General features: G+C 39.7%; 3 protein-coding genes and 1 pseudogene across 4 annotated transcripts; 2 read left to right on the top strand and 2 right to left on the bottom strand.

The window, feature by feature from the left end:
• Positions 1 to 17,382: 17,382 nt before the first annotated feature.
• LOC135703108 (proteasomal ubiquitin receptor ADRM1 homolog) lies at positions 17,383 to 17,974 on the top strand (annotated as a pseudogene).
• Positions 17,975 to 28,472: 10,498 nt separating this feature from the next.
• Positions 28,473 to 44,081, bottom strand: LOC135703070 (splicing factor YJU2). Its single transcript, XM_065224181.1, has 3 exons — positions 43,975 to 44,081; positions 43,344 to 43,912; positions 28,473 to 29,019 (listed from the first exon to the last, which is right to left on the bottom strand). Exons 1-3 carry the CDS (start codon positions 43,996 to 43,998, stop codon positions 28,488 to 28,490), a joined length of 1,125 nt encoding a protein of 374 aa, XP_065080253.1. The 5' UTR covers positions 43,999 to 44,081; the 3' UTR covers positions 28,473 to 28,487.
• On the top strand, positions 36,562 to 37,722 carry LOC135703095 (uncharacterized). Its single transcript, XM_065224203.1, has one exon. It carries the CDS (start codon positions 36,562 to 36,564, stop codon positions 37,720 to 37,722), a length of 1,161 nt encoding a protein of 386 aa, XP_065080275.1.
• A 7,224-nt stretch (positions 44,082 to 51,305) lies between the features above and the next one.
• On the bottom strand, positions 51,306 to 54,722 carry LOC135703069 (uncharacterized). Of its 2 annotated transcripts, none has more exons than XM_065224179.1 (2): positions 54,407 to 54,722; positions 51,306 to 52,099 (listed from the first exon to the last, which is right to left on the bottom strand). In XM_065224179.1, exons 1-2 carry the CDS (start codon positions 54,600 to 54,602, stop codon positions 51,435 to 51,437), a joined length of 861 nt encoding a protein of 286 aa, XP_065080251.1. In that variant the 5' UTR covers positions 54,603 to 54,722; the 3' UTR covers positions 51,306 to 51,434. The 2 variants fall into 2 exon arrangements, with proteins under 2 accessions (XP_065080251.1, XP_065080252.1); XM_065224180.1 differs by lacking the exon at positions 54,407 to 54,722 and adding an exon at positions 53,418 to 53,593.
• Between the last annotated feature and the right edge of the window lie 5,444 nt (positions 54,723 to 60,166).

Here is a 60,166-nt window from a genome sequence, read left to right as displayed (position 1 = left end):
ACAAGCCCGCTAATCGTCTTTTTTGCAATATAATGCTGATATACGGCTGATACAGAGTTTGAAGGCCTATAACAACCTTATATCGCAACAAGGGCGATTAGAGTGCTATTAACGTGTATGGTGGTTACTTGGGTTGTTATTTTATGGCAAATTTTTAAATCGTGATCTTAAATATTTATCAAATCCACAATAGGCTTTGAATTTATTAGTTGACCTTCTAGCATAAAACCACACCATTTACGAAGTGTAGACATGGCTTGAAAAGGGAAGCTTTTTGAACGTAGGAGACTATAGGCTTTATATCCAGCAGAATACAGCGATACAGCAGCCGATATGTCTTCAGCGCTCCATCTTATTCTATTTATGGGATTTCGTAACTTCCGCAGTTGACCCTTCGAAAAGTAGTGATTTACACCATGAAACAGCTCTCTATTGTTGTTTCAACTGAACTGCGTATCTTTGATTATTTTTTCGTTCCAGTCGTAGATCTCTCCTTAAAATAGCAATCTCTTTCCGATAGGATGCCTCCAGATTAGTCCTAAAAAGGCTTTATTACAACCACGTACTAAATATATCAATCTTACTCAGATTGAGCATCTTACTCAGATTGAACATCGGTTTGAACAAATGCATCATGCGTATGGCGGTTTGGTTCAAAGCACCTAAACATTTAAATTGATAATAGAAATGACCAAAAAATAGAACCAACAATAACCGTACCGATCGTATTCAGAAATAGCTTCCTGTACTATTTCCTTTCGTTCTGCTGCACCAATTTCATTGTTTTTCACACCAAAAGTTTTTTCGACAGGCAAGAATTGGCTTGGATAAGCCCCTTCCTTCAGCATACGTTTAGAAAATTCCCTTTTAAGAAGTATGTCCTTTAAAGTGTAGTCAAATAGATGTCTGAACATATTTTGGCAACTTTTATGTTCACCTCACTTCCTCTTCCGGACAGTTCCACCCATTTTGCAGTAAAATTTTCATTTTCCGGGAGCCGGAAGAACTTTTTCTTTGGACCGTTCTTGTCATCTTCGTAATTTCTACATCCGGACACTATCACACTAAGATTATTTTACCGACTGTGAAATTTTACCGAAATCTCAACAGCTAAACGTTCGGTAAACAGTTCGGTGATTTTTCACAGTATTCCTGTAATTTTTCAACAAATATCTGTGAAAAATCACTGTTCACCCGTTCACATAACAGCGTATATCACGTGATATACGCTGTCTTGCAATCAGCACTCATACATCTAGTTTTCACTGGAAATCCTATGTATGAGTGCTCATTGCAAAACAGTCTATATTACGTGATATAGGCTGTAATATGAACGGGGTATTAGTGTGTACATCTGACAATTTTCAAATTTAAACAGACATTTCGGACTTCTTATACCCCGTTCACATTACAGCGTATATCACGTGATATACGTTGTCTTGCAATGAGCTGTGTGTTCCATTTGGTGAATTTTCATTTAAATTTGACAGATGGAAAATTTTCAAATAAACCTGCCAGCAGACTTATATCTGACAGATAACAAATCAACTTTGACAGATGCTTTCTCGAAAATCGGCCGATTAACAACAGCAGGATTTTCGAACATCTTAATTTATTGCCTTCCTTCGGATGGGAAGTAAAGCCGTTTCCGGTTCATGAGTTGATGGGTCGATAGGTAGGGTCCAGGTGTGGGAGCTGCCTTCCTGGCACGTCGGTAGCATTGGTGCTCAGCACGGAAACCAAGATCGACGGAAAAAACAAACCAAAGGAAAGAAAAAAAAAATCTTAATTTATTTTCGAACTGTCCAATTTAAGTGAGAATTTTCCAAATGGAACACAGCCTTAAACGCGTGATCGCTTACTATGATCGCCAGAACAAAATTCAAATTTCAACCATGTTTACACCGACGATTCTGATGACATCAGAGCGATGAATGTTTACACTCTAACGAACTAACTCTAACGTGTACTTTGTATGTCTGTACAAGGTCTAAGGTACTTCCAAACCTTGTTTCTCCATGCTGCATCCTCTCGTTGTGTTCATAGCCAGTCCTCCAAAAGGTTGATCGTTGCCTTGACCGGTACGCTGAAGCTGTGATGTCGAAAAATACCATAATCTCGTCCTAGGTGATGTCTCCTGAAGAGTTCAATTGCTAGGCAAGCTCCTGGGTGTTACTAACTGCCTTACCACTTCGCTAGTTTATGGATAAGGGAACCAACTGCAGACACGATCGCTCGCATTTCATTCCCCGGTTTGTGGACTTTCGGGAGATCTTTGATCCAGGGTAGAATGGGGTTGGATTCCCGTAAACGACCTGTTCCATCTACTAATATTGATTTGCACTTCTTCAGTGTTTTCTCCAAGTGTTTCACCATGCTCTGTAAGGGGTCTACTCGAATTTTCGTTGTCATTTGATTGTCGTAATCGTCGTTGTCCATGATAGCGGCCGCGTTGTCATTGTCTGCTTTCACATGATATACTGCTTTAGTTTTCAGCTCCTTTACAATCCGAATTCCCTTTTCGTTGCCACGACTTGGTTTTTATCCACCATTGATTATGATGATCTGCTCCACGTCTGGCTTGGTTGTAACCGCGTATCCTAGCCCCTTGTTGATGTATGTCAATTGGTCTTCCGTGCAGGCGGTCGTCGATCGGTTGACGACCAACCCAGCAATGGAGTGAACCGTCTGAAGAAATAACAAAAATATAAGGTTATACCTATAAGCCATAGAATTAAAGGTACCCAAGCAACACACTTCCATCAAAATAGGTTGCTGCATCTTGATTGTGACTGGAATAAGTTGCAAACAAGCTACCACGACTTTTCAGTAACAAGTGTGCTGCTAGGGTACGGACAACCGATCCCCCCCCCCCCCCAACGTAGTAAAGAGGATAGAATGGAATTGAATTTTGTAATCTGTGTTAGGGAAAGGCAATCGGTGATAATTTTAATTATCATAGCAACAGTTGCAACTTCATGTAATTTTCAATAGTGATTGTTGAAAAATTTCCAAGCGATTGGCGTATTTAGAATTAAAATCCATCATTTCATTGCCTTAAAAATACATGGTATGTTAGATTTAAACTTATGGGAACTGACATCCGATTGATGACCTTGACAAGTGTCCAGAAAATATTCGTTAACAAATTTATGGTGGTCCTGAAAAGGACCGTTTTGTCGTGATGGTTGAGTAATGCTGAACTCTTAAGTGTACCCCACACGACAATTTTTATTGAGAATAATCGTACTATCAATACATTCTATATTGACGTGAATACATCGATATTAACAATATTAATGTATTCATATCATCAATAATATGGTCCATACTTGTAAGTATTGGCAATATTTCTTACCGTGTGGGGTTCGCTTTAGGGTGTTCAACACGGGTGCACGACGTTAGGCATACGGTCGTTAGGCATACGGACGTTAGGCATACGTACGTTAGGCATACGGACGTTAGGCATAATCTACCGGATGAATTCCAGAAGGATGATAATGGAGACCGTCTATTGATTGCTGACTTCGGTGACAATAATGAAAAAGCCTTAATTTTTGGAACTCATGAACGACGTCTTGGACAGGCAAAGTATTGGGTTACAGATGGTACGTTTGCCACAGTTCCTTGTTTGTTTCGGCAACTCATGGAAGTATCGCTCCCTCACATCAGCAGACGGTTCCGCTAGTTTTCATTCTGATGACAACAAAATCAGAATCGTTGTATCGAAAAGTATGGCAGAAAATCCTGGAAGCAGCAGGTATGTTTTTTTGTTATTGAATGAAAAACCACAGAATTAACCATTCTTGATTTCATGAGCTGTTCTTTGGCATCATATTTTATTCAACCTTGGCTGTTTTTTTGTTATTGAATGAAAAATCACAGAATTCACCACTCTTTATTTCATGAGCTGTTCTTTGAGGAAAACCTTTTCTTCTTTGACTTTTGCAATATGTGTGTAAGAATATATTACAACAAATGTGTGATTTTTTTTATTTCTAGATGCGATTGATTTCAAGATATAGTTCAAAACTAAGCTGAGTTTTCATTGTAAGATTACTTAACCACTATCGCTACTAATCATGGATCTAAGTAAATATGTAGATACGTCACTTATGATATGATAAATAATGGATTCCAAACTGTGCTTATTAAATAAACTATGTTTGTTTAACTTGTATCATTTTTTATTCAACGCTAAGCCTAATTTAAGCATTGTTTACAGGTTTACAGGTTAAGCAGGTTTCTAGAGTTGCACAGCAGCAAGGTATTTTATGCCTAACGTCCATTATGCCTAACGTATATTATGCCTAACGTCCATTATGCCTAATGACTTTATGCCTAACGTCCATTATGCCTAACGTCCGTATGCCTAACGTCCGTATGCCTAACGTCCGTATGCCTAACGTATTTATGCCTAATGGGATACACTCGTTCAACACAGATGAGGCTAGCGAGCTGTATGTTGTTTGGAAAGAGGGTGACGCGCTTTGCATAGACGACCCACAGCGACTCACGAAGAGCTACCATAGAGGTAACACTAAGACCAGAATGTCCCGAAGAAACGAGCTCAACTGTTTGGCTCAGCTCTGGTACTCTCTTCGGTCCCAAGCTAATCGATGCACCCCTCGAAACATAGGAAAATCCACGCACCTCTCATGTTATCTGTGAAACTTTCATAGCAAATCAAAACAAACATAGTGTAGTACTAGAATGGGCTACGTTAATTGATTTGCTTGGGATCAATAGACTAGTAAAGTAGTGAGCCAATTTTAAATCGTTAGTTTCCACCGGTTGGAGCTACTGAATTCGATCAGTAGTGGAGCGGCTTCTTCCTCCGTGTTCGGTGAATGGACGGTCATGTGGGCTACAGCTTGCGGGCAGCCTTTCGTTGTGTACTGGAGAACAATGTTCAATGCGTGGGGAACGACTCTATCTACGATGCAGAAAAGATTATGTTTTGCTGTGGCTAGCTCCGCGCACGCTGAGTCGATAGAAAGAAGATTGATTACGAGTCTGAAGATTTCGTGCAAATTTGAGATTTAGATGTGTCACCCCCCTCGGTTCAACGTCACACGCCGAAAGCACTGCTGCTGCTGATGATGATGATGATCGTTCAGTGAGACCGAATGGAATTCGATTTGGAAATCTGTGTTAGGGAAAGCGCTTTTTGCAGGCAATCGGTGATAATTTTGATCACCATTGCGACATTTGTGTAATTTTCATTAGTGAACTATTGGAAATTGATAAAGTGTTCATTTTAGCAGATTCGTTGAAAATTTTCCAATCGATTGGATTGTTTAGAATTAAAATCTATCCGCTATTGACAGAGTTATAAGTTGTTAAAACTAAAGAGGCTAAATTTGGAACAATCGATTATCTGTCAAAGTCATAGGAAAAGTTATTCCAATCGAGCAGAAGACCTGTCAAATGGATAATATGTCGCCTCTTTACCCAATTCAGTCTCTTAAGTCAAAACCTGACCACTTTTCGTAACGCGGTCGTTGATTCTGGTTTTTTTTTTAATTGCCACCCCAATATGTGGTCGAAAGACGCAATCCTACGTCAAAATGGGAAAGAGTAATATTTCATGAAAATTAAACCTTTCAAAGTAAAAACTACAAGGGACAGCCCTATGGTACGCAATGGGGACGTAGGACTCTGGGTTCTTATATAATAAATCTTATTTGTTAACTGCAGCAGGAGCTTGTGTTTTGTGTAGGAATAGGAAGTTAAGCGGGGCTCTCTCTGTTTATACTCTTTAGTATGACTGTGGTAACCGAGAACTGTAGCACACGCGTCTAACTAAGAGAATGAAGGGATATTCCTTCACTATCATCGGAGCTGGCCTAACACTAACACATGGAGTATTATACATTAATATAGATTATACTTACGAGTTGTACTGTCTACCACATCCCCCTTTCTATAAGGAAAATAATAGATTTTTATTCATTCATATAATCGTTTTGAAGGACAAAGAAGCTGTTTATTATTTTTATGTACACAATATTCATTAAGGAAAACTAACAAATCATTTTATCTAAAAATATTTAAAGGAGGGACTTACGTAATCTTTCGGAACGTCTAGGAGCGTCATTAACAGGAATATTTAGAGGAATCTCAACTTCTTCAGTTTCATCTGGCGAATCAAGAATTCTCTTGAGATATGAAACATTTCTCTCATAAGACTTGCCTGTTTCCAATGATTGGACACGAATATTTGACCCGTTGCGCTCTGCAACCAGAAACTTCTCCTTAAGGAAGTTAGTCGAGAGTTTGTTCGTGGGATGTAGATTTCGCATCAGTACGACATCCCCTGCAGCGATGCCAAAGAGATGAACTAGCCTCAGGCTAAAAATCTCTAAAATAAAGATTAAAAAAAAAAAAAAAAAATGCAGCGATGCCACTTGATTTTGCTCTGCGTTTATTATCTTCTCGCTCCTTTCCTGCTAATTTTAGAACCTTATCCCTATCAGCAAAGTCAGCTGAAGGGCCAGCTGTAGCCAGATTGTCCAGTTCCGGAAATTTTGACCGTAGTTTTCGATTTTGGAGAAGCTCATTAGGTGTTTTACCGGTGGTTGTGTGAGGTGTGTTGTTATACATTTCCAGGTATCGGTCCATTTCCATCCGCCAGGTACCATAGAGCGCGTTAGCAATCTTTAACCTTTTTAGTAGAGAACGATTTTGTCGTTCTACCTCACCGTTGGCTTGAGGCCAGTACGGTGATGTATGATTGAGAAAAATTCCTTTTGTTCGACAGTAATTTTCGAATTCACTTGCAACAAATTGTTTCGCGTTATCCAGGGTTATGGTACGTGGAATGCCCCACAGTCGGAATATTTTGTCCAGCCTCTTGATTGTTTCCTTGGCGGTGATGGTGGTCAAAATTTCCAGATCAACGTGTTGACTGAAATAGTCGATTACTACTAAAATGTACTCCCCTGAGGGTAACGGTCCGAGGAAATCGATGGCAATATCAACCCACGGCTTATCCGGCAAAGATCTACGTTGCATCGGCTCAGGAGGGTCCGGGACCTGTACCAATCTACAACCTTCACATTTCTCGCAGACTTTTATTGCTTCTTGGTCCATGTTTGGCCACCAACATCGATCTCGCAAACGTCTTTTCATAGAAGATTGGCCAGGATGCCCTTCATGAGCAAGCATCAACATTCTGCTCCTCAAAATTTTTGGAATAATCAACTTTGATCCCCGCATGACGATTTTATTTGCATACGAAAGTTCTGACCGAAAAGCCGAATATTGTTTCACATGAATAGATGACCAGTCTTCAGTCATGACAGCGAGTTTCACAGCCTGTAACTCACTATCATTCTCAGTAGCCTCAGCTACTTCCGAAATATCAATCGCAGCTGTTTCTTGGATTGAACGTATAGTGCATTCGATGTCTTCATCATAATCGGGCTTTTCTAATGCATCTGTCAGTACAGCTAATGTGGTAGCCATAGCTCGCCTTATGTACACTTCTGATTCATTATTCCAAGACTGATCTGTGATATGCGATGCCAACCGAGATAAGGTATCTGCGATATTAGAGGAACCCTTTCTATAAACAACCCTGAATCTGAAGGCTTGAAGCCTAAGCATCCACCTTTCAATTCTGGCTGTTGGGCGTGAATTTGATGTAAACAGTACCTAGACAAAAAGTGATGCTATAAAATGTTGGAATAACTGAATGAAGTATTAATCAATACCTCCAAAGGTCGATGATCTGTCTCTAACTCGAAAGATATTCCCATCAGGTAGATTTTGAATCGTTCAACACCCCAAACAATTCCTAATGCCTCCTTTTCTATTGGTGGATATCGCTGTTCCGTTTGTGACAAACTACGGGACGCGTAGCTGATGACACGGGGCTGGTTTTCTTTCAATTGTACCAACACAGCTCCGAGTCCTACTCCAGAAGCATCCGTTACAAGAATTGTTTGATCTTTCGGATCGTAATACCCCAGTTGTTCCAGATTTCCGATTCGTGCTTTAAGAGTCTCAAAACAGTTGTTATGTTGTGTTAACCACTGGAAGTTGCTGGTACTCTTTAAAAGCTCCCGTAGAGGATGACTTGTTGTTGACAAGTTTGGAATAAAACGGGAAACATATGTGACGAGCCCTAGGAAGCTTCGTAGCTCTTCTTTGTTTCGCGGTGGTCGACATCCAGAAAGTGACTTTATTTTGTCATCAGAGGGAAGTACGCCATTTTCTGAAAGCTTGTGTCCAAGGAACTGGATTTCTTGCCGCTTAAACTTGCACTTGTGAACGTTGAGAGACAACCCATGACTATTTAGCACAGTTAGCGTTTGTTTTACTGCATCATCATGTTCCTGCTCTGTCAACCCCCAAATTACTATGTCGTCGATAAAAACTACTGTATGCAAACATTCAGCCAGTATGCTTTCCATAAGGTTTTGGAAAAATTCCGGAGCGTAATTCACACCAAATAGTAGTCGAGTATACCGATAGAGGCCCCAGTTGGTAATGAAGGTAGTAATATCTCGACTTTCTTCCGCTAGCTCAACATGATGAAACGCCTGTTTGATATCTAAAGTTGTGAAATACTTTGCTCCACTAAACCGTGACAGAAGATCTTCAAAAACGGGCAAAGGGTGATTCAACCTTTGAATCGCTTGGTTTGCACGTCTCATATCGACACACAACCTCAATTCACCATTGTCTTTCATAATTGGCACTAGGGGCGATACCCAAGAGGTTGGTCTTGTAACGCGTTCGATAATGGCCATTTCCAGTAGCTCATCCAGTTTTGCTTTCACCTGTCCAAGAATGGGAATAGGACACCGACGAAGTGGCTGAATTACAGGTGGAACGGAACGATCTATAGGCAAAACCAGCTGAAAATCTTTGATTTTCGGAAAAATCTTCGATTCATTTACATGTCTGACAGTCCGCTCCAACGCACTCGGCAACCCAACCTGCAAAAGTCCCAGATTCCGTGCAGTAAGTTTTCCAAGTAACGATTGCTGTCCTCCTTCAATAACGTAAAATGTTGTTTCTGTTGAAATAACTTTGGACCCATCCATAACTTCAAGAGCTGCATCAAACACTGTTAAAAGTTTCAATGGTACTCTACCATATGCTAGGAACTGTTTCGAATCATCGAATCTCTCAGCTGAATACTTAGCATCTCCTAACTTCAACAACTCAAGTTATGCGTCGAACCCGAATCGATGAGCATTTCAATTTCAACTCCACCCACACGACACTTGATAAATTCGTCATCTTCATCAGCGATGTTGTAAACCGGAAATTCCTCCTGCTTACCTCCGTTATCCTCACGAGTTTCTATGTTTCTTACCGTTCTAGACCGCTTGATGTAATCACGTCCAGTTCTATACGGAGAGTACCGTCTTTTGGTTGCCTTGATGAATAGAAAATAAAATATATTGTAAGGAGGAGAAAAAAAAATCCGTATGACAATCAATCCTTACAGTTCGATCAACGTTTGCTTTACACATGGACTGGAAGTGACCAATATTGCGACAACGATGACAAGATTTATCACTAGCGGGGCATTTTTCTACTCCTTGATGTTTCAATCTACCGCATCGGGAACATCTTGCTTTATAGGCCGGTATTCCAGAGTCTTTGTAATACGGAATTCTCTGCTTATTTACCAACAAACGGTTGACGTCTACCTTATGGTTTGGTCCAGATTTCATCAAAGAAGCTTGCTGTTTTATTGATTGATGCGCGTTGATAATCTTTGTGGCGTCGTCCAATGTAAGATGTTCCTTCTCAAGCAGTTTCCGTTTAAGCTCTTCGGATGAGTTTTGGATAACTTTATCCATAATCGCAATCTGGCGACATTGTTGTTCGGTCTTACCGAAAAAACATTTGTCCGCTTTTTGTTGTACCCTCAACAGAAATTTCTCAATTGGTTCTTCATCACCTGGAGACATAGACCAAAACTGAAATCTTTCAAAACTTTCGTGTTGCTTGGGAGAAAAATGTTCCGTCAACTTCTCTTTTGCCTTTTCGTATGGATTTGAATCTTCTCCATCAGCATCGTTGACATCAGCTCCAGGTATGCCGTAGAAAACATTTTGAAGTTCCATGCCTCCCATAGCAAGCATTTGAGCTTTTCGGCTCTTTCCATCGTCAATGTTTGATGCGGTCATCACGTTTTCAAACCACCGAATCCATCCAATCCAAGCGTTCCTTACCTCAGATGGCGGTAGGTGAGAAAATTTAAATGGGAGGTAGATTGTAGGACGCTGGACTAAAAAACGAAGCCATCTGTACCTGAACAACCTCTTCCACAGGCTGTTCCATTTTCCTATTAAAAAAAAACATCGATTGCCGTTGTATTCATATAATAAAAAAAATGTTTTCGAAGAACCATGCTTAAATTGATGCCGCTTTTGGAAACAGGGCCTCGTTTTTCATTCAAGTGAATTTAATCACACCCATAACTTTATTTTATACTTTAATGTCTACTTTGAGTATCATTTCCTCTACCAGTGAATTGAATCACATTTTCTCCCCTGAGAGCGGGTTCTAAAGAGAATTAAATCACACCATTCTCTTGTTTTCTGCTATACGGATATATACACACATATACTCTCTATATAAATATCTCTCTCTCTCTCTCTCTCTCTCCAATTTGCAAGTGAATTGAATCACGCTCGCGCAGCCGCTTACGGGATTTATTTGTACATATTCCCATTCCAATTAGAAATTTCCTTTGATTCATTCCAACTCCAAACCAGTGAATTTAATCACACACACACACAACCCTCAACAACTCTCTTGATCTTTTTTTTTTCTCATTTAGCATAAGCTATAGAGATCTCCAAGCGCAATCTCACGAACACTAAAATCCAACATCCATACGTAAAAACGAAGAAGAAGAAGAAACAAAAAGGTATCGCGATATCACAACTACTTAAAAAGGTAGCGCGCGGTCTCACGCACACTTTTGTGCATCTGGAGAACTCTATTCCGGTTTGAGCGAAACATTGCACATAGAGTGTAGGACTACTTCAGCATATGGGACCCATTTCCGTCCTACGCGTAATAAAACATGAAGACGAACAGCTAATCCAACTGTATCAATTTTTTTTTAGCTCTCGTTTTAAATTACAACTGCTGAAAAATATATTCTAGAGGCTGTTGGAATATAATGGGGTTATGCCAGAGCGAAACGAAATATATCGAATTGGTGCTACACCCTATGTATCAATTCTCACTACCAATTCAGCAGAAAGTACCGCTTATTTTCCAAGTGCTTACGAATGCGAACCCGAGTTGGTATGCGTGAGATGCTGTTTCCGTATATTGAGCTCTCCAAGCAGAATCTCACGAAACCCATGCAGTGTCAATTCATAGAGATCCCCAAGTGCAATCTCACGATCACTAAAACCCAACATCCATATATAAAAATGAATAAGAAGAAGAATCATTACGCATGGATGAGTGTTACTCTCCCGAATGGAGGAACATAATCGAAGGGAAATTAATATGTACTTACTAATACATTAAAGAAAAATAAGCCTATCTTATTGAAACTGTGGATGTATTCTTGGCTCTAACAAAAACGGAAGCCATTCTTTTCTTTTCAGGTGAATAATGAGACGGATTGAAATACAATCAAATAAGCACTTGCCGCTATCTTACTATTTTGAACATACCGTGTGTATGATAATCTTGATTGTAATATTTGTCATCTCCTATTCAAATTGTTGCAATTGTACGTACCTTGAAAACTGGAACCATGGCTCATTCATTCAAATGTTAAAAATCCTCTCTTACCGGGAATCATCATTGAATAACGGCGTTACACAGAAAGAAACGCAATTTGATTATATCTGCAGAAGCTCAGCATACAATTTTCACTATCACACAGACGCAACTCGCTCATCTCCGCAGAACCACAGCACACCATTTCAACCTGACAATCATATAATTTTAATTTAATTTCGAATGCTTCTAACTCTAGATACTCTGCACATGTACATAGCGTTCACTTCATTCAATTTCGCTAGATTTATTTTCACTTTTCACGCTATGTAAGCTTGTAATATTTTTCCACTGGCTTTATTTTTTTTCAAAATGGCGGACCACCAAGCATGGCTCTGTTGAATTTTCACTTTTCTTTTCTCGAGCTATAATCCTCGATTTCTAGCACGCATCGATGTAAATCATTTACCTGCTCGATAAATACTTCACTTAGCACTGAATCTGCGAATAACCTTGAATTTTTCACGCTATCGTTATTTTTTTTTCATCCAAGTCGCCACTTGTGGTAACCGAGAACTGTAGCACACGCGTCTAACTAAGAGAATGAAGGGATATTCCTTCACTATCATCGGAGGTGGCCTAACACTAACACATGGAGTATTATACATTAATACAGATTATACTTACGAGTTGTACTGTCTACCACAATGACTAACGAAGAGCTACTGATTCCGATCAATAACGGTGCGGCTTCTTCCTCCTTCTATGGATGCTCATGTGGGCTGCGGCTTGATGCTTGCAGGCAGCCTTTCGTTGTGTACTGACGAACACCACCACTCACCACGCGGTGATTGAATAAACATCGTTTGGTGAGACCGGTTGGAATTCAACTTTGAAATCTGTGTTAGGGAAATCGCTTTTCGCAGGCAATCGGTGATAATTTTAATTTTCATAGCAACAGTTTTACATTCGTGCAATTTTCAATGGTGACATTTTCAAAAAATGATTTAATATTAAATGTAACAGATGCGTAGAAATATATCTGATCGATTGGTGATAAAATTATTGAAATTGTTCCAGGGGCAGCTAAGTTATTACCGGTAAAAAAAAATCATAATTTTGTTACATGTTCCATTTTCGGTTTTCACAAAGTGTACCTCCATATAGGAATCACAGACGTAGTCTTACGTCAAAAAAGAAATATGTGATAACAACTAAAATAGCGAACAAAATCGAAAAACTGGATAGTTCCCCACTCATAAAGCATTATCAAGCTTAAACATGATGCTCAATCGGGGCCAATTTTCTCCTCGTTATAGCACCAGGTGCTTCAAAATTTGGCCACCGCCGGGTGTCTGTCATGAAAAATCCCATCACCACTCCAACCAACGCCAGCATCATCAACGACAATTCGCTCCTTGGTGCCCGCCGTTCGGTTCAGAGCTTTGTTCAAACGATGAGGCAATTTGAATGTTTAATAAATGAAAATGGCGAACTGAATAAGCCAATCTGGCCTGGTTGAGCCCCGATGGTGACCGTCCTGGTACCGAGCGGCATGCCACACGAGCCCGACTGTTTTGTTTTTCCTTGAGCAAACTTCAAAAATCAGAATTAGAAATTGCAATTGTCGGCTGTGCTTCGTGAAGTTAGCTATTTGCACTGTACGGCGTGGCATCAGGAATGAATGTGCAAATTGCTGCGCCCCAGTATGGAGGAAAAAATCATTTCTTCTGGACCATTCGCGAAACTATAGATGTGAGTTGAAGTGGAATAAGCGCGCGCCGGGCACGTTTTTCGCTATGCATTAAGATTTTAATAATTGATACATCAATCAGGTAGGATTTTTTTTTGCATTTGCGTGGCGTACCTTCATCCCTTTAACTTTAGCCGACCGTTGTATCGCATAAACAGTGGATAACGATTGAAACAAAAAGAATGGAAGCTATAAACCACTGGCATTTTCACAGAAAGCAGAAGTCGGAAGAGGCTTCCACCCTCTTCAAAGCAATTTATTATAAGTGATGTGTTCCGACTGTGAGTTCGGTGCAATCTCAACTTCATGGGCTATTGATAACGGAGAAGCATGGGCTTATTCAGGCTATCAACTTTCAGGTTCACTCAAACGTTTATAAATGGTTGTGTGGTTCCCATCAAGGAGGGCATAGGTATACTTTTCTAATGCAGCATTACGAGGATAATTAGCCTACCATTATGCCATCTGGACATGGAAGTAGCACACTACGGCCGCCTAGAATGTGACTAAATTTAATAACATAAAAGTGGCCACAACCGTTATGCGACAAGTGTGCTACGTTCGCAGTTGTAAAGGCGGTTAACGTTTCTCAATTTGAATGCCTCGATCATCATTAGACCATTAGGCAGGCCACAGTAACCAGAGCAGGTTTCCGTTTTAATTGGCCATCACCCAGCAAAATGCAAAACTTTATCCCCCCAGGGAACTGGAACGAAGCACACATTTTTCATTTGGATGCACTTCCGTGCGACTCATTCGCATATATGGAAATTGCTCTCGTGAGGATAATTTTTCGCGAACAGTTTGCTTTTTTTTCTCTCGCCAACTCACATTAACTGTGAATTAAAAATGAACTACTCGTCTGCGTTTAAAATTATTATGATATGCATACATTCGGCTGCTTTGGATGCGAAAAAAAATCGGCATTTTTCGCATGTATATCTACGTCATCATGCACAACGCATAAAAAGTACAATTTCCACGCGGTTTCACAACGGCTTAACACAGAACATAAACCCATACGCTCGTCGTTCGTCGTAGCACACGGTAATAAATTATGCACGTAGCACAATTTATTCCATGCCTCAGTTCATTCCGGTTGGTCGGTGGGGCCAAGTCCCGATGCTCCTATTTAGCTGCAGCCTCCTTTTGGACTCATTTCAGACTCAGCTCTCCGATGCTATATTATTTTTGTACTTTTTAATAAATTAACGATTCCATTTTGGACCCAATTGAATGGGAATTATTTTATGATTAAATTTTTACCTCGTTGCACGCAAATTGGCATCGGCGTGTCGGCTTTTTTTTTATCCTTCTCCGCGCCTCAGCAAGTTGGACGGATTAACCGGTCGGGGATTAGTGGGAAATTTCCGGGCTAGCTGAGAGCCATATTGATACAGCATGTCCAAAACTGGCTTCGGGAAACCTAAACCGCATCATTTATCTCCACACCCTGATATGGATTCAGTGGGCTTGTCTAAACACTGGCAAACTGCAGAATCTAGCTGGAGCTGTTTTTCACATTTCTCAAACGAAGCTCGGGAGGGAAAAAAATCTGCAACGATGACTAACTGATCCCGATTTGGGTCTGTCACTCAGTAATTCTGTATTTAAATTAATGATCATGCCTCTAGTGTTGGGAATCGAAAATCTTTAACAGTGGTGTTTGTTCACACTTCACGGAACAGACAAAACTCGGTTTTCCGAAGGAAGAAGCGTCAGCAGGAAGACCGAGATCGCGAGGCGATGGAAAATCTGTACCGCGTAAACGACACACGGAAGTTCTACGAGAAGCTAAATAGTTCGCGCAAAGGCTACGTGCCGCAAGCCGATATGTGCAAGGACTTGGACGGTAACCTTCTCACGAACGAGTGTGAGGTGATTGAGAGGTGGAAGCAGTACTATGACGAGCACCTCAACGGTGAAGCAGCAGAAAACGAAGGTGGCACGGCAACAGACCTTGGAGCACGCGCAGAAGACGACAGGCTACCGGCCCCTGATCTTCAAGAAGTTGAGGAGGAGATCGGTCGGCTGAAGAACAACAAAGCAACTGGTGTAGATCAACTACCAAGTGAGCTATTGAAATACGGTGGTGAAGCACTGGCTAGAGCGCTGCACTGGGTAATTGCCAAGATTTGGGAGGAGGAGATATTACCGGAGGAGTGGATGGAAGGTGCCGTATGCCCAATCTACAAAAAGGGCGACAAGTTGGATTGCTGCAACTACCGCGCGATCACACTGCTGAGCGCCGCCTACAAGGTACTCTCCCAAATTCTATGCCGCCGTCTGTCACCATATGCAAGAGAGTTCGTGGGGCAATACCAGGCGGGATTCATGGGTGCCCGCGCTACCACGGACCAAATTTTCGCGATTCGGCAGGTTCTGCAGAAATGCCGCGAATACAACGTGCCCACACACCATTTGTTCATCGATTTCAAATCCGCATACGACACAATCGATCGAGATCAGCTATGGCAGATTATGCACGAGTACGGATTTCCGGATAAACTGACGCGATTGGTCAAGGCGACGATGGATCGAGTGATGTGCGTTGTTCGAGTATCGGGGACACTCTCGAGTCCCTTTGAATCTCGAAGGGGGTTACGGCAGGGTGATGGACTTTCGTGTCTGCTGTTCAACATCGCGTTAGAAGGTGTGATCAGAAGAGCTGGGATAGACACGAGTGGCACGATATGCAGGAAGTCCATCCAGCTCCTTGGTTTCGCCGATGACATTGACATTATGGCACGGAACTTTGAGATGATGGCGGAAACGTACATCAGACTGAAGGCTGAAGCTAGACGGATTGGACTTGCCATCAACGCATCAAAGACAAAATACATGAAAGCAAGAGGTTCTAGGGAAGACAATGTTAGCCTCCCACCCCGAGTTCAGATTGACGGTGACGAAATCGAGGTGGTCGATGAGTTCGTGTATTTGGGCTCACTGGTGACCGCCGAAAATGATACCAGCAGAGAAATTCAAAGACGCCTTATGGCAGGGAATCGTGCCTACTTTGGACTCCGGAGGACGCTCCGGAGGACGCTCCGGTCGAATAAAATTCGCAGCCGCACGAAGTTGACTGTCTACAAGACGCTGATTAGACCGGTGGTCCTTCACGGCCACGAGACCTGGACTATGCTCGTGGAGGACCAACGCGCCCTTGGTGTTTTCGAACGGAAGGTGGGCGACTACGGTGGGCTGGGCACGTCGTAAGAATGCCGCACGACGACCCAGTGAAAATGGTTCTAGAAAGCGACCCAACAGGAACAAGAAGAAGAGGCGCGCAGCGGGCAAGGTGGATCGACCAAGTAGAAGGTGACCTGCGGACCCTTCGCAGACTACGAGGCTGGCGAACTGTGGCCATGGATCGAGTAGAGTGGAGACGACTTCTTCGGACAGCAGAGGACAACAAGGCCTTAGCCTGATTGGTAAGGTAAGTTGTTCACACTTCTATAGAGAACAACTGGTGCAAGTTTGATCAAAGTAGTCGATCGCGTTCAGAAATAATGTCGAATGGAACTCGAAAGCAGAAAACATATTGTGCACAAACACCTGGAAAATCCGGAATGGTCCGGTTCCGAGCTGGCTAAAGTGCTGAAGATGCCGAAAACAACAGTTTGTCGAGTGCTCAAAACCTACATGGAAACCCTGAGTGTGGAGAGGAATCAGCGGACGAGGGGCAAATCACTATATGGTGTGCTGAATCGAAAATACGTTTTGATAAACAAAAATACCTAACAATCTGTTAATACTCGAAAAGTTGCCAATACATCTTAAAATGCACATATTACATTAATACACATAAAATGCATTAAAATGTAGTATATAATTTCAATTATATTTAAATGCACAAAAATACCTTATTTCAGACAAATACGCCACTAATGTGTCAATGCATCAATCAACCAGTAATGCCTTTGAAATACGTCAATCGAGACTTCAATACACGCAAATACGATTTGAACTGTCACCGTATCCTCCTTTCGGATCCGCAGAACTATTTGGCAGAAATGAACTCAACTACTGCGGGTGCCGCACAGCGAGGCAATGTTGATCTCTCTACGGCGGTCAATTCCGAATCCCTTGCGTCGGTTGTCGCAGATCAGGACAAAGTGGATGCCCTAGTGGAACATTTACCCAACATCGAAGGCGATGGTAACAAGAAACAACAACTCAAGGAAACCCAATCCTCACCGCAATTCCAACAAGCGCTGTCCATGTTTTCCAATGCGCTGCAATAGGGACAGCTGGGACCGGTTTCGCAATTTGAGCTGAACACGGAAGCCATGGCAGCAGCCATCAATGGCGATTTGGAACAGTTCATCAATGCTTTAGAGAATGCCCACAAAAAGAACACCGATGCACCGATCGCGATGCGAACAAGAGCAATTAGTCTTCCTCGGAGAGCCCCGAAACAGCAGGGAAGAGAATGGCACCACGGCAGCCAAAACCGAAAAGGATGATGATCAAATGACAGCCCAAGTAACATTGCAGGTTTTATAGCATTCTACAAGTCCAAATCATGATCTACAGAACCCTCATAAAACCAACATTGTTACTTGGGAGGATAGATTTGAACAAACCGTTTTCCGAGGGATTCAATTTTTTTGTTTGCGTGCACTCGATAAAGTCGACAGTGAGCATGCATAAGGGCGTAAACGCGATGATCGATTCTCTTTGTCGATTTTCTCTTTCGTTAATAACTGGCTAGATTTAATGTTTCTCGGTGCGTTTGCTGTTGCTTTTGATTGCCAATACAAACTGTTACAACTCTGCAGTGAACAAATCCTAGAAAACTGTTTCGCTTTGCCGTAGCAATGCAAAAAGAAAATCGATCATCGCATATACACCCTTATGCATGCTCACTGTCAAACTATATTGTTTAAAAATGAAATATTTTACTCTATGCTGCTAATGAACCATAATCAGAACCTTTGGGAACTATCCGTACCTAACGGAATGAGACAGACTGAGAGCTAAAAATTTGCTTAGAAATAAGTGGGGATACTTTTTTTTGTTAGAAAAACGTCGTAAATTTTAATAATTGGTGCCGTCGAATTTATGAATAATCCTACGTCTTCGAATACCTTGGGAGCTAATTCGGGACGTGGAAAAAACCCTCGATCAAATTTCGAAGCCTCCGTGGCTCGCATCGTGGTGCCTTTAGTTCACAAATGTCATTCATACACGAAGAAATAGTTAAAAGTACGTAAAAATGTGAGTAAATATGGTTCATTACACGTTTAGTGCATATTCTACAAATAAATAATCGTCATTACGTAAAATACTAATTATTACACAAAATGGCATTAATCCATTTCAATTCATCAATACGCGTCAAATACGTATCCCCAATACGTTTGGATGAAACGAAAAAACATGAGTGGTCTGCCCTAGGGTCTGCCCCTCGTCAGCGGACCTACGAAAAAACTGGAACCAGGGATCGTCAGCTGCGCAGCAAGGTGTTGATGTGCGTTAAAGCCAACCCCGGTCTTTCGATCCGAGATGTGGCCAGAAGCTACAACGCCAACTTTCAAACGGTGCGGAACATCCTTGCCAGGGAAGGATACCAAGGATAGTTCCAGAGCTGAGCCAAAACATTGAGCACGTTACTTCGGGACCTTCTGGTCTTAGAGTTATGTACCTCTACGGTAACTCTCTTCGGTCCCAAGCTAATCGGCAAGTTTGACAGTTGTCACAAATGACATCAAGATGCCTAACCGAAGTCGATTTGGTTCTAACTAGTTTTCAATCCGACAGGTAGGCTTACTCAGATCGGGCGTTTCCGCTGCCGCTGCCGTTCCGCTTCCGCTATCATTGCGCTTAGGCCTTAAGGCTGTCCACGAGACAGTTGCGATCAGCTGACTTTTTTGTTTACCAAGAACTTTTGACAGATCACAGTAGCCAGGGCTGGTAGTGCTCATCAGATATAATAGTAGTGACTTTAGTGACTAAAATTATGGAAATAGTGACCAAATAGTGACTTGTAAATACTAAATAAGTAACCATTTATATGGTTACTAAGAAATTCAAATACGGTTTGATATTGAAATAAACTGTTTATATCATGGAACTTACAATCAAAATTCATAAATTCCCAAGGGGTAGGTCACTCCGCACACCATTCTTGGGTCATCTTTTTTGACAGTGTGCCGCAAGTATGCTGATTGTGCCGGTATTAGAGCAAGCTGCGATTGTTTGTAAAACACCCATCCCGGCAACCCGGTATTTCTGACACCTTGAATGTTTTGGTTTGAAATCGCAAGGATACATTGCATTGAGGATGACACGGGAAGTGGCGGGTGTGTGAAATTTCGGTGTTTTGTGATCCATAGGGTAATAAAAGTCCTGTGTTTTAGTGTTTTATAATGCCCTCAAAGGCAGACCAGAACACTTAACCTTTCGGCCGGAAAGAGTTGGAACCGGTGGGGAGTATTGTTTGAGACCGACTATAGAGGATGGTGAATAGACTTCTTTAGTTTGTTTTGTGTGAGTTGCAGCATTATTTGAATTAAGGGTACTAATGAGGTCTGATTAACTGCCTCTTTCTCTTGAACCCACTCTGGAACCTAAATTTCGTATTTAGATCTATAAGTGAACTGCTGGTCTGAGTTCCTCTAGTATATTCAATTAGAAGATGTTTCTGAACATACAGTCAAACAGCACGTAATGTTCTGAACAACTTCAATGACAGTTGTCCAGCAGTGCTCCCATTTTATTTACAACAATCTAATGCCTACGAGATTGTGCCGAAGGTATGCCGAAAATGTGCCCAAGCTGTGTAGAATATAATTTCGGCACAATGTGCTGAGTGACTTACCCCTTGTAAATTCCTCTAATTTAATCGAATCTCACAACGGAATCTCCTGTGAAGAGCATTTGAAGTGATTTGAATAATTTACATCTGTATGATGACTAGCAAATAGAAATTCCCATTTTTTTATGAGCTTTAATTTGATTCGGCGTTCGAATTTAAAAAAAAAAATATATCTAGGTAGATAACTTTGATAATTCGCTCTTTTCACAGAATTTCTTCAGAATGATCTTAAGAATTTTTTTTAGGATAATTCCCCTTCTCTTAAACTTAGAGGCAAATAAGCTTTTGCAAAAATTATATTGTATTTTGAAATTCTTCGCAGAACAATCAACAAAATTCTTGAAAATAGATTATTTTCGAAGTTGGAAAGGCTTAACATCAAATATCAGAATAAAAGTGGACATTTTATACGATAGATGAGGAGATGAAAGTAAAGAGTTGATGGTTCCGTTATAGTACGGCAGTGTGAAATTTGTATATAGAAAGAAGAAAGCGAATAAAGGACAATTTTGAGGAAGGTACGAATCGGGTAGAGCATCTCCTTTACCAAGCTCATCCGTTAATGAGGGATGGTGAGGGGAGTTTCCCCCTGCCATCACTGGCAAAAGGGATGTTGTTTCACACTCAAGTCTCTGGCGTAAACATCTACCCGTTTCGTACCTTCCACAAAATTGTCCTTTGCTCGCTCTCTATTTGTATATACAATTTTCACACTGCCGTACTATAACGGAACTATCGACTCTATAATTTAATCTCCTCGTCTATCGTATAAAATCTCCACTTTATGTCTGATTATTTAAAGTAGATTATTTTCGTGTTTCATTGATTCTTCTAGGAACTCCCTGAAGGCTCCTTCCATAAATCCATTTTAAATTTATTTGAATTCTCTTTAGAATTTCCAATTGACCTCAGAAATTTCATAAATTTCTGCTTCGAATAATCTTGGACTTCTCCCCTGCATTCGATTGGAAATTCAATTCGTATTCTCCTTAGAATTTACTTTTCCTCAGATTTCTCAAAACAAAAATCCATCACAGAATAACTTTGAAAATCTTGTCGAATTTTATTTCGTACTCTTAAGAATTCTCTTGGAAGTATCTTCAGAAATCATCCTAGAATTATTTTAGAACTATTTATCCGCAGAGACCATCTTTGAAGTTCACGGGATTTTCATCCAATTTTCATCAGAGCTCCCTTAAGCCAAATTTCAGAACTAATTTTGAATTGTTAGTAGATTTGGACCTAGAATCCTCATCCAATCATTCTTCTCAGAACTCTCGTTAAAATTCACTCTCAATTATATTTGAATTATTTCCAAAATTGTTTCGGAGCTGAATTTTACATCTCTAATAATTTAAACAATAATCAAAAGCGACGCTCATATGTGTTACACCAAGTTTAACTATGTGGGTAAACCTGGCTTAAGATTCAAGCGGAGATAAAGAAACCGGTCATCAGAGCACTTAATGTTACATGAAACTTTCTTACTTTGTACTTTGTTATTCTTCTCTGATATATCTTGGTGTCATCCCTAGAATCCTTTAAAATTCTCTTAAATTTACTTAGTTCTTAATCATCCTTGAAAGACTTTTGAAAATCTATCACAGACAAATACCTTTAGAAAGTTTCCCAGGCTTACAATTTATTTTCTGGGAAAGGAGGTATATTTCCCCCGATTTTTAATCAAAATTGAAGGCATTTCCCAATAGTTTTCCTGGTGTTCTAAACTTTGCGGTTCACTGGTCACCCTGGTCAAAATTTTCAATTTTTAACATATATGTATACTTTGCTAAAACTACTATAGACTTTCTTAGTGCCAATTACCCAATTTAAACATTTTGTTGATATTTTTAAATTTCACTGTATTTTAGTAGTGAAAAGGTGACTTTAGTGACTATTTTTAGGGAAATAGTGACTTTAGTGACTTTTTGGTGTAAAAAGTGACTTTTTAGTGACTGGCTTCAAAATAGTGACCAAGTCACTAAAAAGTGACCTGCTACCAGCCCTGCAGTAGAACCAACGATCAATACGAAACTAACGATTTTAAATTGGCTCACTACTTGACTAGCCTATTGGTCCCAAGCAAACGATTAACGTATCCCATTTTAGTCGAAATTCTAGTACTACACTATGTTTGTTTTGATGCACTATGAAAGTTTGACAGATAAAATGAGGGGTTAATGGATTTTCCTATGTTTCGAGGGGTGAATCGATTAGCTTGGGACCGAAGATAGTACCAGAGCTGAGCCAAAAAGTTGAGCTCGTTTCTTCGGGACCTTCTGGTCTTAGAGTTACCTCTATGGTTATACCATAAACGAAGTGACAGACGGAGCGGCTCGAAAACTTTGGTGACTAACCTGCTATTTCAATTTTTCAGTGTACCACATGGCAACACCATTACTACTATATTGTACCACATGGCCACACTACTACTGGATTGTACTAGCATTTTCACCAAATGTATTAGAATGTTTTGGTTCTATCTCTTTCACTCTACTCAAAACTGAAATGCATAAAAAAATGACGAAATGATACACTCTTTGCACACTGTCAAAGAATCATTGTACACAAAATCAACTTTGTTCAAATCAAAACAAAAAAACTAACCCATCTGGTGGATGATGGCACAAGCTTCCAAGAAAATTCTATTACAGTGACCCACATTATTTTAATGGATTTCTTCGCCAGTTAGTCGTCTGTCACTTCGTTTGTGGTTATACTGTCATGGAGCGACTGTCATCTCTTGTCTTCGCTTTATTTTTGCAAAATGTTGCCGCGCACTTCATGTTTATTCAGTTCCGGTCATACGTTCAAATATTCTCAGCAGCATTGCGGCACTGTATGAAAGTCATTTGTCAAAACATGGTTGCCAGCGAGGGGGGCGACTCTATCTACGATGCAGGAAAAATTGTGTTTTGCTGTGGTTAGCTGCGCGCACGCTGAGTAGATAGAAAGAAGATTGATGATGATTCTGAAAATATCCTGCAAGAAGATGATGCACGATGCAAGTAGATGCGTGAAATTAAAGAAGATTTGTTCGAAGATTGGTTCGCTAGTGTGAGATTTGTTGAGCATCTATAATTGAGATTTAGATGTGTCGCCCCCCTCGGTTGCCAGTGACATTTCCAAAAGATCCCTCAACAACCATGCTGCTTTTTATGACAGAAATTTTCTTTGCGCGTCTCTATCAGCGTTGCCAGATATACCGATTTATCAGTATTTATACCGATTTCCGAACTAGATACCGATATACAGATAAGGTTCATCAGAATACCGATTTTTGAGATATTATACCGATTTATACCGATTTTTTTTTTAAATTATGAAAATTATTATTGCCTGCCGCGCTCGATTTTTGCAGTTAAATTTTGTGAGAGACTTGTTGACATTATTTAACTTCCGGAAGTTTTTATTCACTTTTAAACTTTCTGAAGTTTCATCCAACTTTTCCTGGAATTTTTTCCCACCTTACCTTGGAAGCTCCTTCAGCCTTCGCTCGAATGATTCTTTCATCTTCTCCCGCCAGTTTTTCAACTTTCCCGGCACTTCAAGGATGCTATCAGATTTTTATTGCGGATCCACACTAGCTGCAGGAACATCTAAGAAGTTCTGAAACTTCAGAAAAGTCCAGACTTTTGTGTAAGTTTCGATACATTAAAGACAGTTTCATTAACTTCTGTTAACATTAAAAAAACCGGAAATTTCAGAAAAGTCCAGCGAACTGAGTTCTGAGAAACTCAAGAAATTTTCGGTAACTTCAACAATGTCCTGAGGGGCTCATGCAAGTTTAGGAAACGTAAGGAAAGTTACATGAACATTAGATTATTATGAGAATATTTTATGGGAAGTTCTATGCTTTTTAATGGCACTGTCGATAACGTTTAAAAATTTAAAAAAATCTGGAAGATGAGAGAACTTCAATTCTGATGTTACAATAAATTCAAGAAAATTGTGAAAGCACTTAAGAGATTTCGTAATCTTCAAGAAAATCTAGAGACCTTCAAAGATGATTAGAGACATTCCGGTAGTCTTATTGTAATCCTCGTTGTAATCAGGGAAGTTCCGAGCGCTTCGAGGATGACCAGAGAACTCCAAAACAGCCCATAATTTCAGAAAAATTACAAGAACTATTAAGGAGTTTCGAGGAATTATGGAATATTCATAAGTACCTACATTTCAGGAATGTTCCGAAAACTTCAGGGAAATTTGGGAGTCTTCAGGGATGTTTTATGATTATCAGGAAAATTTTCTGGATCATTTGAACATCCCCCAGGAATCTCTTTCTTCCGGAATTATGTCGTTGTTTCTTTCGACTGTTCCGTAAGCGCTCTGGCTTCCGACTTTCTTCAGATGTTTCTTCCAATCTACCGTAGGAAGTTTCTATCAGCGTCTCCAGGAAGTTTCTTTCGTCTTCTCCAGGAAGTTCAATTAATTTTTTTAGAAATTTCTTTCGTCTTCTTCTGAAAGTTTGACCATAAGGCAAATGTTCAACTTCTATTGGAAGCTTTTTGCGAGCTTCTTCTGGCTTTCCCTGGAAATGTCTACTTCTGGAAATTTACTTCCAATTTACAAAACTTCATCCAGGACTGCAATTTTCGGATGTTCAGAAGCTAATTCAAACATTCCCCGAAGTTTTCTTCCGGAATTTTCCGATCAAAGTTCAAAGCAAAATTTTTGCTTTGATTAACGGCTTTCTCAGTCTTAAAATCTTAAAGTCAGTCAGTCTTAAAGTCTTGTCGCTGATTTACCATATTTTGGTTTCATTTAATGATAGTTAATTGAAAAAAAAACTACTTGGTCACAATTTCGGTCACCATTTAAGGACAACGATAATTTTAAAAATTAAATTAAACAAATAAAGTGTTTTAATAATGAGAAAGCCATTTAACAAAGCAATTCCCCTCAAGTCCCAGTCGTCACCATTGATAAAAAATTTGCTTTCAAAAACGGCAAAAATACAATGTTATAGCACAAACGAAGTGACAGACGGAGCGGCTCGAAAACTTTGGTGACTAACCTGCTATTGCAATTTTTCAGTGTACCACATGGCAGCACCACTACTACTGGATTGTACCACATTGGAACACTACTACTGGATTGAACTAGCATTTTCACCAAATGTACTAGAATGTTTTGGTTCTATCTCTTTCACTCTACTCAAAACTGGAATGCATAAAAAAATGACAAAATGATACACTCTTTGCACACTGTCAAAGAATCATTGTACACAAAATCACCTTTGTGCAAAACCAAAACAAAAATACTATCCCATCTGATGGATGATGGCACAAGCTTCTAAGAAAATTCTATTACAGCGAACTAGAAAATTTCTCATAAGAATAGCTATTGAACCTTTTAACAGTGCAATATGGCAAAAGGCAAAAAGACAATGAACAAAAAGTTTGACTTTCCCTTAGTAATTTCCATATAAACTTCAAATGGTTTAAGCCAAGTCAGTTTCTTACCAATTGAGTTTAAAATTTGGAAGGTTAATCAGGACCCGATTTGGAACGGATTGAGCACTGTGGAGCGAAAATTTCAACTTTTGCATCAGTCATTTTTTCATTTTCATTTTCATTTTATGATGTACAAGGGGGTCAGGGGCCATGTCACCGATGTGAATATTCACACCATCCATAATACACCAGGGAAGGGGAGAGGAGTGAGCAACACAGCATCTTTACCCATGGGGGTTAAAAAAGTTCTGCGAGGTATACTTATGGTAAACCAGCTGCTCAGGGATTGTAGAAAGGAAAGGGTTGGGTAGGTTTTGTGTGAAAAGCGCATAAGTTATTATCGTATCGTTGAAAAATGGCCTCGTTTGGTTTGCGCTCTCGTCACAGAGCGCATCGATTACATCACACCGTCAATGAAAAAGAAATTAAAAGAGATTGAAAGAGATTATTAGTGAGTTTTAAACTGTGATTTACCTATTAGAAATACATTTGTAAAATTGTCTCCGTGTACTGAACAACCATCCCTCTCGCCCTCCCGTCGCCTAAACGTCTGAAGAAGTGTGACGTCAAACTCCGTCATCCATTCAATCAGCCGGAGAACGAAAGAGCGTGCAATGAGCGTCAGCGACCCTAATAAAGGGTGGGGGAGCACCATACATGAACGATACCACAAATCGTGCCACCGTACCACATATTGTTGGGATGATAACCCGAATAGGTTGTTAGGCACTCCTTATGGTTATCGTTTATGCGGGTGTTTCAAAGCAATTTACATCTAATCAACCCTCTGTGCGACCCAACCCGTGCAATGTATTTACACCCCTATTCTGTATTTCGTTTCGAACGAAATTCTCATACAAAAAAATATTTTTTTGTATGAGAATTTCGTTCGAAACGAAATACAGAATAGGGGTGTTAATGTTGAGAGCCTTGTGTGCCTTATCATGAGTGGTCACGGATCTGGCAATCTTCACATGACTGTGCTTCCCGGTGACGACGACTACGATCTAGCCGGTTTACAATAGGTTTTATACAAGAGTACTAGAATAGATCGGAGTATACTTACAGTTTTCGACGTTCCCATGTACTCCTTGTTTACCTTCAATACTACTTCCTTCTCTTGTTGTATTGTGTTTCTGGATAATGGATCCTCGCTCCGGAATGTCTTCAAAACTGGGGGGATTTAAATCGCTCCTCGTGCACAACCCTTCCAGATGACCGAAATAGCGCTCAGTCCGATTGGACTCACCCGATATTCTTGAAATATTTGACATTTTGAATAAAACATTGCCATTTCGAGACTTCGTGTTGTTAGTTTTCTTGAAGGTCTTGTGCTTAATGCTTGATTTGTCTTTCGCTTCGTATTTCTAAGAATTGACTCTATAAATAGATAAAAAAAAAAACAAAAAAAAAAACAACGCTTCCCGCCCATAAGCTGTAGACCGAGTGCAGAATCTTTGTGATGATACTTTCCAAACGTGCATATCCATAGAAATAAATCCAATTCAATAAAGGATTGATTTCTACTGCGACTAAATTCAGCATTCCTACTAAAATATCAAACGCTGTGCTTAATCATTTATTATTAGTACAGAGCAATAAACAATGTACGATGATGATTAATCTGTTAATATGCTTTTATAAGCGGGTTCAAATGCACTTTTGGTAAGCATCAATACTGATCTGGCAACACTAGTGTGCATCTTTCCAATGTGGTAAAGATCCAGATCAGCCCTGGGACCTGGTAGCCTAATTAAACTACCTCAAGGTTTTGCCAAAGCCCAGGGAAATTTCAACTTTTGCATCAGTCTAATGAATATAGCAACTACATATAGGGGAAACCCTCATTATCAATGCGAATGGCGTTTATAAAATTACGCTCAAACTATCGGTAACTGCCATTTTCTTATTTTATTTTTGAAGTGTGCCACTCACACTCCTTTCCTTCAACCCCACTGAAATGTAAATATTAATATTTTGCAAGAGAAAACTTCGTATGAGATCACCTAAAAAAACCAAAGACTTTCCAACTTTTTTTTCTATTTTTTAGCACAATAGCACGTTCCATCCTCACTTACGCCTCAGTTCATACGACACTTGGGTTTGGAACTTGTTTCACCTTCGCCACAAGAAAAGTGCAAAAGTTTGTTTTTTTTTTCACGCTAAATTCATCCTCCAAAGAGTACACGCGTGCAATATGTGTGCTTACCCTTCGCTATTCAAAGACACACATCCTCAGACTTTCAAGTCGCTGCTGAGTAGCTATATAGGTATATTGAAACGAGATTTTCCAACTTTTCACTTATACTCGCGAGGGAAACGGATACCGGTCCACCATCCTCCTATTCCCTCCCTTTACCCCAACGAAGGGGAATCTTGCTAAAATTGATAGAGACAGAATTAAGTCGGGGCTATGTCACGTTTCCCCCCATTCTATGGAATGAGAAAGTTTTATGAATTCAATATATGGTACCTACCGAACCGACGAAAAAGTATTCCATTCTTGAGCTTGAGTACTATAACCAATATAAATTTTCAAGCGTTGCTATCGCAAATTGCTGAGATTAACTTTTCCATACGATGCACGTTAGATCTTAAAACTGAAGTGATATACTTTTTTTTTTTCACCGCATAGGGAATGTGATACGAACAAAAATTTAAACGTTGCGAATTCCAACCAGTAAGTAGCTCTATAATCAAACTTCAACTTAAACGATCATAGTCTTACCTAAATCGATTGCATTCACTCATTTCCATCGGACGAATTTTCACTGTCGGAGTAAGCCCCCAGGAGACCTAAACCACTGACCACGGGACCAGCAGAAGCACTACCGCTGACGACGGCACCCGACGGTGTGGCCGCACTCGAGGAAACACAACTAGTTGCCGTCGTGGTTTTTGTCTCAACCGACTTTGACTCACCAGAAGTGGCAGTAGCAGCAACAGCAACAGCAGGGGTCGGTTGTTTCTTCTTGACTACCAAATTGCTCAGTGAACTTTTCCTCACCCCGATGCTGTAGCTGTTGTTGGTGTCCAACCTTTTCACCTTTGCTCCAATGCTAGCCGACGTCGCCAACGTCGTCGTCGTCGTCGTTGTCGTCAGAATGGAGGAGGATGAGGTCGGAGCTGTTGATTCGCTGCCGGTTGCGGCCCCTTCTTGACCCGGTTCCTGCTTGATCTCTTCGATGATTTCCTCGGTGGCAACACGTTTCAATCCGCTGCTGCTGCTGCTGCTGCCGCCACCTGCTGCTGGATTGGAACGGAATTTAACCGTTCTGCAATGAAGAGGAGAAAGTAGAGGGATAGTGAAATAAAAAAAAAATGTGGAGAATGTTAGTAATGGTAGCAATGGGCAGCAACAGCCGTGGACGGCACCCGGACAGGACAACATAAATCAACGGGATTATCTGGTGGGCTGACCCATCGGTGATTGGGGTGAGAATGTTCATGAAGGGATGGGGATGGGATTTCTGGTGCACGCGTTGCAGTTGAATTGAAATGGCTCGAAAAGTGAAGGGGTTTGCACTCATGAAACTGTAGTTTAGGCTTTATCGCAAAAACCCAATGTCTTATTTGGGATGTTTTGAACAGTTATAATGATTTATTTAACTCTGTACACTGTGCTGAAACACATCGCCACGTCATGACACATGGCAAGTATGACACAAAATATAATTTAAAACGGCATCACTGTTTTGTTTACTTCAAGCAAGGGAATTTTTTGTCAGTTTGATTTTCCAGCGAAATTGTCCTAAATCATTGACGAGACTCTCTTTGACCTTATGCCTTCATGGAGATGAACCTCCACAAAAAGTCCGCATGGCTTTTTAGAGATGTTCATAGTTTCAGGGTAATCCAAATGAATTGGTCAGAGTCACCACGCCCCGCAAAATAGGCCAGAATACGTATTAACTCGATTGTCATAGGATCCGGACCGAGAGTCAATTGTATGGGTATTAGCATTGCAGCGCTAATATGGGTGTCAACAACAGCCCGGTGGCGAAGAATCCTATCATTCTTTAGATGTATCTGCAATCGCAGCTGTTTCTCCCGCAGAACCACTCGATATGATTGATGACTCCAATCAGTCAGCCGAAAGCTCATTCTATGGACTGGACTCGGATTCAATTGAATGTGGAGGCCGGTGGAGTCAGTGGATCCCGTATTACCAGTTTGCCGCTTCTCTACGCTCTTTCGCAACTGTTTGTATCACCGACGGCAATAGCAATATTAAGGAAGATGCTGCCAACAGAATTGTGAAGGCAACCACACCGGAGGTAACGAAGCCAATCTGAATCGCGGTATTATCAACCGGTGGAAACTAACGATTTTAAATTATCTCACTACTTGGCCAGCCTATTGGTCCCAAGCAAATCGACTAACGTACCCCATTCTAGGCGAAATTCTGTTTGTTATAATTCGCTATCAAAGTTTGACAGATAAAATGAGGGTTTCGTGGATTTTCCTATGTTTCGAGGGGTGCATCGGTTAGCTTGGAACCGAAGAGAGTACCAGAGCTGAGCAGGGCTGGTAGCAATCACTGCTGTCAGAAATAGTGACTTTAGTGACCATGTTGAACAAATAAGTGACCAAATAGTGACTTATAGTTGTAAAAATAGTGACTAAAAAGTGACCTAAGAGATGGCGTATCAAATAAATGTTTGATGTTTTAGCCTTATTCAATTATCACCTCATAAATAGTTATGTACGATATGAAGCTTTAAAGCGAAAGATTCAATAGAAAGTTGATAAAGGGTGATCGGTCAAAATTTGGTCAAGGGAAAACGCGTGTAAATCGGTGAAATCGTTTATTTAAAAAATCAAATTAAATTTCTTTTTCAAGTTCAATTAGTATAAAATTCAGGAAAAATATTCAGTTAGGCTTCCGCTTTTCCAAATCCGAATTTCCGGGCCTTACGCTTGATCCCTGCCATCAGATTTTGTACAGCCACCTTGTCCACCTTCTTCGCCGCAGAAAGCCAGTTTGCCTTGAACTGCTGCTCGCCCTTAGCAGTTTTTTGGTCTTCTTTAGGTTCCGCTTGACAATAGCCCAGTATTTCTCAATTGGGCGGAGCTCTGGCGTGTTGGGAGGGTTCTTGTCCTTGGGAACCACCTGCACGTTGTTGGCGGCGTACAACTCCATGACCTTTTTACCGTAATGGCAAGATGCCAAATCCGGCCAAAACAGTACGGAACAACCGTGTTTCTTCAGGAAAGGCAGCAGACGTTTATTCAAACACTCTTTCACGTAAATTTCTTGGTTGACAGTCCCGGAAGCTATGAAAATGCTGCTTTTCAAGCCACAGGTACAGATGGCTTGCCAAACCAGATATTTCTTTGCGAACTTTGACAGTTTCATGTGCTTGAAAACATCTGCTACCTTTCCCCTTCCTTTTGCCGTATAAAACTCCTGTCCCGGAAGCTGCTTGTAGTCGGCTTTGACGTAGGTTTCGTCGTCCATTACCACGCAGTCAAACTTCGTCAGCATCGTCGTGTACAGCCTCCGGGATCGCGCTTTGGCCGTCGTATTTTGTTTTTCATCGCGATTTGGAGTCACTACCTTCTTGTAAGTCGATAGTCCGGCTCGTTTTTTGGCTCGATGCACGGTTGTAGACGATACACCCAGCTTATTTGCGGCATCTCGGAGAGAGAGGTTAGGGTTTCGCTTGAAACTACCGGCAACTCTTTTTGTCGTCTCAGCGGCTTCCGGTTTTCGATTTCCCCCCGATCCAGACTTCCTGGCTGTCGACAAACGTTCCCCAAACACTTTAATTACATTTGTAACGGTTGATTTGGCAACTTTTAGCGATTGCCAACTTTGCGTGCGAGTAGCTCGGATTTTCGCGATGCGCGAGCAAAATTTTGATACGCTGCTCTTCTTGCTTGGACGGCATTTTGACAACTGAAGAGTGAATTCCAAAATCAAAATAGGAGCAACATTCTACACACACACACCTTCAAAATGAGGGGTGTTCAGGTTTTTTAAATGCAAAATTGAAAGAAATACGTCAAGTTGATATTGACCAAATTTTGACCGTATCACCCTTTAATTGGAATTTCTGTGAAGGAACTTATAGTGCGGTTCGATAGGTTCGAATTTAGCTAAAATAATTCAATAAATTCATTCTGTGTAGCAATGTAGTTCGCATTTATATTTTTATACATCCAGAAACTCAGTGAAAACGTAATTTATATCAATATAATAGAATACATTCCTGTGTGTTTTTCTACAACATCAGAATACAGTGCCTTCCCATTTTTGGCAACATATAATTTTTGTCTATTATGCAATCTATAAATTCATAGAATACTCTATTCGGTTTATGATGTTACTCAACCATTCTTTAGGAATTAGACGCTGGATATTTCATGAAATATTATACAGAAAACATGGGCGAAAAATTGAGGCAATAAACAGATGGTGACGGCACTGTATTTAGTTGCTGGCCATGGCATGATTTTCAATGTTAACAAGCTCCACGAAGCTGGCCAGAGCTGACCTAATCTGGCCTGAAATGAGCAGCTACATAATATACCACAATCAACAGCGTCTAATTTGTGTGAAATATGGAATCTTGTGGATCATTACAACAAAACCTAACGATTATATCATTCCTGTTTATCGTTTTAAACTCGTGTTGAAAACCAAATCAAGACCAACAATTGAAATGGCCTTAACTCCATTTTGTAAAATAAACCTTGTAAAGCCATTTTCTCGCGAACCGAAGTCCACAAAAGCAAACCAACATAATGAACAGGTAGGAGAAATTCTCCTCTACCCGATTGTGGTTTAGGTTTCGGTTCGCGAGAAAATGGCCTTACAAGGTTTGTTTACAAAATGGAGTTAAGGCTATTTCAATTGTTGGTCTTGAAATATGCTGTCAGACGATATTTTCTTTGATTAGAAAATCGAGACTACTTTGTTAATTTTTGAGTAAATGTGAGTAACTCAAATTTACTTGCTGCAAATATATTTACTCTGAGTATAGCTGTCTTGCCCTCAGGTCCCATAAACTACGCAAATCGTTTTATAGAGAATTTAGAACCACCTTCCCCCGTGAAGACATTCATTCATGCTTATTTTAAATGCCTAATAATGACAATTACCAAATATTTGGAATCTCAGAACCAAAAAATAGTAGACAACGCATTTGCCCCAGTATCCAAACGTTTTTTTGAAACATCTGAAGCCGTCCTCACGGTGAGCAAGGACACGAACACACGGAGAATTTATAATGCCTAGATTTGTGTCTCACCTCGTTCGACAGATCTGACCGATAGTTCGAATTAGAGAGGGTCTAGTATAAGAGAGTAGCGGATTGGAAACAAACTGCCTTTTTTTTTGGTTTCTAGCAACACTGCCAATGCAATCAAGATAGGCGCTGCTCGATTGGCTCTGGCTTTGACAGCAGCGTTGCCATATTGTTTTCTAACTTATCAGTATCAAAAGTTTAAAAAAAAAATCGGTATTTATCGGTATTTACTAGAAATACTCAGATGGAGAATGTTTTTAGCCAATCGAACATTCCCATTCGATTTTGTCCGAATATTTATTATTCTTATTACATTAAATTTAAGAGTATTGCAATCGAACAGAAATTCAATCACCTTTATGTTTCGTGTGCTTCTCAAATTCAACTAGTTTTCGAAATCAAAAACAATATTCTAACTCTATTGATTAATTGATCTTCGTTGGTTAAATAATGGCACCAAGAAATGTGCAAAATATTGCGATGCAATCAACTATTATTTTGCACGTAAACTGAATCAACAATAAAAGTCATGTGAAATGCTGGCTTCTAGCGAAGACAACAAATCAAGAAGGCTGGCAACTCTTCCATTTTCTCATACAAACGCTATGAGACAGGTACAATCGCGTCATCTACCGCTCAAAGGTAAATGCTTCGAACGAATTTGATAGCAAAGATTACAACCTCAGAAGAAGGGTTTGTGTATTTGCTCATTTTTCTATGCGTTGCTTCCACCTTCACTCAAGTGCAGCGCTACAGTTATCTGTCGCTTGGATTCTGGCAAAGTTGCCAGTCTTCTTGATTTGTTGTCTTCGCTTCTAGCAAGGGTTGCAAGATAATTTAGGTACAAATCCCTGCTGCCCAATTGTATTTTGTTTTCTCCGCCTATCTCTCCCTCTGAGTATTTCTAGTATATATTAATTAATTTTATATTTTTGCCGTTTTTGAATACGAAAATTAAAACTTGTGGGCTAAGTACGGAAAAATTACTTTCCAGGAGAAGTCGGAAACAATTTCCGCGGAATATTTGAATTAGCTTGTGCAGGAAGTCGAAAAAACTTGCAGAGACATAATTAAGAAGCTCTTCTGGAGGAAATTTGATCAAAGTTCTAAGAAATGTCCAAAACAAATATTGAGAAACTTCGTGCAAAAATTTGAACAAACTTTTGGGAAAACATCGGTTGACACATTCAGAGGAATCCAGAAAAGAATCGGAAACAATAAAGAAGCTCCAATAAAGATTCATACATCGTAAAAAATACAGAATTCCTGGAGTAGCCAATTCCAGGGAAAGCCAGAAGAAGCTCAGATAAACCTTCCAATAGAAGTCGAAAAAAAACCTACGGAGAATATAGTCTGGAGAAAGAAGACGAAAAAAAACTTCTGGGAGAATTCTCTAGACACATTCGGTTGAAGTTTAACTAAACTTCCTGGAGAATATGGGGGAAACTTTCTAGAGGCGCTGGAAGAAACTTCCTGAGGTAGATTGGAAAAAAAAATCTGGAGATATTTGGAAGGCATATGGAACAGTCGAAAGAAACTTCAAGGAGTAGATGGGGAAAAATCCGGAAGAAAGAGATCTCTTGGGGATGTTAGAACAACATTCCTGAAGTTCTTTATCCAGCAGTTTTCCTAATATTCATAAAACATCTCTGAAGACCTCGCAATATCCCCGAAACATTTCGGAAATACACTTCGCAATGAAAGTTCCTGCAATTTTCCTGAAGTTCTCTGATCATCCTTGAAGTACTGGGAAACTACCGGAAAATCATCGTTGAAGGTTTCTAGACTTTCTTGAAGATTTCAGGACTTCTAAGGTGCTCTCAGAATTTTGTTGAAATTCATGGAACATCAGCGAAGCCAGAAGAAGCTTCCAAAGGGAGTCGAAATAAATTTTCGGTGGGAATCGGAAAATAACCTCCGGGCAAGGTGGAAGGAACTTAAAACTTCAGGAAGTGAAAAAAATTGACCTATTTGTTCACTGAATAAAAGTATTTCCCGATTCCCAGGAAATACCGAGATGAGCCATCAGCTGTTTCTCGAATCCTGGTTTGCCAAAAACAGCGAGGAAATGGAAACATTAATCGAAAGAGTATCAAGCATAAGGGCCCATGCATTAATTATGTCACGCTAAATCGAGGAGAAGCCGGCGCCGGTGGTGTAGTGGTAAACGTGACTGATTTCTAACACCCCAATGGGTCTGGGTTCAATCCCAGCCGAGGTCGGTGGGATTTTTCTGAGGCATAAAAATCTCTGGTCACGTCTTCCTTCGGAAGAGAAGTAAAGCCGTTGGTCCCGGCCCATGTGTGTTGTTGTGAATGGGTGGGATATCCTACGCAGGTGTGGAAGCTGCCTTCCTGCACATTCGGTTGCCGTCAATGGATGGCAATCGATCTCCGTCGGTGATTGGCACTAGATTGCGGAACAGAGACCGACGTTAAATAAAGGAAAAAGAAGATAAATCGAGGAGAAATTTACCCCCCCCCTCCTCCTATCGTGACGTTTTTTCTATTCCTAATGCATTGCTTGTCACAAAATCTTAGACCCCCCCACTCCCCTACAGCGTGACATTTTTATGGATGAATATTTTTTTGATCAGGCTCAATTTAGGTGTTATTCTAGATTCTAAATTGACAATTGTGGACCATTATAACACAATAATACATAGAGCAGGCAATATACTTAATTTTATAAAACGTTTCGGTCTCCACTTTAAAGATCCTTATACAATTAAATCACTTTACGTTGCTTATGTGAGGTCAATTTTAGAATATTGTAACGTAGTTTGGTCACCCTATATGAAAAAGCATGAAGAACGAATAGAGTCAATCCAAAAGCAATTTTTTTTATATGCACTACGTAAGTTAGGTTGGACGGCTTTTCCTCTCCCCTCATATGAAGCACGTTGTTTGCTGATCAGCATTCAAACATTGAAAGAACGTCGGGATTACGCAAAGATTACTTTATTAAACAATATCATTTCGCAACGCATTGACTCAGCTGATCTATTGTCAAGGTTAAATTTGTATGCATCTTCCCGACAATACGCAATCGACAGTTGTTCGCAGTAGATCGCCATCGGACCAATTACGCTAAATTTGGACCGGTAAATCAGATGATGACTGTTTATAATCATCATTGTGAAATGATTGACCTAAATATGCCCTCAACAAAATTAAAAATATATTTCAGAACCCTGCGAAGTCATAGAACATAAGTCCTAATGTTAATATTGCGAAATTTTTCTTCATTTAGACTCGACCGATATCAATTTCGTCGTTACGATATTTCGCTATCGATTTCGCTCTCACTTCTTTCACCTTTCTACGTACATCTTGAACATTGTTGACAGAATGGAAATCGAGTGAAAAAAAAATGAAAAAAAAGTTTGTTGTTGTTTGTTTTTCGTGAAATTTTGAAGCCGCTCGAAAAGTTAGCTTTTAAGTGATTTATTTTAAACTATTTTAACTGTTTTACAACAAAATTGGTAAGATTGGTGATTTGCAAACTAAAATTCAACCGATGTAATAATATCATCTTTGTAGGAACCTTCTGCAAAAGGAACGAATGGCTTCCAGAAGGGCATCCCGTAACGATGATGGTGAGGATGTAGACAAGGAGGATGGCAATGAGAACGAAGACCCGATGGCGGATCAACTCGATGACCCGTTATTCGAAGACGTTCAGGTTCTCGACTATGACTGGAGCGACCCCGACAGTAATCCAAGCCATGAACAGCCTGATGCACCTGAGCACGTAACTCAGCCGAAAGGAAACAAATCTCCAGCGTTGTTCAACTGTCGACTGCTGGTGTTTCTGCGTGAATTTAAAGGTCAGTCCTCCGGAGCTCATATTGCGCACTGGAATGTAGATGGAAAGTCGCTCAATGACTTTAAGACGAAATTATGGGAGCTATGCAGACCACATCTACTTCGAGAAGTAATTTTTAATCAGCAAGACGATGGAAGCACGGTGCCAGCATGGATGGATAAGGATTCTCCGGAAGAAGAAGATTTGGTGAGGTTTGCCATTTTTTACGAGAAGCAAAATCGTAAGTACACTTCGCTGGACAAACTGACCACCACGTTGCTTCAGAACTGGAAAGGAAAAGAAATTCAGCTGCTGTTGCATGTTTATTCACTGTCCGTAAGTTCCCGTAAGATTTTCAATTCAGTGAAGCAACATTTGATTGACCCATCTGAGCGCGATAAGGCAGGAGCAGCCTCAACCCAAGTGGTCGTCGATTTATCTAAGGATTTGCGTCAACGACATGGTCATCTTTGGGATGGACACGAAATGGCATGGACAATGTGGGCATCAGCCATACTTGCTTCGCCAGCTCATACGCGTGAGAACATGATTAATTCAGTTCCTCCAAAGCATCTGCAACATCTTTTCAGAACACAGGACGGTCCGAAAATTGAAAGTGTGAAGCGTGGGTTGGCTGTAGCTCACAATGTAAATGCGTCGTTTTGTGAAGAGATCACAGCGCTGAAGGAAGCGTTTTCCTCACTTGAGGTGGTAGCCAAGAATATGCAGCTACAACTTTCATTCGTGAAGCATCGCATCGAAGCATTGGAGCAGCGTGGACGCATGAGTGATTCATTCATAAGTGCGATGGAAACTTCAATGGAAGTTTCCGAAGGAGAGTTCAGTCGACATATTGCTGGACAGGTAGTTGACATGGAGGATGTAGACCACGAAGAAGCCAACTTGCAAATGAGTTGAGATAACTTGTTTTAATGAATAAAGACAAATACATTGTTTTACTAAATTTTTCTTTTTTATTGGTTTTCAAATACGAAAGATCAAAGAAATTAGAACTTTTCTGCATTGATTATGTTTCATTCGTCTGTTTCAATATTCTTGAAATCAGACACATCTGCAACCGAAGGATCAAATTTTCCTCCTCTCAGGTAACCACACTTCCTGAATAAGTTAGACATGTTATAATTTCTAAAGGTAGCCATCACTTCAGCTACTACTGGTTTAATTCCTTTCTTTACACATTCCTGATAGATAGCTTGAGTTTGTCGCTTGCATAATCCGAAAACGACTTCAATAGGGTTATAGAAGGGGCAATACGCAGGTAGAAAGATAGGGAATATTCCAATTGATCGAAGATATTCTACACACTTAAAAATAACTAATTTTACACGAGACGTAATCCATCTTTGACGTAAATTATGGAACGTAAACAAACATGTCATGTAAAATTAAGTGTTCTCAAACCGAAACATACGCAACTCGACGAAAAGTACGATTGATTGAATTTATTTTCTCGTTTCTTTCAACTGACTCTTATGTCATTTGGGCCGCTTGCATGTGTCGGTCTCAGGGCACGGAAATTTACATGACTTTTTGGTAGTGTGTATGATTTTCGCACTGCAGTGAATTTTCGCTCCATCCAATATCCATATGGAATGTCTACCCGGATAGCACTGAACATGGCCCGTTTCCAGAGCAAATCGTCGGCAGCATTCAAAAAAGTTTAGTCGGTTGAATGTTTCGTTGGTAGAGAAGGCTTCAAGCATTCCGTTTTGCCCAATGAAACAAAGCAAGGATTCCCTAGGCTTCCGCACAAATTCTCCTCGAAACACTAAGCGGTGGCCTCGAACTCCGTAGCCCCTGGAGCGTAACATGGATCTGTTATCGAAACTAACCTCGTCTAAAAAGACGAGGTTGTGGTAGTCCCACTGAATGCACGAAATTTCGTTGAAAAAACGGATTACATCACTTTCCTTGATTCGAATTGCACGACGTTCCAAACATTTCCAGGTCAAACCAGCGTTATGTATGATGCGCCAAATGGATGAAATAGATATTGTCGTCTTGAACTCCTGCTGGAACCGCTTTCTAGATTCATGTAGATAAAGCGTAGGATTTTGTAGATACAGGTTTATCAACCATTGTCGTTTTTCGGGAGAGAATTTCACAGCATCCCTTTCGTAACTTCGGCGAGAATAGAATCCGTCCTCCTCGTATCGCATGATCCAATTTGTGATTGTGGACTTGTGTTTGTGATAAATTGTTGCTAGCCTCGATTTGGACAATCCAAGGAAATAATATCCATATAAAACATGATATATGGTATTCACTGAGGCTCTCTGATCTTTCACAACGGAAATAATAGATGCCATTTTACGCAATAGTATTTATGAAATAGTTACGTTTTTAGTTGAACATCGATGTTAACTGACGTTTCTTTTATTTACAAAATTTTAATGATCAAGACACATGACGTAAATAGGGAAAGGTGGTAGCTTTTGACATTTGAACCATCTACGAGCTGCCTCAATTTCGTCTCTATAGTCTAAATATTCGTGAAAGACACAATATGTAGTCTACGATTTGATTGATTGACGAATAAATAAATAAATAAATAAACAAAGAACTTGAGATATTCAAAAAGATTAGTATCTTACAATAGTTTCCTCTAACAGTTCAGCGTGGGCAGACAATCATCATTTTGAATATTTAAAAAAATCGGTAATAATCGGTATAAAATCTCATAAATCGGTATTCTGAGAATCCTTATATGTATACCGGTATAAAGTTCGATAGTCGGTATAAATACCGATAAATCCGTATATCTGGCAACGCTGTTTGACAGTTCGTTTGGCTCAAAACGAGCCAGTCTACTCCTCTCTTATACTAGACCCTCTCTAGTTCGAATCACTCGTTTGACAAATGAAATGTTTCTGTGCCATGTCGGGGTACTATGATTGAAATCGTTACTGCAACTTGCATGCAAGTTTATCTCCGATAAATTCCGCTAAATGTGAATCTACAAGAACTGAATTAACGACTAAACTATACGTTTTCCAGCCAAGGTATATAAGCACGAAAGTTGTAGTTCATAGGTAACCCCTAGTGATCAAAGTTTTGCAGTATAAAATGATTGCGCACAGGTTTTCCACGAAATTAAAGTATGCGGACTTGAAATTAAACAAAAATGGCTAAGACTTCATTCTTTTAATTCTGAGATTTTTGCACTTTGAAAAGTTTCTAGATCTTGGACTTGGAGTTCGAAACTTTAAGGTTCCGATATTTTATGAGATCTTAGACTTCAGTAAACTTGTACCTTCAAATTGTATTACTTCAATTTCATCCAATAAATTCACAAGAGAAGATGACGAAGGTATAAGAAGCCTTGATAATTTCAAATAATATTGATAGATAAACAACAAAGATACAACATAATACTATAAACATAGATAAACAGGTTATCTTTGACATAAAATTATGTTAACTGCCATAATACCAAATCTACAAAATACGTGTTGATGCTGTAACACAGTACGCCCATAGAGGTACGCCTGTCCCGTTGCCGTGAAGCGAGGTTGATCGTAACATCGGCACGCTAATTCAAGACCAACAATTGAAATGGCCTTAACTCCATTTTGTAAACAAACCTTGTAAAGCCATTTTCTCGCGAACCGAAACCACAATCGGGTAGAGAAGAATTTCTCCTACCTGTTAATTATGTTGGTTTGCCTTTTCGAACTTCGGTTCGCGAGAAAATGGCCTTACAAGGTTTGTTTACAAAACGGAGTTAAGGCCATTTCAATTGTTGGTCTTGAATTATTATACTTCAAACTACTAATACTTCAAAAAAATTTCAAATCATAGAAGGCCGCATCAGATCGATTCGTCATTTGGCTTGAAACTGCTCTAATTTCTAAATTCCATCAACCTGCCCATTAATTCAATCCTCTATCGGGTGTACTTGTGGGTTGAAAGTAACCATTCTATTTCCAACCAATCGAGCATCACAGCAAAGTCAACTTCCGTTCCATTACTTCTAAATCTAAAGAGACCGTCAGCAGCTGCAGGTAGAAGGATTACCGCCGCCTAACCCTTCCGCAACCCTATCGTTTATTCCGAGAGAGAGAGATAGAGACATGATTGCATAATAAATTAGAACCAAATGAACTGGATCATGTTTGCAATCACAAACAGGAATATTGATTGAATTCATTTGAATACCATCGATGGATGGAAGGAAATACTATTATAATTGGTTATGGCATGTCTTATCCCATTATTGTGTGGACCGAAAGCAGTCTGCATGAGTGGATATGACAAGTGCAGTTGTTTACTTGGGGTCAGTAAATATGTTAACTGCATTCCTGTTTGGATTTCTTTTACTTCAAAAGATTCTATCCTAGGCAATCTGATTAGTATGCTTTTTATGTGGGTCAGCTGGAGTGAGAAAGCAAATAATTGCGGTTATACCTATGACGGACATGATTTTACTAACGTGGGGTAGATCACCAACCCTAGTCCTGACAATGTCAAACTATGAGAACAGGATTTTTCAGTAATCAAAGGAACACATCTTAGTCCTTGTTACTTTTTATGCCACCGAGGATGTGAAGTAGTTAAGACTAGGGTTCTGATGCATAATCATTGTCGGTGTCAGAAAAATCAACCTAAAACTGTTAAAAACAATCAGTCCCCTAACATCTTGACAGCTCGCATACATGTGAAGTGTAGCTGAAAATTCACAATGTACAGTTTGAAATGATGGATACATGATTGTTACTTCGGTCATTCGGACTGCCTAACATGATTGGTGCTCATTTTCTAAAGGCGGGGCCAATCCAAAGTTAGGTATTCTACTCTGAAATCTGTGAAAGGGAATCTAGTATAATGTAGACAAAACGTCCAATGTAACACTCATTGATTATGTCATAGAGAAAAATCGTCCAATGTAACATGTCCGATGTACAACTTGACTAGTCAAAACGTCCTATGTGGTTGATTCTATATTGTAGCATGAAATTCAGAGTAAAATTGTGATTTTACCGTTTCTACTGAATTTTCAACTTTATTATTCACTGACTACATTAAAAATAGTATTGCAAAATGTATTGTTTCTAAACAGTTAAAATAATAACCTGTCGAACTTCAACTTCGATTTTTTTTAAATGGTGGATATGTTACATTGGTCTATTTGAAAAGGGTCGCGATATTTTTGGGCAATCTGACACTTTTGGGTAATTTGACAGCTGTAAAACTTACGGAGGTATGGCAGAATAAAACAGCTTACTCATTCAGTCATCCTCAAACACTATATTTATCACATTGATGTAAGCTCCGCCAAAATTCACGATTGTCACCTTCGTGGCATATTGGCAACAAAATCATTGCTCAGTAATTTATCGATCAATTTTAAATCTATTAATACCGAATAAATATTTAAAGTATGTGGTTTCAAATGGCACCAATAGATTTAAAATTTGTCAATAAATGGCTGAGCCATGATTTTTCAAACATTGCAAGTTTGCCGTTGACAACATTGAAGTGAATTTCAAGAGAATTTCTAAAGAGTGCTCCAAAGCAATTCTTAAGAGTTTACCAAGAGAATTCTAAGGTATATCCAATCAGAACTTTTATAGATAATTGAGAATTATGAATTTTTGTGAGAATTCAGAAAAAAATATCAACATAGTTGTAGAATGAATTCCAGGAGTTGCAGCAGTTCTAAGTAAAATTTTCATCGATTTTCCAGGAAAACTTTTTCGATCAGTATCGAAAAGGAAAATCGAGAGAGATTTCATTCAGTCTATTAGTGGACTCCTTGGCAGTGTAAAGTTTTCATCGATTTTCTTCATATTCCAGCAGATTTTGGAAGAAAAACGAGAAAAAATTCATTAATCTCTTTTACAATTTCAAGGGAAAAAAAAACAGTCAAATTTGAGTCGATCTCATCGGCCGTGCACGCTAATCGCTAGCAGTACGCAGCCAAAGGCGAAGTATGTGATTGGTTTTTGAGAACTATTCATCATTCAGCCTCTGAATTATTCGAGCGGTTCGCTGCGGTCCTGCTTTATCGACAATCGTCATATTTATAGAAGTTCAAGGAAGGTATGCAAAACGTTGAATGAGATCAACCCAAAATTTAGGTCAGTTTACTCATAATCGGAAGAAGTTCAGGCGCTAAGTGATGAATAAATTTGCTTCATGTGGAAACCTCACAAATCTATTTAATTCCACTACATGAGGTAAATTCAAGCTGAAAATTGCATTAGGCCCTAGGTAACATTGATCGATTCTCTTCGTCGACTTTCTCTTTCGTTAATAACTTGAGCACTTGTTTCGTTGCTAGATAATAGCTTTTTCATCGATTTGTGTGCCGAAAAAACCTGGGAATGTCTTTACATGGCCGTGGGAATACAAAGAGAAAGTCAACGATCAATGTTACCTAGGACCTTATGCTATGTTCAGATTGAATTTACTCATCGCTCAGTTCCTGCACTTTTTATCATTTATGAGCAAACTGAACTCAAATTTGAGTTGATCTCATTGGCCGTGAACTACAATCCGAGCCTTCGTATACTCACTTGATATACTCCTCGTCCATCCGCTCCAGCCGTTCCTCGCGGGCCCGAATCGACTCGGTCGGATCGTACTGCTGCAGCATCCGGTCGTAGTCCACATCCTGCTGCCGTCGGTTCAGATCCCTCAGCTCCTCCAGCGATTCCAGCAGCTCAATTTCGTTCCTCGATTGCTGCGTACGGTTCTCCAGCAGCTTCATCGGATTCGTTGCCTCCTCCTCGCGAGCTTCCTCTTCCTCCCGCCGGGCCTGCTCTTCGGCCAACTTTAACGCCATGAAGTTCCTCGTGGCACCAGCTTCGATTTCGTAGTCGGTATTGCGCGGATCGGTCTTGAAGGAAATCTCCTGCAGGCAGCGGGTGCACTTGATGTAGAACCGATAGATCCGAATGCCGAGGTAGTCCTCGTTTTCCACGTCCTCCTTGCGGGCGTTGAACTTCTTGCCCTTGTAGATGTACTCGCCGCACGTCACGCAGCGCATATTGAACGGAGCCATCAGCCGGACCGTGTACTGCCGGTTCTTCGGGAGCTTGACCCGGGGGATTTTCGACGGGTCGAAATCCGGAGGATAGTATTTCTGCAGAAAGAAGTGTGATTGTATTTGATGGTTGTAGGTGCCATATTTTTTTGCAAACCTACGTTCAAAACTTTACGTTCCGACATACTGGGTGTTTTTCTATTTAATGTTAACTTTAATTTGGTAATAAACTATACAATTCACACAAAAAAAAACTATCCGATGATCCGATGTATTAAAAATGCAAAAGAATTGAGACGACCGTAAGTCGATTCGAAAACAGGTAAACGCAAACAAAAACAATCGTCTTTTTTGACTGACATTTGAGAAAATGGTAGTAGATTGTAATTGCTGATGATAACGCTGAAGTAATAGATTTCGACTGCAAGCCACGATGGCTGCGTTCGTGAGCAATTTGAAAACCAGCGTTGCCAAATTTATCGGTATTTGTACCGATTTTCAAAATTGATACCGATATACAGATAAAGTTCCGATTTTTGAGATTGTATACCGATTTATACCGATTGTTTCAATCAAAATTATATCAAAATGATAATGGCCTGCCCCCGCTCAAATATCAGACAAAACTATAGTGAGAGACTTTTATCAATTATCTAATTAATCTTAAATATCTAAAACTCTATCTTAAATGTATGTGCTTTCTTTTTATACATTTCTTATACTTTATATTCTTTCGGCTAGTATTTCTATAGAGGTACCAGAGCTGAACCAAATATTTGAGCATGTTTGTATTGCCAACAACCGTTAAAAAACTTGTGGAATTTGTTCTAAAACAACAGATGTTTTTGATAATATCGACATCCACAGTTCGGAATTTATTTGTAAACAATTTATGCGAATCATAGAATTTGCCGATATTGATATTAACGCTTTGCAGGAAGTTGAGACTTTACCTTCTACTGATGTCAGAAACGAAAATTATGTCAAACCTGATAATGTAAATACGAGAGTTTTTCACTACCTATCACTTAAAAAAAAACTAGGTATAATAGATACGTATTTCGTTTACTACTTGAGAACTTCTTCAGTGTCTAGTCATAGACTTTGCAAGTAGTAAACGAAATACGTATCTGTTATAGTTTTTTTTTTAAGTGATAGTGAAAGCACAAACGAAGTGACAGACGGAGCGGCTTGAAAACTTTGGTGACTAACCTGCTATTGCAATTTTTCAGTGTACCACATGGCAACACCACTACTACTGGATTGTACCTCTATTACCACGTTCAGACTACAGAGTTATAACATAGAGGTAACTCTAAGACCACTGGGTCCCGAAGAAAATCATTATTATTTTTGGCTCACTCAGTACCAGAACAACGGTCCCAAGCAGTCCCAAGCTATTTCACTCACCCCTGCATGTTCTGCATGAATCCACACACCCCTGATGTTATCTGTCAAACTTTCATAGCGAATCAAAACAAACATAGTGTAGTAATAGAATTTCAACTAGAATAGGGTACGTTAATCGTTTGCTTGGGACCAATAGGCTACTAAAGTGGTGAGCCAATTTAAAATCGTTAGTTTCGTATTGATTGTTGGTTATAACATGTTATAACGGTTGTCAAATAATTGCAACACAGAAACCACCATCAAGATTGCGCTATAACATGTTATAACTCGGTAGTCTGAACAAGGCATATGATTGTACCACATGGCAACACTACTACTAGATTGAACCATAGAGGTAACTCTAAGACCACTGGGTCCCGAAGAAAATCATTATTATTTTTGGCTCACTCAGTACCAGAACAACGGTCCCAAGCAGTCCCAAGCTATTTCACTCACCCCTGCATGTTCTGCATGAATCCACACACACCCCTGATGTTATCTGTCAAACTTTCATAGCGAATCAAAACAAACATAGTGTAGTAATAGAATTTCAACTAGAATAGGGTACGTTAATCGTTTGCTTGGGACCAATAGGCTACTAAAGTGGTGAGCCAATTTAAAATCGTTAGTTTCGTATTGATTGTTGATTGAACTCTCGGCTGAAGCCATGTTTTCCGAGACAGCTCTGAAGTTCTTGATTTCGGTACCATAGTTCCGACGTACCAATATCCCGATACCGCGATGACTAGTTTTAGCATAGAGGTTTAAGTTTCAATCGGGCTCAAATGCCATTGATAGTTGAGGGTCGTTGTTTCTCCCCAAGTCATTCTGGTTTCTTGAAGACCACACACATCAATACCTTTAAGCTCTAGATCAATGGTATCTCTTTGCGATTCGGTAGCGCTTCCACATGCGTTGATTGTAGCGATGTTCTTACAGTCCCTTTTCGACGTTGCTGTATCTCTAGCATAAGATATGTTCTCTAGTTCATCCGATTCTAATTTTTGCACATACATACTGCTGTAGCTGCTTCCTTCCTCTAACAGTACAGAATCCTGTTCCGGTCGATTGTTGCCTGCGGCAAACGTCTGGGACTTCTTCATTCGATTGTATTTCACTAGTTGGTGGGTATGTTGGGCTAGGCAATCGTACCATAGAGGTAACTGCTTCACCCGACATTTAATACATACTTAATGCTTAAAATCTAAACCAAAACGTGATACGTGGCTTATGCACAGTCCCTAACTTTTTATATCAATGAACGCGCTTTTAACAATTCAAGCTAAACATTGAATTAGGTCCTAAGTAACATTGACAGATTCTCTTCGTCGACTTTCTCTTTGCATCCCCACGGCCATTTGAAGACATTCCCAGGTATTTTTAGCCCACAGATCGATAAAAGAAGCTTTTATCTAGCATCTAATACGACAAACACATCAAGAAACGGTTATGTGCTCAAGTTATTAACGAAAGAGAAAGTCGACGAAGAGAATCGATCAATGTTACCTAGGACCTAATGCAATGTTCAGCTTGAATTATTCAAGTACGGAATGATTTTTCCGTGACGGCATTCTAAAATGAAACCCACGGAATCATGGTGGGTATGTAGCCACCTTGCACGGAATTAGGCGCAAGCAAAAAAAAAACAGTGTCGTTATTCCGCGCATGAGACTTTCTACACGCAGAAAAATGAATTTTTGTTTCAGGGTCTAATGTATTTTGTTATTGATTCAAAAATATTGTATCACTATTCCAACTAGAAATAGTCAGAGGGAGAGATAAGCGGAAGGAATGTTTTCAGCCAAATGAACTGTCAAAATCTGAGCCAATCGAACATTCCCATTAGAATTTTTTTTATTGTTACTAGATTAAATTCGAGAGTATTACAATCGAACAGAAATTCAATCATCTCTATTAGCGAATTTGTTTATTATTCAGTTCCAACCTGGATCGGGTATCAAGATCGGCTCTGCTTGTTTTCTGACAAACGTCAGTTTGATCGTTTGTTTTTAAAACCTACCTCAGGTTCAGGTTCGCACTGACAAAAAGTTCGGTTTCACACTGGTTCCAACCCCGATAATAAACAAATTCGCTATATGTTTCGTGTGTTTCTCAAATTCAACTAGTTTTTTGAATAAAAAAAAACAATATTCTAACTCTATTGATTAATTGATTTTGGTTGCCCTAATAAAAATATTATGGTTAATTTGCTTAACGACGTGTTCGGGGTATCATCCAAATCATTTGTAGAATAGTTCAATTATTTGTGTTATCGTTCGTTTATGGTAATTTTTTATTAGGGTGGTTAATTAATGGCACAAAGAAATGTGCAAAGTATTGCGATGTAATCAATTATTAATTTGCACGTAAATCGAATCAAAAGTAACAGTCATGTGAAATGCTAGCTTCTACCAAGGGTTGCAAGATTATTTAGGTACAAATCCCTGCTGCCGAATTGTATTTTGTTTCCTCCGCCCATGAGTGTTTCTAATTCCAACATAACATATATTTGAATCAACAAACGGATTATCGACTCTACAACCGATTTGTTGATTCAAAAATATGTTTCGTTGAATTAATTGAATAATGTATTTGAATCAATACCAAAAACATATTAGGCCCTGAGTCAAAAGCATATCCATTTGAATTTAAAAACCATTTCTCTGCGTGTATTGTAATTTACTTTGTATGCATGTTCCAACAATTCGACAGTGAGCATGCATAAGGGCGAATACGCGATGATCGATTCTCTTCATCGATTTTCTCTTTGCATTGCTACAGCTAACCGAAACAATTTTCTAGAATTTGTTCAATGCAGAGTAGTAACAGGTTGTATTGGCTATCAAAAGTAACAGCAAACGCACCGAGAAACGTTAAATCTAGCGAGCTATTAACAAAAGAGAAAATCAACGAAGAGAATCGATCATCGCGTTTACGCTCTTTTGCATGCTCACTGTCGAGTTATTTACGAAAGAGAGAGTCGATGAAGAGAATTGAGAATTGAGAATTGAGATTCTTTTTGTCTTTTTGAAATCGGAGTTAGGTAACATGAATGACACGACGAGAGCGGGATGGTCAGCATCTAGACTGATTTGTGGCCGGTAATCCGAAATCATTTGCCAGGACAAGATCTAGCAAACGTCCGTTTCGGTTGGGAATAGTGCTTCGTGACTAAACCCTGCTCATTTGCTAATAACTTTGCACACAGCTGACAAAACGTTGTTCTGTTTGAAGTAGTAGATAGAACAAAGTTCAAGCTTGTAATAGGTACGTAAGAAAAGGTAGATTTTAATTCTAGTAATAAACTGTATTTATTTTTGCGTTGTAAAAATGAAGTGAGAAATGCTCGCTGCACATCTCGGACTTTAAGTGTAAAAATTCATTGGTGTAGATTCAAATGTTAAGATTTACCTACTCTTTGCATATCTATATTAAGCTATGATCCTAATCTATCAATTACTTTAAAGAAAATCAATTTTCAATAACTGAGTGAAAAGTTATTAACAAATGAGCAGGTAGTGTGTACAACTGTGCATGCCAAGCATGGGAAGATCGGTCACTTGAAGACGGAATAAAGTAATCCGAATAATTTGCGATGAATAGATCCGGTCATCCAGTCACGTTTCCGTCAGTACAATCATATAATATTAAACCTCAGCAACAGCCAAGAAAATCGAGTCGATTTTAGTCCTCAGTATGTTTTGATTTTTTTTTTAATTCGTAGGCCATTCGAGGAGCGATCCCGGGAGCTGGAAACCGAAGAAAATTTAGGACCGAAAGTTCAAAATCGCAATCATACTCGCGTGGAGTTGTAGGTTGTAGGCCGGAAGTCCCCAATTGGTGTTGTTGTTTTGCTTGACAACAGCTTTTCGGCTTCGCACCTCCATAAGTGGCTGTGATGCGAAAAGTGAGAAAGCAAATGACAGTGATATTGGTCACTGAACGATGTGAGTTACTCGCGGTGCCAGAAGGTCCCGAAGAAACATGCTCAACTTTTTGGCTCAGATCTGGTACTCTCTTCGGTCCCAAGCTAATCAATGCACCCCTCGAAACATAGGAAAATCCACGAACCCCTCACGAACAGCTTCAGCTTTGCATATGATCCAAGTTCACGATTGCAGGAATGAAAATCACAATTAGGTTTTGCACCGCCGGCGTTAACCTCAATCGGATGACAGTAAAATGGCTCTGTTTACGTGCACTTTGTTTCTTGGGTAGATTTTCTCGATATTTTTCAGACTATAGTGAGAAGTTAACCACACTTCTGCAATGTCTACGAGCAACATCCTTTCACCACGCATTACCTCATTAGTTCATTTTTGACGTCACGCTGCAGTACCTAATTATGGGTTCATGGTATCACGAAATCATGATTTTGCTCAGCGTTACGTAATCACTAGTCGCGCTGAACAGGCGTAAACTAAGTTCACGAATTTGAGATTAAACTCTTGAAAATTAAATTTATGGGAACTATGTCATGAGTACGAAAAAATTAGTAGTTCAGCTTATCGTGATTTTTTGTTCACGAATATCGGAACGGATTTTTTGCGGGTACGTCAAATTGTAATACACTTCTTTAGAAATGTGTCCTTGTCCAGGGGAATCCGTTCCGAAAAATTAATTTTTAAAGCACGCTGTTTGTGTTCGTCGAGGTGAAAACGTTATTTCTCTGAGGGAATCTTCCGGAACCGATTCGCGGCCAAAACGGGTACCTCTAGAGTGCTTGAAAAACCTGGGTGAAGTGCCTTAAGAAATTTAAGAAGAAGAGTGAAAATAGCGCATACTAAACAATAATTACGATGTTATGAAAGGTCCACGAAAGGTATTGCAATAACATATAAAATATAATCGAAGAAATGTGCATAAACATGCAGTGAGCATTAAACTGTCATGGGATACGTTCGGTAATGATCAGTAATGAGAATTTCTACTAATTTTTGTTAAGATAATTTGACAAAATCACTGATATAATGATTTACTACAGCCGCATTTTTTTTCTCTCGCTAGAAGTCATGTGAAGTTGTTGTAGAAGTCCTCTGTTGCCAAGTGAAAAGAATGGGAATCTTTCAAAAACCGTGATGCGAGACAACTGTTTTTCTCTTGGCGTGACTCATTATACACCGACTCTAGTTCCAACAATTCTCGATGAACATTTCAAATGGTCCTATCTGCTTTGATCGATTCTCTTCATCGACTTTCTCTTTCGTTAATAACTTAGCTGCAAACCCTTTCCCTGTTGTATTTGACGTTTTGGACGCTAGATAAGAACCTCCTTTATCAAACTATGTGGTAGAATTAGCGCGAAATCTGTTTGCATAGCAGTGGTTATGAAAAGAGAAAGTCGATGAAGAGAATCGATCAAAGCAGATAGGACCATTTGAAATGTTCATCGAGAATTCAAATAATTCGACAGTGAGCATGCATAAGGGCGTAAACGCGATGAGCGGTTCTCTTCGTCGATTTTCTGTTTGTTAATAACTCGCTTGGATTAACGTTTCTCGGTGCGTTTGCTGTTGCATTTGATAGTCAATGCAACCTATTACAGCACTACATTGAACAAATTCCAGAAAATGTTTCGCTTAGCAATGTGAAGAGAATCGATCATCGCGTTTACGCCCTTATACATGCTCACTGTCGAAATGTACAAATACTTTAAACACACCTGTCCATAAAGGATGCGTACAATATTTAAATAAAAAACGATTTTGAAACGAAAACACTGCTTTGTTTGCTATGCGGATTATTAGCATGATCACTAGGCCACAGAAGTCTACAAAGATGCGCATTTGCAATATTTTTTTCTCTACGAAAAAAAAAACTAAATTTTAATCATTTTTCTTATTTATGCAGAACTCATTTTGAAACCAGTAACGATGGAACTCGTAACGCACTCAATTTAGCATTTGATTGGCACAAATCTTTCGTTTTGTTCCGAATGCGCGAAGTATGGCGGTTTACAGTACTATTCAGTTGCATACTCGCTACCAGCCCTGGGAGCACAGTGAGCAAGATCTAGGGAGTGTGGGGCGTCCAAGAAACTGAAGCTTAGCATTCACGAACCGGGCTAGCTAGCGTAACACTGTGATGCAGGTAAGATCCTGAAGGACGTCGGACCAGCAAAAGAAGATGTGGTTCAATTTTAAATCAAAACGGACGTTTACTCGAACCAGGCTTAGAATTTATTCGAAAAGAACTGGCTAGACTAGAAACTAAAATACAACATCGCATACATTCACATCGGCGGCAGTTCGGTTAGCATCTGCAGTTCGTACTTCTGAACGATTGAAAATATCTCCGACTTTGCCTGAAGCCAGTAATGGGGGTGCAGGTTCTTCAGTGCCGGGGCTAGTCCAATTAGGAATGCATCAACCGGGTCCGGGTGTCGGGCCACTTCCAGTTCTTGCAGCAAGATTTCCATCATTCGAGACGAGCTTACTTCGGTGGTAGCAGGTTCTGTTGAAAGCCGTTTCCAGTCAGGTCTATTAACTCTCGTGATGATCCCGTTCTTTGGAGACCCAATGACGTCGGCATATGTGTCTGTTGGAGCTTCAAAGTGATCCGTCGTTGCGGAACTGGACGCAATGAGTTCCGGTTCTATGGGTTCGTCTTTAATGATGCACTCATCGAAAACATCGTCGTGGTTCAAATTTTGAGCCGGTTCTTCCTTCAGGTTCAGACTTTCTTCAGCCGGATATGTCATTGGAGGAAAGGTTGGCGGCAATGTCGGAAATTGGGACTCTTGATGCTCGTCCGTGGCATCGGCGTACTCCGTGAGGAAGCTCAATTCATCGCTGAACTTGTATTTCGGTATGTTCGTTCCTTGACTGGATAAGCGCTTGTTTACATTCTTAAGGTTTTGGTCCCGTATGTTGGCCCAGCGGTTTTTGCAGGCCAAACCTAAAAACGAAGGAATTTAGTTAGCTTTCTTATTTGGACTGGCAAAGGAAAAGGTTATATTCGTTTGTAATGGATTTGTAGCAATGGTTGCATACCGACAGGCGATCAGATAATTACCGAGGAAAGTCTAAAACGGCAAATGAGAACGACCCAAATTCAAGAACAACTTGTGAAAAGGGCACACAAGCTTTTTGTAAACAAACCTTCTTATGCCCTTTACTCGCCACCCATATGACATCAACGTAAACCATTAACATTAGCGGGTAGGGGAAGCTTTCCCCTTCCTGGTGATGTTGTTGGTTTGCGTGGGCGACCTTCAGTTGGCGAGAAAAGGACATACAAAGGATTATTTACAAAAAGCTTGTATGCCCTTTTCACATGTGGCTCTTGAATTTGAGTTTAGTTAACTCATAAATCACATAAAGTGAAGGAATTCAACGATGAGAAATTTGGCTCATGTTTTTCCAGGAAAAACTTCCCGAATATGAGAAAAGTAAAGATTGAATTCACTCAGTCTTTTGCTACTACTCCTAGACTGACCATAATTTTCGTAAATTTTCCTCATTTTCCGGCAGATTTTAAAGGTTTTGCACAGGAAACCATAAGGCAAATTTATTCATCGCTTAGTTTCTGCACTTTTGGCGATTATGAATGAGCTAAACACAAATTTGGGTCGTTCTCATTCGCCGTGGAGAGCACAAATCTCCCAAAAAGCGTAGCTCAATACGATAGTATCAGCAAGGACATTGTGAATTTTTTTGATTGTAAAACATCATCACTGCTTGACCTCTGAACGATCACATTTCAGGACGGTGCGCCAATAGGTCTGTTCCCTTACTTGTTTTTTTTTTGCTTTTGCTTTTACTGTAGGTTGCTGCAGCTTTCTGTAAGTTGCTGTAAGAAAATAATCCCCCCTATTCTGCGAGTCACGTGACTCTCTCTCACCGGTGAGGTGACAATTGTCACCTCACCGGTGACAGAGTCACGTGACTCGCAGAATAAGGGGGAATATGATACATCAAATACGGGAACATGCTTTTGCTTTTCGCTGAACATTATCTTACAGAAAAGCAAGTACGGGGACAGATCTAATATTAATCAGCTGCGAAAACTGTTTACATCATGCTGATAACCATTATTGTGAGTGACAAGCCCATCAGCACTAGTGTAAACCGGGCATTAGCAATTTCGTACACCAGCAAGGCTTCGGCTGCGGAAATGTGAAGTGATACATTACGAGTTAGCCATTATGCCTACAATTTTTGAACTCAGTGATTTCCACTATCATCCAACAAATTAATATCAGGTTTCCACTTACTCTCCTCCTCCATGACGGCACCGATCACGTTCCAAACTTTGTTCTTGTAGCTTGTGTCATAGTACTTGGTGTGCTTAGGATCGTACAGTTCCGGATGCTGCCGGACAAGCTTGATGAGCTTCTCGGTTCTACCTTCAATGGCATCGGACATTGCCGCCACAAATTGAACACTGTTTTCCTATTTATTTTATATTGCGAAAAGCTATCCAACTCTATTAAGTTGTATACAAACAAAAATTTCGGAGTCATTTGTAAACAAACAAAGAAGACAGGCCAGCGTTGCCAGATTGTTTTCGAGCGCAAAGGTTCAAAGGTTTTTAAAAATCGGTATTTACTAACTTAATTGATTTAATATTTTTAGCGTTTTCGAAGGCGAAAGGCTAAACGTTTTAGAATAAGAACGGCCTTTTCAGGGAATTTGGAAGAAATTTTCGGAAAATGCTTGCATTAGCTTCTGAAGAACGCTGAAAAACTTCCAGAAAAAAAGAAGAGATGAGGAGATTCAGCTAACAAATGGGAATTTTGCCGAGATCTCAGTTATCAAACATAAATTTGGATGAATCTCGGCAAGGTTTTCACTGAGATCCAGCAAAATAAAATTCAGAGCTTTCCCATTTGTTGTAGACCTTACTGGTCCATATTTGAAATGCCGCCCTAATAAAAATTGTATGGTTAATTTGCTTAACGACGTGTTCTGGGTATCATCCAAACCATTTGTGGAATAGTTCAATGATTTGGGTTATCGTTCGTTTATGGTTATTTTTTATTAGGGCGAGCTACTCGGTAGTGACCATCTCGGTAAACAATCTAAGTGTGTATACTGATATTTCTTAAGTCAAACGATTGGTTTCCAATTCAGTTATTGAATTTTAAAAGCCGAGCAAAAGCTCGTATACAGGTTCACCATATGTTAAATGTTTTGATAGTAAGCTACGTGTAGAACTTCTGCAGTTTCAAAGACTTGTTAAAAACTAATTTGAATTTCCTACCTTCAGCTGAAGGACCTTCTCCAGCGTCCCAACCAATAGACGGTGACGCGTTAACGCTGGCTGCTTTCTTTTTTTCCCGATAAGTCCGAGATCTCTCTGCAGCGGTCTTGGGTCGTTTCGGAGAAACGGGAGCCTGCCGTTCTTTCGCGCGTTTCCGGAAATTGCGAACGTATTTTGCAGCCATATATTTAGACATAGTTAGCACTTCCAAGAAGTTTTGTACTGAGGGTTTTGTAGAACGCGGGTTCGTAATCAAAAAATCACTCACAACTGCACTAATTGGAAATAGTCGGGGGGTAAGTCCCTCTGTGCTTATTGTGTTTCATGTCTGTTTTTATTGTGTGTCGGAATGTTTCTGCCAGGTTTCTTCGTTTCTTCGTGTCAACCGAGCTGTCAAAACTTCAACAGAAAAAAAATATGCTTACTGGCAACCACAACAAAACGCCGAAAATGCGCACGGCGAATGAGAACGACCCAAGGAACGACCCAAATTTGAGTTTGATCACTCATAATCGCCTCATAAACTCAGCGATGAGTAAATTTGTCTCATGGTTTTTCTGTGGAAAACCTAAAAAATCTGCCAGAAAATGAGGAAATTGACGAAAATTAAATTAAGTCTCAGAGTAGTACCAATAGACTGAGTGAATCCCAAGGTGAATCCAATCTTTACTTTTCTCAAATTCGGGAATTTTTCCCTGGAAAATCCTGTAAACACCTGGGAAAACATGAGGCAAATTTTACTCATCGCTGCACTTTTGACGATTATGAGTGAACTAAATTCAAATTTGGGTGTTCTCATTCGTCGTGCGATAGAACGCTCTTCACGGCCAATGAGAACGACCCAAATTTGAGTCTAGTTAACTCATACATCGCAAAAAGTGCATCAGAAACTCAGCGATGAGTAAATTCCCGGAAAAAATAATTATACAATTATCATTGAAGAATATAAAATCACAACAAAATCTATTGCCAACAATCGATCTTATTGTATTTGTGTGTATATCATACCGGAAAATTTAAAATATTGTTATTACAATAGATCTACAATACGTCTATATATAGTATGAATTTTCAACAATAGAAAAACATCAAAATTAATGGTAAATGGCTCAAGTTTGCTCTGGAAATTTTTTTTTGTACGGTTAAGATACATATAACAACCCCCTTGTTGTATTAAAGATTTTCCCATTTACCATAGATTCTATTGTGGAAACAATAAATTCTATGGTTGTTTTATCGTTGTGAACAATACAATTTATTTTATGTACAATAAATTCTATTGTATGGATGCAATACGTTTCCTCGTACATTTCATAATTTTTAACCATTTTGGTTCGCATTTATGCATGTCTTGAAAATAATCCCGAATATGAGAAAAGCTGAGATTGCATTTACTAAGTCTACTGGTACTACGTGGTACTACCATAGAGGTACCCGAAAAAAAATAACAACAAAAATACAATAAAAAACAATGTAACAATAAGACGAAAATTATTGTCTTAACAATGATTTACATTGTTACGTCTACAATAAATTTACCTTGATTTATGTTGTACAAAACAGTAAATTTCATGGTAAATGGAAAATTTACAATAAATAAGGGGGGTTGTTAAGTATCTTAACAATGAAATTTTCGTGATTTCCCCATATAATTTTTTTACAATAACATTATATATTATTGTTATTTTACTGTTGGTTGGCGAATTTATTGATTAAAAAAAATAACAGTGTACTTTAGAGTGTATGTGTTGGCTTGACAGATCTACTTTATCGACTTTAAAAATAAATCGAAAAAATAAAACATCGCCCCGGGAAGGGAGGGGGTGGGTGGTATGTCTGGTCTGTTACGGGTGAGTCCTTTTTTACTGGTTATGGATTGAGATTCGATCCGGAACTTGTGAGAATTGGAGGCCAACATCCCTGCACTCGATCTCCCTAGGTCACGTCTCTTTGGTGGTTGAGCGTCGTTGATAAGCTAATGCATTCGACTGGAGAGAATCGCCCATGAAATATGCTTCCACCTGAGAGTTCCTTGCTGACATCTTAGCGGTGGAATTTTTTATTATTATTGTATGATTATTGACTGCACGGGAAAGGTCTGCATTAAGCGGGATTTAGATAAGGCAGGTGAGTTGAACTCAACTCAAACCGATCTGGTCGTAGTCGTTCAACTGACTTGGCAACGAATAGAGCCAAACGAACTGTCAAAGCAAGAGCCATACGAGCAGCGCCTATCTTGATTACATTGGCAGTGTTGCTGACCCTCTCATAGTCTGCATGCTTCAATCAGATTTATTTTTATTGTTCGTGAAGTAACCCACAATGAAAACACACCAATATTTAATGTAACAACAATTTTTATTGTAATAGAGTTGTTCATTATTGTTCGTGATCGAATCATGTTAACAATAAAATAAATGAAAAATACAATAAAAATCATTGTAACAACATTTTATTATGTACATTCATTGTACATCTAGGTAGCAGTTTTGCCGTTTTCGGAAGGGTACAACATTATAACAATCATTTTTATTGTCGACAATAAATATTAATGTTAGAGCATTGTTTCCACTGAAAATTTCACTGTAATTTTTTTTTCGGGTAACTCTAAGACTAGAAGGTCCCGAAATAACGTGCTCAACTTTTTTGCTCAGCTCTGGTACTATCTTCGGTCCCAAGCTAATCGATTCACCCGTCGAAACATAGGAACATCCACTAACCCCTCATTTTATCTGTCAAACTTTCATAGCGAATCAAAACAAACATTGCGTTGTACTAAAATTTCGACTAGAATGGGGTACGTTAATGTTTTGCTTGGGACCAATAGGCTAGTCAAGTAGTGAGCCAATTTAAAATCGTTAGTTTCGTATTGATAGTACAGTGGAAATGTACTGGACTTGTCAAGTTGCCCCCGGGTTGATCAAAACAATCGAATGTAAACATTATTAACAGTGATGCCAGAATTGATTAAAAATGTAACATGGTGTATACTACCTGGAAAAACCTGGAAAACCGGGAATTTACGGGAATTTTATTTTTCTGGAAAAACCTGGAATTTTGGTTCTACTCAGGGAATTTTCCAATTATCACTTCATTCGTAATTCAAAAGAAGTTTTTCGTTCAGTTTCTCGAAACGTTTCTTAAGGGCTGGGTACTGCGAACATATGCAGTGCTCACAATTTGCATATACATGCTGTCAAAAGTTCACCCTTTGCTCCATAAATAACGTGTACATGGTGTTGGGAATGCACCTACCCACATGACTCTTATAAAGTTTGTTTGCGTTCTTCCTTCAGCAGTTCGTGCAGGTTCGTTCGTTCGTTACATTGCTTACATCCGAGTATTTGAGCAAGTTTTTTGTTGAAGAATATTAGTAAAACAATGCCGAAATGACAATATTTTCAACATTGACCACAATACTTTCTCTGCCGACGGGGATTGTATGAGAAAAGTATCACTTTTAGCAACTCTAGATCGTTGGATTCTTTTTGACAGCACCAGTTGGATTCTTTTTGACAACCATTTCGTGTTTCTCCGCACCACTCAGCTTAAGGGCACTGACAAGCATCTGACTGCTAAGACAACGTGTGCGAACGAGACAAGTTCATTCAGAGAGTCTTGTCACGCTCGCTCTTCGCTGATTTGTATGTGGACCCGCATAAACAATAACCATAAGAAGCGCCTAACCACCAATTCGGGATATCATCCCAACTTTATGTGGTATGCTCGCACCATCTATGATATCATTAGTGTATGGTACCCGTTTATTAGGGGAGGATCAAAAAAAGGGGAGGAGGTGGCTGTCAAATACGAACAATCGTCGCCTACCTCGCATAACTGGTTCCAAACGTAAACAAGCCATAAGAAACCTATACAGCGTTTGTTTACGTTTGGAACCAGTTTCATACAAGATGATCAGTAGGCTGATTTGACAGCACGTCCCCCCCCCCCCCAGAATCGTCGTAAAAAGGAAACAACCGAAGCAGAGACTGGCAACCGTCAAAAGGAAGCACACTCAAAATAATCTATACGTTAAAGCTACGTGAAATATCACGTAAGCTCTCAATTTTTCCTCTCCTCTCAGTTTTACGTGACTCACGTAGAATGTATGTGATGTCCCTTGATTTTCACAGAGAGTTTCTTTTTAACACCCTACATAATAAATGAAATAACGGCGCCGGTGGTGTAGTGGTAAGCGTGATTACCTCTCACCCCAGCAGGCCTGGGTTCAATCCCAGTCGGCGCCGCCGGGATGTTCTGAGGCATAACATCTCTGATCACGCCTTCCTTCGGATGGGAAGTAAAGCCGTTGGTCCCCGGTTCATGAGTTGATGGGTCGATAGGTAGGGTCCAGGTGTGGGAGCTGCCTTCCTGGCACGTCGGTAGCATTGGTGCTCAGCACGGAAAACAAGATCGACGAAAAAAACAACCACCTGTTGGGTGGTTCTACCATAGAGGTAACTCTAAGACCAGAGTGGTACCGAAGAAACGTGCTCAACTTTTTGGCTCAGCTCTGGTACTATCTTCGGTCCCAAGCTAATCGATTCACCCATCGAAACATAGGAAAATCCATTAACCCCTCATTTTATCTGTCAAAATTTCATAGTGAATCAAAACAAACATTGTGTGGTACTAGAATTTCGACTAGAATTAATCGATTTACTTGGGACCAATTGGCTAGTCAAGTAGTGAGCCAATTTAAAATCGTTAGTTTCGTATTGATTGTTGCTAATACTTTATCTTTCAAACGAATATGTTTAAGGAACGTAAGCCTTGGTGTTGGTTGGAAAAATAAACGCATTAATAACTCCGGACCATTCAGCTTAGGAGGATTCCAAGGATATTCCGGTGATACATTGTTGAGATATATCAAGACGGGAAGAGTAGCGTTCCATAGGAGAAGCACTTCATATAGAATTTTAGATTTCCTAAAATATTTCCATGTGAATTTCGGGAGAATACTGAGTAAATGCTGAAGTGAACTCCAAGTGAATTATCAGGAGAATTCTTTAGGGAACTCCTGAGAGCCAAAGTTACTCCCGCCATTTACCAGCGTTTGGTTGAATTTCTTTACGTTGACATTCAGAGTACTGGGTAGAAATCATACACATTGTGTCAACAGCTGTTGAGGCCATCAAAATGCTTTGTTTTAATTAGTCAGTTGGATCAACAATCAATACGAAACTATCGATTTTAAATTGGCTCACTACTTGACTAGCCTATTGGTCCCAAGTAAATCGATTCACGACCCCATTCTAGTCGCAATTCTAGTACTACACTATGTTTGAATTTGAATTCAATCTGAATATGTTTTGATTCGCTATGAAAGTTTGACAGATAAAATGAGGGGTTCATGGATTTTCCCGAGGATTTTCCTATGTTTCGAGGGGTGCATTGATTAGCTTGGGACCAAAGATAGTACTAGAGCTGAGCCTGTTGGTCGGGACCTTCTGGTCTTAGAGTTACCTCTATGGTTGGATTCTCTCAGCTGTGCCAAGGAATAACAGCAATAGCTATTAAATGAAGAGCATTGCAGATTAATCAAATAGTGTTCAGATCTTACTTGGTGAATCGCTATGTACATGTCAATATTTTGGCGCGTCGGAATCGGATGTTTTCTCAAACAACTCGGGAGTCCCGCAAGGCAGTAACCTAGGACCGCTACTATTTTCGATCTTTTTAAACGATGTCGCCTTGCTGATACCATTAGGATGCCGCGTTTTCTATGCAGACGATACGAAAATCCACAAAATTATTAAA

This window comes from Ochlerotatus camptorhynchus, unplaced genomic scaffold, assembly GCF_037179485.1.
Source record: "Ochlerotatus camptorhynchus isolate MF236.1 unplaced genomic scaffold, CSIRO-AGI_Acam_v1.1 ptg000209l, whole genome shotgun sequence".
NCBI lineage: Eukaryota > Metazoa > Arthropoda > Insecta > Diptera > Culicidae > Ochlerotatus > Ochlerotatus camptorhynchus.
This window is presented reverse-complemented; position numbering and strand designations above follow the sequence as displayed.

Bases quoted from the DNA above. Each gene is read 5' to 3' on its own strand.
- LOC135703095 (XM_065224203.1), top strand. From the start codon at position 36,562: ATGGCTTCCAGAAGGGCATCCCGTAACGATGATGGTGAGGATGTAGAC.
- LOC135703070 (XM_065224181.1), bottom strand. From the start codon at position 43,998: ATGTCGGAACGTAAAGTTTTGAAC. The intron at 43,913-43,974 runs GTAGGTTTGCAA...TTCTTTCTGCAG, and splicing joins CGGAACGTAAAGTTTTGAAC to AAATACTATCCTCCGGATTT. The intron at 29,020-43,343 runs GTGAGTATACGA...TCTTCATTGCAG, and splicing joins ATGGACGAGGAGTATATCAA to AACGGTTAAATTCCGTTCCA.
- LOC135703069 (XM_065224179.1), bottom strand. From the start codon at position 54,602: ATGTCTAAATATATGGCTGCAAAATACGTTCGCAATTTCCGGAAACGC. The intron at 52,100-54,406 runs GTAGGAAATTCA...CTTCGTTTTTAG, and splicing joins AGAAGGTCCTTCAGCTGAAG to GTTTGGCCTGCAAAAACCGC.